General features: G+C 39.8%; 3 protein-coding genes and 1 long non-coding RNA gene across 4 annotated transcripts in view; all 4 read left to right on the top strand.

Moving 5' to 3' along the window:
• The window catches only part of LOC145502371 (zonadhesin-like), a 31,786-nt gene extending 28,298 nt beyond the window's left edge, over positions 1 to 3,488 (top strand). Inside the window, exons 16-17 of the mRNA XM_081481685.1 lie at positions 687 to 785; positions 3,282 to 3,488. Coding sequence (XP_081337811.1) covers positions 687 to 785; positions 3,282 to 3,373 — 191 coding nt within the window. The 3' untranslated portion in view covers positions 3,374 to 3,488. The remainder of the gene's footprint in view (positions 1 to 686; positions 786 to 3,281) is intronic.
• A 10,219-nt stretch (positions 3,489 to 13,707) lies between these two features.
• Positions 13,708 to 16,638, top strand: LOC145502729 (uncharacterized). The gene has a single exon (XM_081482086.1). The coding sequence runs from the start codon at positions 15,232 to 15,234 to the stop codon at positions 16,636 to 16,638; it is 1,407 nt and encodes a 468-aa protein (XP_081338212.1). The 5' UTR covers positions 13,708 to 15,231.
• Positions 16,639 to 16,661: 23 nt separating this feature from the next.
• Positions 16,662 to 30,694, top strand: LOC145502088 (uncharacterized). Its single transcript, XM_081481371.1, has 10 exons — positions 16,662 to 17,682; positions 23,481 to 23,600; positions 24,525 to 24,680; positions 25,213 to 25,341; positions 27,116 to 27,229; positions 27,748 to 27,879; positions 28,481 to 28,588; positions 29,423 to 29,533; positions 30,263 to 30,348; positions 30,689 to 30,694. Exons 1-10 carry the CDS (start codon positions 16,662 to 16,664, stop codon positions 30,692 to 30,694), a joined length of 1,983 nt encoding a protein of 660 aa, XP_081337497.1.
• A 76-nt stretch (positions 30,695 to 30,770) lies between these two features.
• LOC145502463 (uncharacterized) lies at positions 30,771 to 35,165 on the top strand. The gene is made up of 3 exons (XR_014051323.1): positions 30,771 to 30,829; positions 31,247 to 31,369; positions 34,477 to 35,165. It is a non-coding gene; the product is annotated as an uncharacterized LOC145502463 (long non-coding RNA).
• The last annotated feature ends 23,804 nt before the right edge of the window (positions 35,166 to 58,969 follow it).

Here is a 58,969-nt window from a genome sequence, read left to right on the forward strand (position 1 = left end):
CTACCCTATATACCTATTCAGTTTGTTTTTAAGAAAGTCAATCACAAGTGTTAAGTTTTGAGAGTTTTGTAAAACAGAATTTTCAAACGACGTCATGGCAACCATATCCCTGTCCCATAACAATGAAACGGCGGCCATATTGGTGTACCAAACCAACCCGGTGGGAGTCGAACTCTTTTCCTTATGTAAACACCTTTATTTGTTCCAATAAGTTTGCATTCTGGCGCGTGAGTGAAAACGCTCTAATTTTCATTGCAGATCTGGATGAATGTTCTGAAATTATGGATGCATGCGGTTCCGGCAAGAAATGTGTGAACGTGCAGGGAGGGTACTCTTGCGAGTGTAAACAGGGATACGTTAAGAAGGACGGAGTTTGCGTGAAGGGTAAGCTTTTGATGAAAGAATCCATGATTTGCACTTTGAAGGAACTGCGGGACCATAGACGAACACAAGCTTGTTATTCTGCGAATATGCTGTTTTGAAATTTACTTGTATGTATATTGGACTACAGCTTTCACAATTCACTGCATCATGGATCCTTGCGCGCCGTTGCATCTCTTGCCATCATAATTGCCTATGGCTTAGTTTTCCCGGCAAAAACAGTTCCATAAGTACTTTGGCATAATTACTTTGGCATAAGTACTTTCCCAAAAGTACTTAAATTTCCTTAACTGTTTCAATTTTAGAATGCAAGTGCAAAAAACATGAAGTATGCTATGAAGGAAAGTGTAAATGCAAGAAGGCATACAAGAAGAACAAAAAAGGACACTGCGTTGCTCGAATCGGTAAGTTCTGTATGGTCAGTAATTGCACAAAACCAAGAACGTAGTAAACTTGAAGCAAGCAGTCTAAAATTCTTTATGTTATATCTCGCATCCTTGCATACGGTGGCCGTGCTCGCAGTACGAGCGGTAGTCAAAACCGAGCTGTTCTACCGAAAAGACATGATGACAGTCCAGTCTTTTTCCTCGCAGCTAACAAAAATAAAGACAATGATAAAGTTGCTTTGACCTCTTCTGATACTCATCTCGAGAAATGTGAGTTTATTTGACGAGGAACAACGTGTTTTGGTTCAAAACACAGCTATTATCCTACCTTTTGACAATCGACGTTCGACGAGCGAGTCGCCGGACGCGGACGACCCATTTTTGGCGCATTTTGAAAGTTTGGAGACACAAAATGTTTCATATTTTTCACTTTTTGCAATCTTTTTTTTTTTTTAACTTTTTACAATCTGATATCGTTTTCGGAATTATAAATTCCTTTTCGTTAACATTAAATGCCGTCTATAGTGAAAAAAATTTCACGACTTCAATGCCTTTGTTGGTAACATACATTTGACGTCAGGACAGCACATTTTTTTTTTTCGCCTGCTGAATCCTGATTGGTCGATTCAAATTTCATGTGCACAAGCCGTATGCAAGGCAATCATTTTAGTAAAATCCAATATACCCTTTAACTCTAAAAAAAATCTTTCCCATTGTTCTCTCCAATGAAGATACCGGCCTATTAAAAGCCGCTGTACTTCAAAAGAGACCAGTAACAAGATAGATGGTTTTTTGCATTTCGCATTTAACCATGCCATGAGATTTTGTCGAGTATCGCTTCTATTTCAAAATCATTATATTTAGCCAATGAAACGAATTGTAAACCCTATATCGATCAATAAATCATAAAGGCTATTTTGGTGGTGTTTTTAATTTGTCAAACCTTAAGAGTCCCTGTCCATAAAAATGGGAAATAACTCGGCAAGGGTCGAAAATTCGATTTCGCCTATATTTTCATGGTAGATAGGCTAGGGCATGACAAAAACTACTGGATAGTTTTTTTTGGCAAAATATCCTTTTATTTCAAAGAAATATGCAAATTACCAAATTCCGTTAAAATCGTCATTTGACGCACCATTTTATTAAACAAGTTTGAGAGCCTCGCATGCAAAACCATATCATTCTTCCGTCTTTAAAACACTCAAATAATTTTGTGCAATGCTTAAATGTGTACTGGGTTGATTTTAGGGAATGTTGCGTTGTCTTTTTGGGTGCAAAATAATTAAATTTCGAAGACATGTATTTCATTCACTTAAAAGTACTTCGTGAATATAATTAATTTTCACCATGTGCGAAACGTTCAAATGGATTAAGCTTCTGGTGGTTGAATCGCAGAAGGATGGTCTACAGATTCTTGTAAAAATTTCTTTGGGCAAATGATTGTGAGCGACGCCAGAGCTTTTCAAAGTACGTTAAAAATGCAAATATTTGACCATCAGTCGTCAAATTTCAAGTTACGGGTTAGGCGTATATTTTAGCATGCGCCACATGACTTGACCTATAATAAGTTGAAATAGACACAGAGCTGATAATTTCGAAATTTTCTAACCTCGTTTGCTGTAAAAGGCAGGTCCATAGACGATTTGACGCGTTTCTCTCACCATTCGTTGCACATAAAGCAGAAGTTTGCTTTTGTTTACATAACGTCCGATGTACATCGCCAACTGTCAACTTATTTAATGGTCGAATACCATGAATCTGTGACCCTCTTTCTGCGCATATGAACATCACTGCATCTAAGTAAAAAACGGCTGAGTCATTTGTAGATAGTTGCTTGCTTTGCACTGCGCCAAAATATTACGTTTGATCGATTGCTGACCATTGCTGAAAAGCGTGTCGGCGCAGCACAATCTTACAGCCGTTATTTGTTCGTCACACAATGCTGTCACGGCATATGCTGCACATTTTGATCTATTTTGTATAGAGCACTCTCAGGATTAGTGAAACAATTTAATCTTTGTTCATCTGTTTGTTCATATATATAATAATAGGTGTGTATTTATATAATCGTCACTGATTCCATAAGAATATGAGCGAAATCGAATTTTCGACCCTTGCCACGAAATTAAGAATTTGTCTGATTTTTACAGGCAGGCACTCTTAAGCATTTAAGAAATACTGAAAAACACTGAGTTTACACAGCTTGAGGCCTTTTGGCGGTCCCGAAAAGTTTTCGCACCCAGAAAGCCGTCGCAAAATCTCAAACCTTATGATTACACATCTACAATCTCTTTGCTTTTAGACACAAATTAATTAAAAATGGCTTTGCGGACCCGAAAAAAGATTCCAGGACTTTCGAGAAACGGGCCGTCTGCAAATTATGTGAAAAATCATTTGAATGCTCCCAAGTTACACTTTTGTTGTGATACTCTATTCTGATACTGGAGTAATAGGAACTAAGATGAGTCATCAAATTTTCCATGACTGATTTTCGTTTTCTTTTTCCCTATTTAGGTAAAGGTCTCCAGGGAGGTTCCGCCCAGGTTAGCGGCTACCTAAGCACCTTTATTCTTGGTGTGCTTGGGAGCCTGGCCCTCACAGCATAAATGGAACTGCTCTGGCTTCTTGCTTAGCTGTTGCTATCTGGAATCTTTTGAATTTTTATTAATTGGAATAATATCTGTTAACTTGCCACAAGTTAAAGTCTTTACACGCTTAATTCGATGATTTATGAGCTGGATCTCAGTAACTCAATTGAAACCTGTTTTGATGTCACAAAAGACTTGTAAGGCCTACAAATTTCTGCAATACTGGTTAAGTTCAAACAGGAAAAACACTATTTATTTTTAAGACAAAACATCTACATATTGAATAAAAGACTTGTATATGACAAATTTCTCAAGTCTCTGTTTGGCTCATGAACGATATGGAAATATTTTATATTGCTATACTGTTTGTTTACAAATATTTTCATGGCTGTTTACAAATAATTTCATTGCATGAGTTTAGTTTCCGTGCTTTTAACCAAAGGAAACGTCTGTTTCAAACTAGCATTTGGTTTTTTAAAGTGTATTTATGCAATTAAAAGTCTCTCTTCGAAAGTCTGGGCCTGCAGATGTGTTTCGCACCAATCCGCAAAACGAGAAGTTGTGAGACTGTGGCGAGTTTCTAAAGCCAGTGTTGAGGTGCGTCGGCGTGCAAGTTGAACACTAAGTTGATTAAGCTACAGTGGTAAAGGTCGTAAAGTAACCATGGTAACATGTTTCTGAAGCCGACTTTTCGAGAGTTAGCCATTTGTCGCAGGAAATCAGCCTCTTTTCCAGGCTCTCTCTCCTGTGCCTCACCAGTCGTTATAAGAGGCAGAGGAGAGAAAGCCTAGGAACTAGGTTAACCCTTTCAAGCCCAAAGGTACACCAAGAAAATGTCGTTTTTAAGCCTTAAGTCAGTTTTTTGGCTAAATGGGCCTTAGTTTTACTGAAAAAACGAATTTTTTTTCCCAAACGGATAGATTTCTCTAAGATTAGGTACAAAAATGTAGAATATTTCAATTTGGTGCATGCGCACAAGCCAAAATTTGGACTTTTCTGCCATTGCCTGCTTGAAACTTTTTTTGACCTTTTTCCTTTCCTTTTTCGCGGGACTTTTACTCTCGCTACCTTTTGCGTTTCATATTCTTTCGGGCTGTCTTAAGAAGTTGGGTGTAAATTAAGAGCAAAGCCTGGAAATGGGACCTTGATCAATTATAGGTATAATGGGCCATTTTACCACCATTTTTGCACCAAAACTGATAACGTTGTTTTTCTATTTGCTACGTCAAAATGCCATCTATTTCCAAAAGCGACTGTTGCGCAGGAAGATCTATCCTAGCTTTACCATCTGCTTATCAAAGATATGTGATGACATTTAAATTGATGACGTCACAAGTAGTACAAGGGGCACGACCATTAAGTGGCAATAGTTGAGGTCACACCACGCACTTTTGCCCGAGAGAAAACTGATTTACCTAGGGAAAATTTACCTGAGTCCACCCGAGCTAAATTTATCTTGGGTTTCATTTTCCCCAGGTGAAAAGGTCACACTGAAGGAAATCACATCTAGGTATTTACAAGGGATTGTGAAATGGAAAGAATTTCGCTTGATGGTGATTGAACTACGCTCGACGTTGAAGGAATTTCGCTAACTGGTGAAGCGGCGCTGGGCCAAGTTAAACGAAGTGAAGTTGGCGGGGTGAACTGATTTTGTAGGAACACTCCACTAGGCCCTGGATCCTGTTATTTAGCCGATTGAAAAGAAAGCTATTATAGATCGGGTGCGGTTCGTCTCCATGAGTATACTGGTTTCTGAAACGAAATATTATAAGCCGATTAATAAAAGCTATAGCAAACAAGGAAACTAACTCTTGAGAAAATTCAGCCAAATGAAAAGTGTACTGATTGCAAATGATTCATACTTACACGTTCGATCTAAACCACGCCATCTTCCTCTGACCCACGCCGACACGCACGCTACAATAGCGACAAAAGACTTGCGCTTCGATCTTTTTCAAGTAAAACGTGACGCGATAAAATCAGATCTGTCATCAGCTCGTTTGCCGATAAGCATCTATTGGCTAACTACTCTGGGATTTCAGTTTACCCCTTCGAATCATGTAGGGTAACTGTCAAGGAAAATTCTATTGTTCTCTTGACATATTCAAGCTTCGATGGACAAAATTTTCCCTAGGTAATTTAACTGGGGAAAAGTCGGTCACACTTCTAAACTTAAGTTTCCTAAGGTAAAACTGTCAGCAAGTCAAGTTTACCTAGGGCAAAAGTGCGCAGTATGACCACAGCTAATATATGGCTACTTGGGCGTCAAAGGGTTAAAAGGGGCAGGATTACGTCACATGCTCAAGATTTTGAGCATATGTCGTATTCATTAAGATATATGCTCAACATTTTGGTCGCGGTTAAAAGGAATGACTCGAAAGGACCTCATTAAATATTCAAAACAATGACGTCAGACGATGCGTCCCAAAGAAGTAGTTTTTTTGAAGGAAGAAAACACCACTGATTTGATAACTAATTACAAAGGATGGTTAAAGCTGATGAAGGTTGGTGGATTACAGAAGGACAAATTTGGAAATATTGGCCAGCTTTATTAAGATGCATCACCCGTGACATAGCCCCTTTAAACTTAAGTGAACTTTAATTCACCTCTCGTACGATGTAGGTCGGTAAACGTGTGTAACTGGTAACACACAATGAAAAAAGGCCTCAGTTATTTTTTGTCCTTGAAAAAGAAGCGTTTGTCAACATAAATAAATAACTTCACCGTAAAGATCAAGTCAAAAGGAATCGCTGTGTGGAGTATTAAAGCTACATTCCTTTCTAGGTACTAGAGTAAATTACATGGAAATGTATTATCTAAAAATCATAAAAATGAGGCAAGGCAGGCCGTGGTGATTTTTTTTCCATACAAATCTTGTAAATTTAAATAAGTCACAGCTTTACCATCTTTAAACAAGTACCACAATGTCTCAGTGTAGTGTATTATGTCACTTCTTTTTGATGTTACCCGGTGAGTGGTTGTAGAAACTTGACCAGATAACAGATGTCAATGGCAGCCATTTTTGCATAAGGTTCAAGGGATCCTTTCTCACTTGAAGGAAGTCACAATTTGTTTTTACTTCTTTTTTTCTTTCTTTCTGTATAAAGATCTCAGAAAACACGGAGAGAAGAAGAAAAAGGGCCTCTGAGCAACTCAGGGCTGACATTACAAATGGAAAGGCGAGGGGAGAAAACCGGGTACATATTGAATTTTCACGGGATTCCTACAACGCTAGTCATTTTTAGGACAGGTATGTCTGTTTGCTAAAGGCCAAAACAAGTGGAAGGGTATCGCCCGATCGCTACATTTTGTCACAGAATACACGAAAAATGAATCCTGGAGTAAACAAAATTCTGCTTTTGGGTTACAGGTGGCTGGAATATCTCAAAGAATCGACCCAAGAATATTGGAAAGAATACAAGCTTTAGCCTGGGGTGGTTTCCGAGATGTAAACGAGATGAAACGCCACATCCATGTGTATGTGAAGAATAGTCTATTTCCGGAAAGCGCGCCTCCCCCTAAGTCTAAAAAACGCTTCTGCCCTTGCAAGAGCACCATAAAAAATCACATGTGCAATGCAGTTATCAAACAGCGTTTGGCAAAGGTTGACAAGGCGAGCGTCATTGAAAAAAAATCAAAGTTTAGCGAGCTGAAAACGAGGGAGATTTTTTCGAATTTCGTCTCTCTCTTGACCCAGAATTCAAGAATGCCGCTGTGGACAGTGAAGGCAGTGTCGAAGAAGGCGAACTGGAAGACGACGATCTGGAGGGAAAGAAAGTGGACGATAGCACCTTGAATAAAGGCCTGCTATTCGTCCACCGGACGAGCTGCCAACGACGTTTCCTTAACAGATACGGGAATGAGCTGTCCCTTTTAGGTGACATCTATAGTACAACGAAATATTCTCTGCCCTTCTATTTCCCAGTTGTAAATACGAATATGGAATACAAAGTCGTAGTTTGGTTTGTAACACAATCGGAGACCACTGATGCTGTTAAAGAGGCTTTGTGTGTCATTAAGAAGTGGAATCCTGATTGGGCTCCAAAACACTTCATGGTTGATTATGCTGAAGAAGAGATTTCGGAAGTGGAAGATCTTTTTCCCAGGTACCTTTGAAATGAGTGGAAATTGGTAATATCGTGAAGTTTCTTTTGTTTGTTTGTTTGTTTTGTTCTTGTTGTTTGTTGAAATATACTTTAGGAACATCCCTGGTCATAAAATAGCTTAGGAACAGCGCATACAGAAGAAAAACAGTTCACCGCATGCCCGCAATTGCAATAATGTGTAGATCGACGTGTTAATCGAGACTGCCTTATATTTGACAATAAACCTAATTCTCTTTTATTAGGATGTCTGGTCTACATATGTGACTTTCATAGAAAGCAAGCGTAGGAGCGTTGGCTGTCAAAAATCAGCAACGGAATGAGCCATTTTAAGACGAAAGCCCTAGCTGCAATGACAAGGATTACCCGTGCAAGCACAGTTAAGGTGGTCGAGGAGAAGGTGCAGCTACGTAAAGACGACGAAGAACTTTGGGGACAGTCTCTCTTTAGAAAAAGGTTTGAAAAAACTAGGCTGAGACAATACTAGACCCATTTAAGTCCATTGTCCGTTGTACAATACAATTTTTCCCCACTGTTTGTTAGTGTAAGTTTACCTCTGGCGACTTGAATTCATTGTTTCATTTTTAAGGGTATATCTCTTCAACATTTTCCAGATTCAAGACAAGTCGGAAAACGGAATTTATTCAAAGTGATATGTATGACTACCGGGTAATGTTAGTTCTGAAAAGAGCTGTCGTTGGTGACTTATGTCTCGACATACTAAGCGGAAGTCTCCTTCAGAGTCAAGCGACTCACTTGACTCTGAAGATGATAACAGTTCCTTTCCGGACAAACCATCACCTGGATGATCACCCTAGATGAACTACTGATACTCCTGGGTTCAGACTGTTTCCTATAAAATGGACTACCTAGTAAGGCATGCGCTAAAATAAGAACTACATGCCTGTGGCGTTTTGTTTCTCATCACATTCTACGCGTAATCCGCTACAACAAAACTACACCAGGTTTATACTCATTCTTTTTGTTTCTGTTTTTCAGCGCTGGGTTTGGGCATACCACAAAGACAGAATACTTCTCAATGTCAACACCAACAATGGCTCCGAACGCCAAAACTTGGGTTTTAAATCAGACAGATTTGGTGGGAAGACAGAACTCCTCCTTGAGTACCATGCTAAGCATTCTGATATAGGAGTTTCTCCCAAAAAGCTGCGACAGGCAATACACTAGTTAAAGGTCGTAATATCAGTCTGTAATATCACGTCGTTTAAGTTCCTCGTGTCCATACGCCTGTAAGTAAGAATCCCGGCCCACAATTTTTTTTTTCGAAATTGCCTCTTCTGTTTTGTTCACTGGGTCATTCCAGAGGTCAAACCACCTCTTATTTTCCCTCCCACGGTAACAAAAAAAAGTAATGGGAAATTAGCGTTTTAACCCTTGGCGGGCCGTAAAAGAGCTTTGAAAAAGAAGTTCTGTTCCACAACGGTCTGAGGGTAATCACCTCCAGCAGTTTTCACCTTTTAGGCGCATATATCAAAAACATTAGTACAAGTGACATCAGTAATAACTGATAGAAACGAATAATAAATTGATTAGCCAGTGACCTGTCATTGATTTGTTGATTGATTGATTATCAATTAGTTAATGATTACTCATTTATGTGTCGGCTGGGTTAATACATTTACCTCGAGTTTCAGAAAAAAATTCGTTTCTGAAGTTTTACTCGCAACAGATATGTCGAAAACAATGTTAGACTTCCAGTCAGTACCGCCAGTAAAATGCTGATGTGCCTCATTATCTCCACGACCGTCCTCCCTCGCTTATCAATAACTACTTGGATAGGCTGTCTTCAGCTGTCGAGATAGGGCAAGAATGCATTCAAGTGAGAGATGAAGAACGAGGCACATTTAAAGTTAAAAGCTTGAATCCCAACACCCAGGGTTGCTGGTATTGCTTGTCGTTTGGTGACGATGAAAGAATGCCACATTGTGAATGCGTTGATTGGGAGAAGCACCGCCTTCCTTGAAAGCTCTTCTCAGCTCTGTTTAGGTATTTCAAAGGTTGGGGATTTGACAAATTCCCTGCGCATTGCAGAGAATCTCCTTTGTTAACTTTGGACCATGTTGTCGTGTTTCGTAAATAGCCAATTGCTAAAATTGATGAGGGAGAGGAAACGGAAGATGCCATACCAGAAAACAAGGTTCATGGCTCAAATGTGATTTTCGATGAAGAGCCTTCAAAACTACCCGATAAACTGAAATCACGTAAAACGTGGAACACAAAAAGCAAAGAAGCCATAAAAGAAGTCATATCATTAACTCACATCAGTGTGGATGACACTGAAAGCTTGAAGGAATTGTGCAGCCTTGTACATGATTGTATTAATATCTTGAGCAATGCTGCCCAGAAGGAAGAAGGTCTGGTCTTAGAAAAGCCGCCAACTAAGGGTACTTCCAAGTCAAGTACATCCAAGTCAAGTACATCCGAGTCGAGTACATCGAAGTCGAGTACATCAAAGTCGAGTATACTTCCAAGTCAGGAAGTTCAAGTAGCTTTAAGGAGATCCCAACAGCGAAAAGTCGAAACCCGTTATCTGGACGGCATGGTGAAAGAGCCGAGATAATGAAAAGAATGTTTAATGTTAATGTTGATGTGACAGCAGGACAACCCGTCCATAAGCGTGGCAAAAAAGGTGTGAGTGAACGTGTTATTGAAAGTGAAACTGTATCAATAGATTTAGATTACAAAGCTGATCCAGTTACATCTGATCCTAACCCTGTACCAAATTCAACTACTCCCACTGGGGTACTGGAAGCTGAATCCATTACATGTACTAAACCTGATATTAACCCTGGCGTTGAAGCTGCTTCAAAACCGCAGAGCTAACCTACAGGAGACCCCGACACCCACTGCACTGCAGTATTACCAGCCACTCGCACTGCAGTACCACCAGCTACTCCCACTTCAGTACCACCAGCTACTCCCACTGCAGTACCACCAGCTACTCCCACCGCAGCACCAACCGCTACTCCGACTTTAGCACTACCAGCTACTTCCAATGCAGTAGCACCAGCTACTCCCACTGCAGTAGCACCAGCTACTCCCACTGCTGTACCACCAACTACTCCTACTACAGTAGCACTAGCAACGCCCACTTCAGTACCACCAGCTGCTCCAAGCTCTGTCCCTTCCAGCACAGCCAGTCCTATTATTATAGACGATAATTCTCCTGATCCTCGTTCATGGGTCAAAATTGAAAACTGCTGTCCTGATGATCCTGATTATAAACTTGTTCTCTACCCTGAAAGCAAAGCAAGCATCCTAAAAGAGAACTACTGGCTTGCTGATTCAGAAATCCATGTAGGGCACTGCTTCTAAAGAAAGAATGTCCTTACGTAGATGGCCGTCATGATCCAGCAATAAGAGGTTCACTTGTTGTGCCTTCAACATCAGAGTTCGTACAGATTCTGAACAGTGTCTCACTTGGTGTGCCTTAGTACAATTGCAGCAACGCCTGGCACTGGAACAGTCAAAATCTTTGGTAGCATGTATCAAAAGCCCAATTTAATTCCAGTAGAACACGCTTGTCGTATGCTGATGTATCCCGTTTCTACAGTCAATTTCATTAAAGACAAGGTCCAGAGACAAGTGGGTGCCAATGACTGTGGCTTATTTTCACTGGCCTTTGCAACTGATCATGGTTTGGACCCTGTCCATCTAAGGTATGATCCAGGATCTATGCGGCAACACTATGTTAACTGCCTACAAAATGGAGCGATGGTGCCATTTCCCAGAACAACACGAAGGGTACCTTTTCATTTGAGCTGCAACATATCTGCTGTTGCTATTTACTGCGTATGTAGACTGCCATATGATAAAGGTGAATATGTCCAGGGCAGCTTCAAGTGCAAAGCATGGTATCATCCCGCATGTGTTAATGTACCAGCATTGGCAGTAAACAGTGGTAGAAAATGGAGATGTAACAGAAGCAAAGATATTACAAAACGTAAAGCAGTACCTCTTAGAAAAATCTGACTGAACGGTATTGGCATTACATGTACGTGGATATATTCCAATAAATTTACCACTTCAAAATCCCTCCCAGACAACCCCCCCATCCCTTCCCCCTCCCCTACGCATTTGACATTTAAATTTTCAGTTTGTCAAATGCCCCTGCCCCGCACCTTGAACATACTTGGAATAAAAATGACTGTGAGAAATAGGAATTTTTGTAATTATCACATGGAGATAAAATTTTAATATACTGTAATGAAATTGATATATTGGTTGCACGGACTAAGGTGCGCGTGCTAAGGTGTATAGCGGTTGTATTTGAATGTATGCCCGCACAAGTTCTAAGGCTAAGAGACGGTTATATGGCGAGTACAGAATGCGCAATGTACTCATAAAACAGGGCATATAAGAGAATCACGTTATGTAGTAGCCGGTGTGTGTGAGTAGACTTGCCGTGTACAAGCAAGCTGAACGTGAGGATGTCGAGTAATTAAACCGTTGGCTGTTGGACTCTTTGACTGGAAGTTGTTGTCGCTCGCGCGCGTTGCATTTGGTGTCAGAAGTGGGATCGAAGCACGACCAAAGTCAGCTGAAGTTCAGGTCAGATCGTTTTGTTTTGGTATAGATAGTTGTCCTGCGAACGGCTGTTGTGTGGTGCTGTAGTTAAGCTGCACGACGAGATATTTTGACTTGTAGTGGCGTGCTGGTTGCTACGAAACACTTTAATTTATGTGGTAGCTGCCGTTGTTTGGTCGTTAAAAAATATATTTTAGGACATTGTTTATTGGTTGCCGTTGTTAGTTGGGGTTGCCGTTAGTTGCTGGCGTGATCCAGGCGACCGTTAAAGTTTAGTTTAGTAGCGTTGATTGAACATTAAGCTCCTTTAGGATGGCCGCGGCTGATCGGAGTTATTGCGAAGTCCAGTTGGGTGCGGAAGAAAATTATTGTGGCGAGAAACGGACAGGGGAATTGAGAAGAATTCGAACGATCTGTTTCCCTATAATTTATAAGATACTTTGAATAAATATGGACAAATTCGAATAAATAAATATGAAAATTAAAAGATGAAAATAAGAAGAAAAGACTTTAGGCAGAGTTCTGAGTTCTGCAGTGACTGATATCACCTTGGATGGGGAAGAAAAAAACAAAAGACAAAAAAGAAAAGAAATCATTACAACACTGGGTATTGCGTATCTGTAACCCAACCAAGTGCAAACTCCGCTGAACACGGCTTAAGGTGGCTGAACACAGTTTTTAATACCTGTGTTTGATTCACCTTTTTCTATAAAAGCCTTGTTCCCACGGTCGCCAAAAATGGCGGCAACCAAGTAAACAACACAAGCTTTGCTTTTTAGTGGTTAAGCTGACGTATGTGTCGTTGCTATGGCAACATGAATAAATATAAACAGGCTTTAACATTATTTTTTTTATTTGTAGAAAATCTAGTCATTAGATTTTCTTTATATTTTGCATGCAACAAGCTTGTAACGATACTCACAAGTTAACAACATTTTGATAATAATTTAACAGAGGGATCTTTAATTATCCCTTGTTAAAGGTTTAGTGGAATATCTAGAATTTCCTTTCCTAAAGTTCAGTTTTTTTCAATACTCCAGTTACTTATTTCCTAAAGTACTTTCGTGCCAAATTTCGCGAAATTCTAATGAGTGGTTCTCGAGAAATAGGAATATTCCCGAGATAGCAATTTTCTATTCAATCGCAATTCCTTGACTTACTACTCATGCGCTGCATTTAACTAAGTTCTTTCGGTAACAACGAAAAAGCTGAGAACTGCTGGGTTCCTTGCATCGTTACCTTTTCTAACATATCTTTGTAATAAAAGATTAGAACTATCAATATACACTGCGTTCTATTATAGAGAAAAATAGCACAGAGAGCGGCTGTTGAGTAAATAAGATGGTCGCTCAATCCAAGGCATGTTTGTTTTTTGCAGTCCTTGTGCGCGCGCTGAATCGCATTGGCGAAAGCGCGCGCGAAAACTGTGTTCGGCCACCTTAACTACACTTATCAGACGAGTTGCGATGCTGTCTTTGTGGTGTAATGGTTCCACTCTCAACACAGTATTACATATATTTCTACGATCTCTCAGAAGATAAAAAAAAAATTAAAGAAAGGAAGAAAAAACAAATTTTGAAGCCCACTAAAATTACGATCGTAAATACCACACTGAAGATCAGTTTTAGGTCTCATGAAAGATAAATAATTATAACATACCGTGCGGTAGTCCTATCTAGTTTCTATTGAGCCATCAGGAACAAAATCTCTACGTAAGCACGGCCGTGCGTCTGATAAGATGTCATGTGCAGTTTCAATTTACCTGCAAAATTTCCGTCGACTTTAGTGCAAGTTCCTTTTGTTTAAGTTTCCGCAATGTGAAGATTATTCTGAACAATCCAAACTCTACTTCGAGCCTTTAACTTTTGCCAAGCTAAGATGTTTACTTAAACGTGAGTATTTTGACTTTGTTTGTCTACATTTTCATCCAGTATTTTTGACTTTGTCTGCCTACATTTTCATTATAATTAATTCGAAGAAGCGAATTTTTCATCGACAATTTTAGAAACCAAGTTAAGCGTTTTCGCTCAACCGTTGCTCATCTGATTGTGGCGTGTTAGGATCCTAATGGCCTTTGTTTTTCTTCACCGTGCATTGTGAGAACTTTGCAGTCAATCACAAATAAACATGTATTACCGCCTAAGTTGTTGTCGCCATGTTATAAAAAAATTGGTTCATGCTTTTAGCTGTGCGTATATCGAGTTATGGATGCACTTGGGAAGTTTGGAGAGCACTCAAGAAGCTAGAGTTGCTCTCGGCTGTCACCTCGAGCAACTCTTACGCTTCTTTTGTGCTCTCCAAACTTCCCACATGCATCCATAACTCGATATACGTACACTTAGCATATACGTACATATACGTACATATATACGTAGATATACGTACTTACGTATACGTGCACATAGCGCTCGCTGCTCCTACCTAATTCCTATTGAGCCATCATGAACGATCTGTGCGTATATAAGCTGACCTGTGCAGTATTAATTTAGCTGCAATATTTTCTTTGAGTTCAGTGCAAGTTCCTTTTTTTTCGGCAATGTGAAGATTATTGTGAACAATCAAAACTCTACTTAGAGCCTTTGACTTTTGCCAAGCTTAGATGTTTACTTTTAAAAGGACGTTCACGCTAATTGTTTCTGTGCATCCTTACTGCGCACACAAATTCTCACGCCATATCATGCATGAGAGCACGCGCTAAGTAATAAAATGAACAATGATAGGGCAGATGGCCATTGCTATAGCTTTGCCTGAATTTAACTATCTTGAAAGTTCGGTGATGCCTTTGTTTCTTTTGATGGATCATTTTTCCACCGATTTTCCATGTTTAGCGAAAAAATTAAGAAAATCTATTGACTAGAAGTTTGAATTTTTTGCAAAATGCACCATCAAATTCCGTTCTCTTTAGCTCTTCGTTTCTCTGTGCGACGGTTCCAAATGCCTCTTGAACGGTTAAGTTTTGTGAAAACCTTGGTAACATTTCGAATTATTTACGCAACAGACCCACTTCTACAAAATATGACTAAGATCGTTTGCCTCCGTGGACTCACCTTCGAAATTTTTAACTATAAACCCCTATCGACCATGCTGAATTACGTGCGCCAATTTTTCAAAATCAGGGTAGTTTTCCACACACTTTATCTCTGAAACGAAGTTGGTGACCCCCAACTTTTTTACATTTCTGACACAAGTATTTCATTATCTGACTGCAGTAAAAATTTAGCATAATGGCGGCAAGACGTTTGACATGTGCTCCGAAAGAAAGTTCATTTTCTTCCTCGAATACGTTGCGAAAGTCAGCTTCTTTGCCGGATATTTCAATGTTATGTACTAATCCAACGAATGACGGCAGTTTTCTTGTGAAAGATACTCATCCCTGCGAATATCTTGTTGAATCTGGCAATGGTGGGACGAGTAACAACGAACAACTACTTCGAACAGCCCTAAAAGGAAAAGAACTTAAAAACCTTAGCCTTAAAGAACTCAAGTCTGAACTTGACATGCGAGGTTTAACTAAAGCAGGGAATAAAGCCGCTTTGTCTGAGAGACTGAAGTCAGCAATTTTGAACGAAGACTCTCGCCCGAGTGCTACCAACAAGAGCGTTGCTAAAGACATCGAGGCTGTCAAGACTAATGATGATCAACCCGAGGTTAGAAATTGTCCATGTTATCATCGTCTCAGTCCTCTTATTGAAGATCTAAAATCTGAGACGCGTGACATCAAACAAAAAATGTCCTGCTCGGATGATCGTCCTGCTGAAGCAGGTTTGGAGTCGTCGATCAAAAGGTTTAAAGAAGAAAACGACTATTTACGTACACAGATGGCCGCCATGAGCGAACGTTACGACCGTATAAAAGAGGAGCGAGATTCCTTAAAACTCGTTGCTTCAATTATTTCCAAAGATCTGTACCAACAAAGCCGAGAGAACATTTCAGATAATACGCCATCGTCGGCAAATTTGCTTAGTTCAAAGTCATTAATTCAAGATGAAATTAAGGATCAAGAGTCTCAAGAGAACACTAATGACTGGAAAACTGTTAAAACTGGTGTTAACAAGAAACAAAGAAGGTCCTCAACTGGAACGAAATCTAAATATACTTCCACGAACAACAAGCCTAACCCTACCGACAGTGAGGCTTCAGCACAGAATGACGAGCGGATAACAGTTGTTGTCGGAGACTCCCTCATAAAGAATGTTCATGGTATAAAAGTTGCTAAAGCCGTGGGTCACCGAGTAGTTGTCAAGCCATTCCCTGGAGCTAACATTCATGACATGAAATCACAAATTATTCCTACGATTGAAAGATCCCCCGACCAAATTTGTTTGCATGTGGGCACCAATGATTTGAGATCTTCTCCGCCGAATGACCTCGCGGATGCTATTGTTAACTTAGCCAGAGAAATTGAGGGTGCGTGTGAGGCAGAGATAATCGTATCTGAACTAACAACGAGGAACGATGCCTACGGTGATGCAGTCAAAGCTGTTAACCGACGCCTGAAGCAATTTTGTAAGCAAAACGATTGGAAACACGTAAGCCACTCAAACATTACCTCAAAGGAACTTAACAAAGGCGGACTCCACTTAAATAAAGAAGGTAACGAACTGTTGCAAAGAAATTTTATACATTTTTAAGGAATAATTGATCCCCGAGTTCCATGAATGTCGAGTCTAATGTTTCAACAAATTTGTTGGATCCTGTTTTAATTAATGAAAATAATCATACCTCTTCCCCAACGGCCACTTTTTCAAATATCTCTTATTCTCTACCGCCTGGACGCGGTTTTAAAATTGCCGGTTTAAATATCAATAGTCTTACAAAGCATGTTGATGAACTTAGAATTCTTCTTGATGATTATTCTATTCATATTCTCTCACTTAACGAAATCAAACTTGATGAATCTATCAAAAGTTGTGAGCTCCATGTTCCAGGCTATGAATTAATTCGTCGTGATAGAGATAGAAATAGTGGAGGTGTGTGCTTCTACTTAGAAACTTCGATTAATTTTGTGGTTCGTTCTGATTTGAATGTAGTTAACCTTGAAAATTTATGTCTAGAAATTCGTAAACCCAATTCAAAGCCATTTTTTGTAATCACTTGGTACAGACCTCCTTGTTCCTCGATAGAGTCATTTTCGTATTATGAATCACTTGTCGGTAAATTAGATTCCCTTGGCTTTGAATATTACTTAGTAGACGATTTTAACTGCAATTTGGCCTCTCCCCATTATGATACGAATACTCGTCGTTTATGTGAAATATCTGATTTATATGGGCTCCAACAACTCATCATTGAACCGACCCGTATAACTGAATCCTCATCAACATTAATTGACTTAATCTATACGAACTATGTTGACAGGGTAGTCTGCTCCGGTGTCTCTCATATTGGCATCAGCGATCATAGCCTTATTTATGTTTATCGTAAACTATCTCCCGATTTCCCATCAAAGGGGCATTCTACCATGATATCTTACAGAAATTTTCAAAACTTTAATCGTGGAAAATTTCGCAACGATATCTTTCAACAAGACTGGAGCTGTAATTCTGATGATCCAAATATTTCGTGGGCTGACTGGAAAGCAAAATTTCTGAGCATTGTCAACATTCATGCTCCATTTAGAACTAAACGTATAAGATCACATAAGGCACCCTGGATCAACTCAGACTTGAAGAAAGGTATGCGTGATCGTGACGCTGCCAAGAGAAAAGCTGTTAAGTCAAATGATCCATGCGATTGGGCAAAGTATAAAAAGCTGCGAAACTCACTAAGTAATAGGATCAAAACTGCTAAGGCATCTTATTTTTCGAAAGCTTTTATGCAATTTGAGAACAACTCTAAGAAAACTTGGCAAACAATTAATGAACTTACATCTCGCCGTAAAAGCAATGAGACTGTGAAAGAACTAAAAGTAAATGACGCTGTAATCAATAATTCTAGTGAAATTTCAGATACTTTTAATGACCATTTTTCGGCAATCGGGCCCAGACTTGCCAATGAAATACCTCCAATAGGTCAAAATGATGATTCGAATTACACTAATTTTATCACTTGTAACAATAAAACATTCCATTTCTGTCCAACTAGCAGTAATATTGTTTTTTCTCATCTAAACAAATTATCTAGATCTAAAGCAACAGGTCTTGATAACATTTCTGCTAGATTAATCCGTGAATGTGCTGATCTTATTTCGGTCTCTTTATCTGACCTCTTAAACAAGTCTTAGACTTCTGGTATATTTCCTGGCGATTGGAAATGTGCTAGCGTTACTCCGTTGTTTAAGCAGGGTGAGCGAACTGATCTAAATAATTATCGGCCAATTTCAATCATTCCAGTAATTGCTAAGGCATTCGAGAGCATCGTGTATGACCAGCTATATAGCTTTCTAACTAAAGAGGACGTAATTTCTAAACAACAGTCGGGCTTTCGCTCATTGCATTCGACTATTACTGCTCTATTAGAAGCTACCGATAGTTGGGCGTCTAATATCGATCGCGGAAATGTTAATGCTGTAGTTTTTCTCGATTTAAAAAAAGCGTTCGACATTGTTGATCATGAAATTCTTTTAACTAAAATGAACCTTTACGGAGTTCAAGGAATAGCTCTTGACTGATTCAACTCATATTTAACTAACCGTACACAACGATGTCTTGTTAATGGTTCTCTTTCTCAAACCTGGCGCTAAAATGTGGGGTACCTCAAGGAACAATCCTAGGTCCCCTATTATTTCTTATTTACATTAACGACTTGCCCAACTGCTTATCATCATGTCAGCCTAGGATGTATGCTGATGACACCCACATCACATATGCGGGAGCTGATCTGAGCTCTATACAGTCTAATCTAAATCACGATCTAAGTAATTTAAACAAATGGCTTACTTCTAACAAACTTACTTTAAACGCGACTAAAACTGAATTTATGTTAATTGGTTCCAGACAAAGATTGAGTACCCTTCCAGATACACTTGAGCTCTCAATTAATAATGTTCCAATAAATCGTGTCTCCTCAGTCAAATCGCTCGGTGTGTTGATCGACGACAACCTAACTTGGCAAACCCATATTGATAAATTGTCTAAAAAGATTGCACCTGGGATTGGTACCATAAAACGAGTTAAGCCTTTTGTTCCACCAGCTACACTGCTTTATATATACAGTGCTCTAATTCAACCTCATTTTGACTACTGCAATCTTGTGCAACTCTCTGGAACAGCCTACCCTGCAATCTCAGGATGATAAAAACCTTTAATCAATTTAAAAGCAAAGTTAGACACGGCATTCAAGGAAAACAGGATTAGTTTAATATTTAAATTAGGATTTACTATTTCAATTTTTATTAATTAGTATTTAGCATGGACTGTTTATTAGTAGTTTATTAGTATTAATTTTTAAATATTAGTATTACCTGATGACTTTTAACCGTGTATAAAGAACTGTTAAAGAAAGAAAGAAAGAAAGAAAGAAAGAAAGAAAGAAAGAAAGAAAGAAAATCTATCGACTGGAAAATTTTTGTGCGAACTTCCTTAAACTTGAGTATTTTGACTTCGTTTGTCTACATTTTTATTGAAAATTTTTGACTTTGTTCGCCTAAATTTTTTTATTATAATTAATGACATCTTAAAAACCAAGTTAAGCGTTTTTGTTCAACCGCCGCTCAACTGACTGTGGCGTGTTAGGATCCTAATGACCTTGTTTTCCTTTACCGTGTATTGTGAGAACTTTGCAGTCAATCACAAATAAACTTGTTTTAGCGCCCAAGTTGTTGTCGCCATGTTATAAAAGAATTGTTTCATGCTTTTAGCTGTTCGTATTTCGAGTTATGGATGCACTTGGGAAACTTGTTTTAGCGCCCAAGTTGTTGTCGCCATGTTATAAAAGAATTGTTTCATGCTTTTAGCTGTTCGTATTTCGAGTTATGGATGCACTTGGGAAGTTTGGAGGGCACTCAAGAAGCTAGAGTTGCTCTCGGCTGTCGCCGCGAGCAACTCTTACGCTTCTTTCGTGCTCTCCAAGCTTCCCCCGCGCATCCAGAACTTGATATACAAACGATAAGCATGAAACAATTCTTTATTACAAAATCGTATATCGACGGAACGCTCAAACGTTTCGCATGGGGCAATGAATGGGCTAATGCGAGGACGAAGAGGCCGTCAGAAAGTATATGTAAGGGGAGGAAATCGCTGATGTTTGCAGGGAAAATAAAAAGGCATAAGAACAGGAAAGAAAATGAGAACCCGCAATACAGAGATTTGATTACTTGGCCAAGCGTCCACTACTAGCTTTTATGCTCGGACAGGAAGAGATGCTCTAGCTTTAGTATTTTGTCTTACAAGGATCACCGATGACTTCGATTCATGGATGTTTTCTACGGTCTCGCATATTCTTATGTAATTCCTAACCGTTGCGTTTAACAATACTTCTTAACAATGCCAGTGGGCTTTAACTTAATTTTTCGCCTCTCTAGCTCTCCCTCTCCGTGCCTCTTTGTCAATGGGTTGGATGGGGAGGCTTGGAAACTATAGATTAACCGCTTGACGCGGGCTCATAAGCGTGAATTCATCACCATGGCGTAAGTAATTTATTCTGACGTGTGCAAATTAATTGCGCAGCTGATTTGGTGCGGCAGCACGCTTAAAAAAAAGCCCGCTCAATAAATCTCACTGAAGAACGAAAAAGGTTAGCTGAAAATGGGATTTATGGCAAGACAGTTCCTAATTTGCCTGGTTATCGGTTTATTTATCTGCGGTCTTCACCGCAAGGTGTTGTCACATCGAATGTCATATCGTAAGTATTGTTAACATTCTTTCTAGTGTGAAATCCTTCAGTTAAACAAAACTTCCACCCATTTTACAATATGTTAAGTCTTATGCAAAGAAGAAAAACGTTTCAACTCCAAGCGCACGTGCATTTAATTAGAATAAATACATATTACATTTAGAAAACAGACTCAGTTAAGGAAATTTCATGCCTGTCGTTCAAACCGTTAAAAAGTTGAGAGCGCGCGGAGTTCAAAGCGCACGTACATTTAAACGTGGCGACGTTTTCTTCGTAGCCTGAATAAGCTTGAGGAACAGTTATATGGTCGTTTCCTCGTAGAACTAACAACGTGATTTATATAAATTTTTGCCTCATTAGCTTTAAGTCTGGCCATAACATTTTTCTATCTATAAAAAGAGTACAAAATGCAAAATCCTTAGAACGGCTTCCACCGAGCTCCTTTCCTTATTACTTGTTACTCGGGCTTCCGTAGGAGAGCCCGAGTCATAACGTGCAAGCGTTTTGGTCGCCAAAACGGGGGTCATGGTCCCAGGCGTTCCATGCGTAGACCATGGAGACTGGGGACGAGAAACGCGACATTGCTCGCTCTTCGTGGCAGAACGCGGTGTTTTGCGAAGAAAGTTTCGGTGAGAATCGCGCCTTATACGTTCATCTCGCATACAAAGATGTCGATCGTTTTTGGAAAGGGTGGGTCTACGAATTACATTGCTTGAAAGCCAGCCAGGTAAGCAAAGGTCAAGTTCGAAACGTTCTTGTGAGATAACAATTGAGCCGATCGCGGTATGAGTTCAAACTACGAAAACACTGACAAAAAATAGGCAGTCAGTGACTGCCTGTGGCTACTGCTGTTATTATTTAGAACATTGCAGTAAAACACATCATATTGCAATAAAACGAGCTAAATACGAAAACGTTTTTGGACTGGTAGCTCATTAAAAATATGCGACTTATTTCTTGCACCACGCAAGATATGTCGATCTCCAAATTTGTAAAGATAAGACTTTCGGTAACTTGAATTAAATATCTTAGCTCCAAGTTAGTTGGCTTTCTAGTAGGGTGCAGGAAAAAAAAATAACGTGTGATTTTAAAGGTAAATTGCGCGGGAAAATTAAAACTCCTAGAGTGCTGGGAATTGTGCGTGATTAGTGACGAACCAATGTTAACGTTCTTGCCAAGTCCTAAGGAAAATCTGCATTGACGATAGTTTAGCCAAATTTATTTCACCAGTAGTTCAAATATATTTAGCAGTCTTAGCCATCGCCATGGCGCATGCTAAAATATATGTCGAAGCCGTAAGTTGAAATTTGACGACGGAAGGTCAAATATTTGCATTTTTAGCGTACTTTGAAAAGCTCTCGCGTCGCTCACAAACATTTGCCCAAAGAAATTTTTATAGGAATCTGTAGACCATCCTTCGACGATTCAACCACCAGAAGCTTAAGTCATTTGAAGGTTTCGCACATGGTGAAAATTAATTATATTTACGAAGTACTTTTAAGTGGATGAAATACATGTCTTCGAAATTTAATTATTTTGCACCCAAAAAGACAACGCAACATTCCCCAAAATCGACCCATAGTCTACCAGTACACATTTAAACATTCCACAAAATTATTTGAGTGTTTTACAGACGAAAGATTATTGTGGTTTGCATGCGACGCTCTCAAACTTGTTTAATAAAATGGCGCGTCAAATGACGATTATAACGGAATTTGGTAATTTGCGTTTTTCTTTGAAATAAAAGGATATTTTGCCAAAAACAAAAAACAAAAACAAAAAAACTACCCAGTAGTTTTTTGCGATGGCCCAGCCTATCTACCATAAAAATATGAGCGAAATCAAATTTTCGACCCTGGCCGAGTTACTTTTCATATTTATGGTCAGGTACTCTTAGGTGCAATGCAATTTGCGCCTTGTCCTACGACTGTTGTTTTCGCGAAGGAGTTTATCTATTCGCTCTCCAAAGGAGATAAGACTCTTGAAAAGGGTTTAAGATCGCAACACGTCTACATCTACATTATGGGCGTCTTGCAAAGGGAGGCATACCCCCATCACTGCAAGACATTAAATAAAAAAATAAAAAGCAGGGTGGGGGGTAAAAAACCTTAGAAATATGTAATAAAATATGTACATAATTTAAAAAGATTACTAAGAAAAGTTAATTAAGATTAAAAAATTAGAACCTAATTAAAATGTCACCATTCTAATCTAAGAGCGTTCTTGAATAAATGACTTTTTTTAACATCTAAAACATCGTTAAGTAAGGCGTTCCATTCTCTAATAGTTCTACAAAGATGTTCAGCTGCACAATTTACTCGGATCGCCACGACGAGTAAACGAACTTCGTACAATTTCTTCTCGCATGTATAATGTAATCGCCATAAGTTGTAAAAAGACCTGGAAAACTCTTTGCAAACAAGTTTTCCTTAAATGCATAAACAGCCGTGTTTCATTCTTTAACCAAAATGGTTTAAACTCACAACTTGCGATTGGATTAGGAGGATACTCAAAGAAGCAGCTTGAATACTTGAATATCTAAACGGAACTCTTGCGCTAAAATATCCAGATTCTCTAATTTGTTTTTATTGTGTCCAATACGTGTTTTCGTAAAGTACGATTTGATACTGCGATACGAAGCCAGAGTCAACGCTCTTAGAGCGTCTTGTTCTACATGCTTTTCAATTTTTATGTTTTTCAGCTAAGCCAGCAAGTTGTGAATCTGACAAGGACTGTTTAAAAGGGAAGGCCAAGTGCTTCCGGAGAGAGTGCCATTGTACAAACTATTGGGATCATGGAGATGGGAAAACTAAGTGTGAGAGTAAGTACAAAAACTTTTCTAACAAAGGAATAGGCAGTGTTTTGAAGAACGTGACCGATCAATGCTTTTAAACTTTTTGACAATTCATTTAATTCTGTAAATTTGAAGTGTCTCAACAATACCGAGTTAAAGTTGTCTTCACTAGAGGGCCGAACCAATCAAAAGTCAAGCAATTACCTGTAGCCGGGGCCGGCGAAAATCGGGAGTTTATAGTCTGAGAGTTTCGTTTTATTTCTGATTTGCAGAGAAGATAGCGAGAGTTTTTAAATTGACCGATCACTAAGCGTTTTCATAGAAAATAAAGGCAAATTGCGAATAGCTTTCGACATTCAAGTGTGACAGCAAAAGAGACGGAGTCATAGACAATGAAGGCAAATGATATTGACGTTGAAAGTGGTAGTAACAGCAAGAGCGACAGGACAGCAACCATCACAGCGACAGCGACAAAAACAGCGAGAGAGTGACATGGACTGCGATAGCGCTTATAGAGACCTTAAGGAAACCACGACGGCCACGGCAACGACTGAGACCGCCACCAAACAAAAGCTTTATGAGTAGAGCAATGGCTGTGTGCGTGCGTAATAAACTTTGAATATTTCTTGTCGTCCTTTGGACAACAACAACCTGAAATGACTTAGTTCTCTGCATTTTGGAGGGCACGAACGACGGCGGCTAATTTGTTGTATTTTCATTAGGAATTGAACGTTGGCGTTACATATTTAGCTTAAGAAAGTTCGGAGACCAATAGGCGGACTGAACAGATCTAGACAACTGCGAAATTCTAACATAAAATATAAACTATTGCTTTTACTAGTTGTTGTCCTCGGGGTCGCCGTCGTCATTGCTTAAGCTCTCTATAAAGGTCATGAAATGTTGATTGCCTTAGGTTTACAGTTTAGTAAGAGCTGATTCATCTCTTGGCAGAGTGGTTAAAGTGCACTGTTCGCATTTGTGCTTCGAGATACAATCCCAGGTATAGGTACTCACACTGTTTGAGACGACCGGGAACAACTGGGGTAACTTGCAAATGTAACCTTGGATATTTCGGAAGAGCTGGTGAATCTAAATGCATGAAAGCAGGTAACTATGCCATCTTGAAAATGTTTGTAAATAGCGGATTTAGCAAACTAACCCTACGAGGAATAGCAATCAGATAAATAAACGTTATGAATATGACGCGGCTATCGTAGGTATGGTTTTTCTTAAAGAACGAAAGACTGAAAGGCGTTTGGTATTTTAATACCAGCGGCTAGAATTACCACAAGCGCGCGTTGGAAATGAGATGGTAGATAGCCAAGAAGGCGCGTAGCACCAAGTTAGCTATAGTTATCTCATATCCAACAAGCACGAGTGGAATAACTGTTTTAACAAAAACGCTCCAAAAATAAAGACTAAAACAAAATAAAAGTGAAAACGCCCAAAGAAATCGCGCGTACGCTTACTATATTTGAGAGCATCGTATAATGGCTCATAACTCATGATAGCTAAGCCAATGAAAACTCTCGGGAAGCACATTACTTTCCAACATGCTTCAGTGTGAACTGGGCAATGGTAGCAGACTAAACGACCATAGTGAACCACAACTTAACTGTTTTCTTTTTGCTCTTTACAGCTAAAACAAGCAACAGTCGGCCGTTTCCTTGTTTGAGTCGAAGTAACTGTCCTACGTTTGCCATTTGTGATAGGAACATGTGCACTTGTGCTGATGAGCTGATTGGAAACGGAGAGAATTGCAGAGCGAGTAAGAAACTATTTCGTGCTCTCTACAGAAGAATCTTTGCTGATGTCATTGTTTACAATTTTCTTCATTAACATTCGACTTTGCGCAGAGAAGGCATTACGCTAAACACAAATTGACTACAAACATTTAAAGAGCTTGTGAAACTTAGTAATTGTCGGAATAGCAAGCTAAAGGCAATTACATTAATTAAAGATAAAGATTGGTGAAACTTTTTCCTCTTTAGCTGTAATATTCGAGGAAAAAATGACTTTCAAGAACTGCAAACTATCCGAGCAGCAAAAGCGATAACTAGCTCATACACTCTTTGTAGAATTTTGGGATTTTAAACCCCCGCCGCACAAAAAGTATTCAATACATCGGGCTCAAATTCCTCGGGACAGTAAATAGTGCTGTGTCATTTCAATATTCAGAACTAATGCTTTTGTAGCTCCATCAGAAACTCTATCGCTTACGCTAATGAGGCAAATATTGTGAACAAGGATTCTCCTTTACACACCATTACACGCAGTGTGCATATACATACGGGACCTAAACAACAGCATGACGATTGTCGATACTATGAAACAAAGTTCATAAGTATGTTTTACTGACGTAACTTTTGCTTTGAGTCCATTGGCAAGTAAAACACTTAGTTGATTATCGACTTTAAGCTGGTAGCGATTTTGGAAGTGAAGCTGACTTACCGAGTATTAGCTCTTTGTGTGAATACCCTACAAAGTGTTCGGGGGGGTGCACTCCCATATATATGCTCTATGAGTATGTGCCTTTGTAAAGGGTATGGTTTTCAGGCGGTTTAGTCTGGGATAGGGTAGAGAAATCAGACAGAATTTATCATAAGAGTTGCAGTGTAAATATAATTTAGTCTAGAACAGGTTTCTCTACCCGGGATTCTATAACAGAAATTAAAACTTCAAGGTAACTTTGTAAGATATTGGCTTAGTTAGCGTATGTTAAACTACGATAGTGATAAAGTTTCTGCATGCATAATAGCTATTCTGGGATAGGGCAGAGGTATTTTGGTGCTTAGTTTAGAGTAAGATTGCAAAATCAAGCTGATCATGGTCTAGTATAGGGTAAGGGTCCCAAGGTCCTAGCGCGCGTCACAACCCTACCCAATGATTTACAGAGGAACTTACCGGGAAAAAGTTATGCTCAGACGAAGAGTTAACTAACTCGGAACGTTAGGTTTCCAAATTCACAAAGGTGGATTAGTTACCACCATCAGTTTAACCGTTATTAAGTCTCTTATGTATTTCCATTAACGGTCCAAAGCAGAAAGTACTAGCAAATCTATGGAACGTGAAGTAAGGCAGACTAACGAATAGCCGAAATGGAAAAGGTCGTCTTTAAAGGAGCCCAGTGACGATATTTTGAGTTATTTTGAACACGTACAAAATGATTTTAAATTGAATAGAAGGAAAACGGAAATCGTTAACTAAGATAGAAAAACACCAAAGAGATAATAATAGACCACGAAGGAAAAAGGATCGTAAAGGATGGAGAAGGTTAACACTGATTACAAACGACGAACTTGAAAAAGTTAGGCTAAACGCTTCAAGATGCGCAAACCGTGACGTGGCTCCGTTAAGAATCCGTTATCGCTCAATTTTTGAGATGAACATGTAGTATTATAAGTAATTTTATGACTTGCTGACTTAATGTGCTACAATGTCCCATTGCAAATTTGAAATTGTTGCTGTGTGGTGGGGCTTTATGTCCATCATTTAAAGGAAATAGTTTAATTTTCATGTTGCTATTATTTTTGATCAACTAGAACCACCACAGAAATGTTCTAATGACAAGATTTGTACGTCTAAACATGGAAAGTGTATCGATGGATTCTGCCGTTGCGTTGGAATGTACGCTGGCAACGGAATCTACTGCAGAAGTAAGAAAACAAACATTTACGGAAATGTCGGGACTGGACACGTGAACCAACAATAAGCCGCATTTTTGGCTGTTAGTCGTTTGCAAGTTTATTTTTTCCTATTCTTTCCTATTACTTAAGTTAGCGTTTAAAAATCCTTTTTGTTATGAGTTTATTGATCTCACTCAGCAGTGTGATTCCCATTCCGTTCTTGGCCTGCTAACTTGGTGTTTTGTCTCTGTAATTGAAGACAAATCTTCAAATGCATTTGATTTTCAACTTCTTCGTCGCGATCACTGGTAGGCCAGAATTTGCTTTTAACTTGCACCTGAGATACTTATTTCCTCGGCTGGTGCCGAGAAAATAGAAATAATCAAAAATTGATGGGGCTACCTGTAATCGGAAATACAGCGTCAATAAGGATAAATATTAAAATCTAATTTTGCTTTCAACCCGTGGCAGTAGCCGGCCTCTTTAACTAGATGTGGAAATCATCATGGTATGAAATAACATCATTTTTATGTCCTTTGTCTTATCAGAATCATCAGCTTGCCCGGAGAACTTCAAATGCGGAAAAAACGCTTTGTGCATGGTCGATCCATTGTATCCTAAAAATCCACTTTGCGCATGTATTCCTGGCTCGAAGAAAACCAAGGACGGAAAGTGTGTAGGTGAGTGATGTCCGTAGAGGGGGAAACTGCAGTGATAAGAAGTATATATATTGGTGTTCATGGCTCGGAAATTGGCGCTATTCCAGGCGATTCCCATAGAGGAGTACAGGGCCTGTGACAAAATTTGACGAGACTGCAGTACAGTAACGTTCCACACTAAGTTTTTTCTATTTTTTTAAAATTGGATAGATAATGGCGATGTTGGGTGAAAGATCATGCTGAAGCAAAAAACTTTAATTAAGGGTTTTGGTGGACTGAAACACCCAGGACGTTTGAGAGACACAGCCCGGTTGGAGTACTTGCCGGCATCAACGGGCTATGTTTCTGTGCAAGCTAAGAATTTACTATCACAGTACCTTTAGCTTTCCATATGAGTAACAAGTAGCTACAGCTGAAATTAATGCTGGAAGCTCTTCCAGGCTGGGGTATGTGGGGAAGTGAGGGAGTAGAAATATTCATGGTCACTGAGATCGCTTAATACTTCAAAAACCAAGATACGTTCCAGCGTATATGTATGGAACACTAGTTCCAGTGCAGAGTCCTCACTGGGTGATCTCCTTGCACCCTGGAATAATCGTTCAATATTCCTTTTTTGCTGTAGAATGCTTTAAGGATGCAGACTGCGAGCATAACTCTCGAATATGCACCGTAGGAGAATGCACGTGCAAGGACGGACTTGCAATGGGCGACGACAAATCATGCGAGCCTGGTAAGAACGCCAAACAATGAACGCAATGAATAGAAGCGTTATGACATCAATAGTAATGATACTAGTGTTTTATGGTATATGAAACCTTCCACAAATAATTTAACATGGCTTAAAACAATTTCCAGCAGTTAGATTTTGATGGGTCATTATAACCACTCTTTATCACTTGATGCTACAATCATGGTGTCAAAAAACTGCCCAATTATTACTGAACACGTTTTTATCATTTTCGTGACACAATAGCTTAGCAAAGCAACAGTGTGACCTGCTAAAACACGCTTAATTACAGCTTTAGGGGCTTATAAGTCAAAAACGGCACGCGTAAATTTTTTTAAATTATCAAATTCTACTAAGAATGATAACACGCAACTTTTGGCAAAGTTTTTTTTAAAAAAAAGAGAATCCGTACATAGAGTTCAGAGCTACTTTAAAGTTTTGAAAATTTAAGGTAGCTCTGAACCCTATGTACAGTGTTGATGACATATCTCCAGCCAGGTTTGTCGCTGGCCTGTTGTTGACACGGGGTCGTACTGTATATGGAAGCAGACACGCCAAAGCGAGCTGGTCCAGATATATAAGCTCTCCAGCTCCAGAGACGTTAACAATTCATCAAGCACTCACAATTTACAAACCTTCACAAAGTCCCAATAATTTACAACTTTCAAAAAAAAAAAGGTATGCCTTGATAATGAGGATGAAATTTGCCAGAAGAAATTTTGCTCTGGGATATTTTGCACAGATCTTGAACAGGGCTTGGGTTCTAGCTAAATAATCTCTCGTTCGTTTCACGCACTCAACCACTAAACTCATGATATTCGCACTTGATTCACTTAGGGCCTCTACACCCATGCCAAGCTGACAGTGATTGCCATTCTCGGGCAAAGTGTGATATCGGAAAGTGCTTTTGTCGAGGAAACAGCACCGGAAACGGGAAATTCTGCAGAGGTAATTATTATGTATCATTCAAATCTAAGGCCCGGTCTACACTAGCTCGACTGGAGGAATTTGCAAACGGAGGTTTCATTCTGAAAAAGTATCAAGTGTTTTCCATCTACAGTACGCCGGACGCGTTTTAAAACGCAACAATCACCGGTCACTTGGATTTTTGTTTGAGGAAAACTTGGACAGGGAAATCACATAAAATCACTTATGGTGACACCGTCGTTTTCGAAAGCTCCTTTTAAAATTTTTAAATTTTTTTTTTTTTCCCTTTATGTCCACGCGAAAACGAAAAGCCGGCGTTTTGAAATTCCTCCGGCTGGAAGAGCGTTTTCGAAAAGCTTAGTTTCGTCACAGATTAGTGTGGACCAGGCCTGAGAGCCCTTATTCCTTTCCCCATTCAACTATAGTATCCTCGGACGTTTGAATTTTTAAACAAGCATTTATAGTCAAATGTCTCACTCGCTATGGCTTCACGTAGCGTCAAATGGCCAAATCCCTCCATGAGACTCGCCTGAGGGAATCATGGTATTTTTATTCATCAAAACAAATATCCATTCCAAGATGATGAACTACTATGATTCCCTCCAGGCGTCCCCCACAGGATTGTTTATTAAAGAAGAATCACCTACAAGAAAGATGGAAAATCCAAAAATATACTTTTTTCATGTGTTGTCGTAGTCTATATATCTCCTAGTTATCTTCTCATGCCTCCTTTTCTTTGTCATTACATAGACTCACTGCCATGTCCTGCGGAGCATCATTGTGATGAGAATTCTGAATGCGTTGTTGATCCCCTGATACCAGACAAACTACATTGCGTATGTCTCGAGGGTTTTAGAAAGACTGCTAACGGAACGTGCGTTAGTAAGTTGCCTTACTGAAACAATACTCAATAATACTTTGTTTGTTCGTAAGATAAGAAGGAAGCAACTGAAAGGTCAATTTACTGAGAAACTCATACTCACACTCAATTTTGGGTCTAGGATCGAATTTGTAACTCCTCTTACAAATTGCCAAAAATACTCTAAGGAGGAATTCTGAGAAATTGTTGTTGTCTCAAGTCGAAACTTTTTATTTTATCTTATTTGAAGAAAAAAAATTGATTTTGATTACCCTTAGGTCTCAAATTCTAATGAATCACTTTGTCTTGTTCTTCAGAAATAACTGAGTGTTTCAGACAACAAGGTCAGGATTGCCCCATTGATCAAATTTGCAGCCAGGTCTCTGACGGTTCTTATAAGTGCATTTGCCACAAAGGTTATGAAATGATCACTTCAGGAGGAAACAGCACGTGCCAAGGTAACAATTTACAGTCAAGGTTAATAAATTAACATGAGAAGAAGTATCTGAGTGTGAACACTTCCAATATATTTCCAATGATTTAATGACAGTTTGCCAAGATATATTCTGAAAGTCATTAATAGCTCATCATGTTTGAACAAAGGAAATCATTACCGTGACGGTGTTTGAATATCTGATGTTAATTAGCATAGATTTGGGCGATTTTGTTTCTCCGTTTTCTCCTTAGTTTTAACTTGGATTAAGAAGATATATCAAACACCCGAGACAAGGTTTCATCGGCTATCCAAACACCAAAAAATACTCCGCTGCGCGTCGGATTTTCAACTCTCTTCTCCGTCTTTGGAAATGTTGTCAAACACGGTCTTTTGTGTTTGATATATTACTAAACACGTTACTTATTTCTTGTTAACGCAGATGCTGATGAATGCAGCGATCCAGGAACTTGTCCAGCAAACTCCGTCTGTCTAAACTCTGAAGGTCGCTACGACTGTGAATGCAGTGATGGATACACAAGGAATGACAATGGTGACTGCCAGGGTAAGTAAATTAAGGTAATTTTTTTCACTGTAATGGCCCCGTTTCACTCTTATAGCCCCTGCAAATTATCAAAAGTGCAAAGAAACACTTACCGACAGTTTGCTGCGAGGAAAAGCATTTGGAAAATTAAACGAAAGTAAGTTGGTCCTATTGTCTAGAGGATAGAGTATCTGGGGAGAAATAAAAATTAACAAATCGAATGTGGTTTAACGTCGTCTGTACTCTTATCGACAACGATATGCATCATCACAGTGGTCAAAATGTTGTGCGCCGAGTGAGTCCTCAACAAATTTTGACCACAGTGATGACGATAAGAGTACAAACAACGCTTAATCACATTCGATTTGTTTTTTTACCACAATATCAACGTCAAAGAAAAGAGCGTGGCACTTCGGTCACACTTAGTGCCACCAAAGGACACCGTCGGCCCGGCTAAACAGGATGGCGTTGTCTACAAGATTCCCTGTGAGTGTGCAAAGTCTATATCGGGGAAACAGGAAGATCCGTGCAGGAGAGGATCAAAGAACACGACAGGGATATACGACTCGCCCGTACCCAGACCTCCGCAGTTTCTGAAGACGTCCACGAGGCCGGCCACTATCCTATCTGGAATGAGGTCAAGTTTATTGATCGAGATCCTCACTGGTACACACGTAGGGTCAAGGAAGCTATTTACTTAAGACTTCACCCTAATAACATCAACAGGGATAGTGGAATTGAAATTCCTGAAGTATGGATGCCCACGATCAAAATACGCAACAGCAGGAGAACGGTACAACAGCGCACCGCTGAGGGAACAGTTACTTACCGGAACAAGGGAACAATAGCAGGATCGAAATGCGCCAATCACAGCCGACTTTTGTGACATAAATGATACCGTGCAATCAGTCGACCTTATGGCCTGAAGAAGACTAGTAGTAAGCAGTCGAAACGTCGCGATCTACATCTCAAGTGACTACATCGTGAGTCAAACGATAATACTCTTTATTATTGCATCTACCACGATGAATAACAACAATCTTTTCCTCGACAGGATCAAGTACTTTTCTCGCACGAAAAAAAAATCACTATTAAATCAAATTTTACTTCAAAACAGTGAAGAAACGCCTCTCCACGAATGTGCCTCTGCCTACCCTATATACCTATTCAGTTTGTTTTTAAGAAAGTCAATCACAAGTGTTAAGTTTTGAGAGTTTTGTAAAACAGAATTTTCAAACGATGTCACGGCAACCATATCCCTGTCCCAAAACAATGAAACGGCGGCCATATTGGTGTACCAAACCAACCCTGTGGGAGTCGAACTCTTTTCCTTATGTAATTAACAAATAAAGAAGCCTCGACTGTGCTCTGTTCTGTTGTAAAGCACGCAGGAAGCGGTAGAGCACGAAAGAAGTGTTTTTCCCTACTTCTCGAGTGCTCTACCGTTTCCTAAGTGCTTTACAACAGAACAGAGCACAGTCGAGGCTTCTTTATTTGTTTTATGATAAAGAATCAGATAATTTCCCCACGTATCCGGTTGAATTTTCAAAGCAAACTTTTTTTTTCCAAACGAGCAAAAGTGGCGTCAGCCGTGCACTGTTCTCTGATAAAGCACGCTAAAATAAGCCAATCACAATCCTTGTTAGAATTGTTCAAATAATTTGATTGGCTAACGAAGCGACAGCTGTCAATCACAAACTGGACTTCAGCTAAGCTTTCAGTTTCGAGTAGTTTGAGCGGCTTTCGAGAGAAGAACGATGCCTTTAAAGTTCGCTTTTAAGTTAATTTTTAAATACGGATCTAAAGGCAGGTAACGGTTTATAGTCCAGAGGAATCCGCCCGTATTGTGGCCCATGAAAACGAGCACTTTTCCAGTGGAAATCACGAAACGCGAAGCTCAAAGCTTGTGGATGAAAATGCGAAATGCCGAGTTAAATTTGAAAGGAGCTACATTTATTTACGGCTTGTAGCCGCATGCAGCAAGATTGCCCGAACTAGCGTAAAAGTTAGAAAGACCTAACGGCTCCCACTGGTTCTACTCCGAGCGCTGAAGAGAATATCAGGGCAAGTTTTGCACCGACCACTCGTCGGTTTACTTCGCTGAGATGACCGTAGAACGAGCGTTATTACACTGCATGTAAATGTTGTTTGAGCAATTGAGCATTTTTAATTGTAAATTTACAAAAATAAAGCTTCTCATCATAAACAGAGACAGTTCAATGGTTGTTTTCTGTCGTTGTTTTACTTCTTAGTATAATTTTTCCCTTCGTAACAAACATAATGCCTTTATCGAAGCACTGTTTAGGTTGAGAATTTGTTTATTTCGCTACAGCCGTACATGTTTTGTCGGCGGGAATCTAGTAAAACTTGTTATTTTAGTACAGTTTTAACACTACTGTTACTAACAATGGTCTCTGTGAGCCATATTTACTGCAGAAAAATAGCTCGCTTCCACTGTGTTTGTCTGAGTCACAGGGGATGTTTAATTTGGGTCAAATTTGTCAAAATTCCGAAGCAAAAATTTGGAAGCCAACTTACCGTCATCAACCCGTGCTCTGTTCCTCTGATAAAGCACGCTGTTCCAGCCAATCAGGGCGCCCGTTATATGGAAACTTTGTTATAAACACCTTTATTTGTTCCAATAAGTTTGCATTCTGGCGCGTGAGTGAAAACGCTCTGATTTTCATTGCAGATCTGGATGAATGCTCTGAAATTATGGATAAATGCGGCTCCGGCGAGAAATGTGTGAACGTGCAGGGAGGGTACTCTTGCGAATGTGAAAAGGGATACGTTAAGAAGGACGGAGCATGCGTAAAGGGTAAGCTTTTGATGAAATAATCCATGATTTGCATTTTGAAGGAACTGCAGGACCATAGACGAACACAAGATTGTTATTCTGGGAATATGCTGTTTTGAAATTTACTTCTATGTATATTGGATTGCAGGTTTCGCAATTCACTGCATCATGGATCCTTGTGCGCTTTTGCACCCCTTGCTATCACAATTGCCTATGGCTTAGTTTTCCCAGCAAAAACAGTTCCATAAGTACTTTGGCATAATTACTTTGGCATACTTTGGCATATATCCTCCCAAAAGTACTTAAATTTCCTTAACTGTTTCAATTTTAGAATGCAAGTGCAAAAAACATGAAGTATGCTATGAAGGAAAGTGTAAATGCAAGAAGGCATACAAGAAGAACAAAAAAGGACACTGCGTTGCTCGAATCAGTAAGTTCTGTATGGTCAGTAATTGCACAAAACCAAGAACGTAGTAAACTTGAAGCAAACAGTCTAAAATTCTTTGTGCCGAGAGCGGCGCCTATTTATAAACCCAGCGCACTGAAGACTCTAATGAAATGGTTATAATCGCGGTCGTGCATGCGGCTCACTGAATCACTGAGACACTTGTTTGGATTAATTTGGCCACTCACGTGGCGTTTATTTAGAACCATTCAAATGCTAAGGTGTCAAATTAATCAATTAAACATCGCTATATTTGATTCAAAGAATAAAGTTGGGGCGAAAAACAGCCACAAGCCACATCCTGTGGCGAGCCCCAACCCAAGCCGCAGGCGCGGCAGGTATATTCTGCAGGGTGCAGGGTGCAGGGTGCAGGTTGAAATTTAATTATAACTGGAAAACCGCTGGCACTAAAAATAATTAATAACCTACATACTCGTCAGGGGCTCTTACATAAATTAGTACGCCTCTTTCACATAGTGAAGACACGATCGATCCGCGGTAAGTGTCGCGATAAGTACTTATCGATCGACACGCTGAGACCAGTGAAATCTCTTGAAAACCATCTGGATGGCCGCTCGACAGATGTTTCCAGCGATTCCAGATTTGGCTCGGATCTTCCCTCAACAACAGAAGATTGCCATCACAAATGAAGCAAACAAATGAAGAAATGAAATAACATAAGATTTTAACCGACGGAATATACTAGCACAAGCTCAGTGTGCTTTCATTTTGGTACTCACAGGGAAGAAACCAAATTCAGCAGATATTTCAGATGATATTTCAGATGATATTTAAAATCATAGGAATATACGCTCCTCCCATCGCTTCGGCCGGTTTGGCACTTAGGTGGAAGCTGCCTTTCTGAGCGATTGTAAGCAGAGTCATGTAACAGTCAAGGTAAGTCTACCAGCTGTACGTTTCTTTTAAGTGCCAGCGGTTTTCAAGTTATAATTAAATTTCAACTTGCAACCTGCAACCTGCGCCCTGCAAAATATACCTGCCGCCGCAGGCACGCACGCACGCACTATGAAATAGTGCAGAAACGACCAAATATAAAGATAATGGAAAATATGTAATATGAGGGCATCAGGAACACCAGGCCCTTCTCTGACATGTCCTTGAAGCCCCAACGAGTAACGGCTAGTTCTCGGGCTCGATGGGCACGGCGGAAAAACTGCTGATTGACTGAAAAATCCGTTGTCTTGGAGCATGCTCAAGCGCTCGCCGCTGACAATTTGCGGCTGCAAATGAGTTTTGAAAATTTCTGAACATTTTGCAAGCGGGAGCATCGAACAGCAAGAAATATTGTGGACTTTTACCCAGTTAGAACTTCTACCTGTCACAGAGAATGCGGATTAAGCACAAGTAAGTATGTTGCAAATGTTAGCCTGGTTTTGTCGCTTTCTTTGAGTGTTATTCTTTGTGTTGTGATTTATTTTGTTCGTTGGTGTCGTGTTCATTTTGTGCCAAGCGGAAGCACCTTCTTAGTTTATTTACAATACTCTTCTGCTGCAGATATTGGTGTACAGATGACTTAACACAATGAACACAGCATAATGGAAAGTTATGTTGAAAGGTAAGCCAAGTTTTCCTTCCTTTCCTTCCGTAAATGGTTGATTTTTGCAAGTGGCAACATTTTCTAGTTCGTGTGTGGCTTCGGAAACTTTTTGGCTCGATGAGTCTACAGTTCAAAAGTTGAAGATTTTGTTCGCTATCATTTGAATTACCCGTGATATCTTGACTTGCCTCTGCCTCTGCTATGTTCATATAAATGAGTGACGAAAACCGTTGACACTGTACTGTAAATGAGCTTAATTTTGTAGATTTAAGGGTATAAATCTTACATGCAATGAATGTTTTAAACGCGTAGCCAACTTATGTTCAGTCCGGATATCAGCATACTATTCAAGGTGACACATTTCTTTCTACGTTTGGATATATCCTCTGGCTTGTGTTGTCTACAATTTAAAAGTTCTTGCAGCGGTGCAAGAATCTGATATGACAGATGTACGCCAAGTTTTTTGTTTTGTTGTTATTGAATGGACTAATTGCGTGGTTTTGAAAGAGTTTTTAAAAGTTATCTTGTAAAATTATTTTTTGACCTGAAGGCAGACTTTTTTGGGTTTAATTAGTCTGATGATGACAAGGTTAATGAAATGTTTTTATTTATTTATTTTTATTGAGTGAAACCTCAAGAAGTAACATTCCTTTTGTTGTACTTCATGATTATGTTGTACTACATGATTTAGATTTCCCGGTTACAAAGCAGGTATTCAAAATATAGGTTGAAAGAAGTTGCGTAGTCTTCAATGCTCTAGGCAGTATTGTATATAATGTATGAACAGTGCAGATACTAAGTTAATGACATTTCTCCTTGCAGTGTAATAAGTATGCAAAGGATGAAGTTAAAGTATAGCTTAATCTAATTTTACATTTTTTCCTCTTTTTTTTAAACAGTCAGACCTCAGATTTTCACAGCTCTCCTCCTCTCTTTCAATTACTTGATTCTCTGGCTGGAGACAGTGTGATGTGGCCACGTACATCAAATTGAAGAAGTTTTTTTCATGGATGAAATGAATGCCATCTTCCTTGGAGAGGATACTAAATGATATGTCCCCTTTTATAAAAAGATTAAGGAATAATAAAAAGGATAATTAAGGAACCAAATGCATGGAACAAGTATTTCAGGATTCCCCAGTAATTAATAAAGAAAAATGTTTGAAGACAGAAAAATTACAGTTTGGTAAACAACTTGGTTGGGATTTGACTTCTTAAAAATTTGTAAATCATAATATTTTGGTGTGGAAGTTTATGCGATATTTAACAATTATTTTTTGCGATCGAGGTGAATAGTGGCTGTTATTCACTGAGATTGACAAGTTTTTAGTATATGTACAAAGTGATCTCAACAACAGATGAAAAGGAAACCATTAAAAGATAATTTAATTGAACTCTCAATTCATGCGTGGAAAACATGCAAGCGGCATGAAGATGTGCACAATTCCTTACAGAATCTTCTAACATGGCAAGTCTAGTTAACCTGCGATAAAATCCTCGTTGATCACAATCTAGCAAAATGGTCTTTTAACACTTTTCAAATCAGCAATCTAAATGAAAAGTCTTTTTGCAAAACAATTTCGTTGTTCAATCAAAATTGTCATTTTCACTTGAAATGAAAATTCAAAATTCAAAACTTTGAAGACTTTTTGGTATTTTCTGGTACAGTATCTTCTTGTATTCTCAGGATTTCCATTTCAGAAACACTGGCAGAACATAAGTTTTTGCCGGCCATTTTGTTATTGTTTGGATCACGCATCATTCACTTGTTAGGGAGTGAATAATTATCAATTATTCCACGAGAGCGTGTTGGATATGAGATAATAGATAGCCAACAAGGCGCGTAGCGCTGAGTTGCCTTTAATCTTCTCATATCCAACAGGCACGAGTGGAATAATTGTTTTTTTAAACAGGCCCCCAAAATATAGAAAACTAGACTTAAATAACAATAAAAATGCTCAAAAAATCATGCATACGCTTTCCATATTTGTAGAGCATGGTATAATGGCTCATAACCCCTGATGGCTAAAACAATGAAAACTCTCAAATTGCATTATCCAATGATCCAGTTTTTTAATGATGCTCATTGCTTGTGTGTTTGTGTTGGATTTTATTTTTATTTCAGTTTAGTTTTCTATATTTGAGGGGTGTTTTTAATGAAACAATTCTAGTCACGCTTGTTTGGTCTTTTTGTTTGGGAATGGGAGAGGTTAACTTAACAGTAGTTTTTACATGTAGTTATTTTGGAATTGTAAATCTCCAAGTTGCATTTTAATTAGATAAACATTTTGCTAAGACATCATTTGCCTGATCTGATTAATTTACTAAAAGGTGAATTGTGGTGCCAGAAGATAACCATATCCACCTCAAGGGAGGTCAATGGAAATTCTGAGGAGTGGGGTCGAGGGGGGGAGAATTCAAAACTTAAAATTTTGAAACGGAAAGTATGAAGGCGAACTGGCATTTTCAGTGGGGTGTTCAGAGGAAGGGGTTTGCTCCAAATGCATGTCTTTTGATATGAGCCCTTGTTGCTTCACTGATGTTGATAGAGATTTGAATATCTTCTGTATCTGCTATAGTCTTATTTTCTACAGTACACCCAACCTAGAAAGCCAGGTGATCACAATTTGTCTGGTCCCTATCCTTCAACCTACCAGAAATACAAGACTCCAGCTGACATAGCTCATAGGGTCATGGATACAAAAACCATCCCTCCGCAATAAGGTGGTGATCCCATAGGATGGTTGGAAGTTGGGGGAGGGAGTAAACAAAATTTGGTGGCAGGGTCTGCCAGGGTATGGAATTTATCTGGAACACAATATGAAACAGTAGAATTTTGTTGCAGTGTAGGCTACTGAACCTTCTCCTTAAAAGTATCTGGGAGAGATGGCATACGGTATTTGCTTGGAACAAGACTTAAACTTACTACTGGGGGAGGAGGGATGGTCCAGTTTTCATGTGTTTTCACACAATGGTGCTTTTTGCAAAAAAAGCATGCTTTCCAATGTGGTCAGTGTAAGATGCAGACTTTGGACTGCAGGCCAGGTGTTAAAATGCAGACTGTAGACCTTTTAAGTGTTACTGTGTGTTAACAGTAAATAGACCAACCTTATTCAAGCCAGAAGAAGTGAGAGTTTAGCCTAAATAGTTCTAGGGTTAGACTGAATATCACTCGGGTTAGCTGGGAAGGATCTAGGGGGATTTGGCTGGTTCGGTCGAACCCCCTAGATTAAAAAAAAGAGATAAAACATAACAAGCTAACTTGGCCTCAGAATAACAAAAATCCCGTTTCCAATTCTAGGACCACAATTTCAAAAATTTCCAGCGTGAAAGCCACCGGTCCCTGTACAGGGGACCGCCTTTTGGCAGTTCGTATCTCGAAACCACTTCTCTGTATCCGGATTCCTTTCTCTGTATGGCGGATTACGTTTTTCGTTAACACAACGGAGAAATGTTTGCAATAACGAAGCCCACAGCTGCGGGGAAAGCTGCGTAGCCAAGGAACAAGAGTCGTAGTAAGTGCGAAGTAACATAAGCCATCATATCAAACACAGGCTGACATAAACAAAGAGCAATTTATTTTATCCTTCAAGCTGTATTACATATACAATACAACTTTCTACAATGCCATATTAAACCTCTATAAGCTTACTACAAGTTTTCAGCTCATGGCAGTACATGGCATCCACTGAAGCGGCAAAACAAGGCACGAATGAATAGCACACAAGCGAAAAGCACAACGAAATTAGGCATTAGTGTGTACTACTTACGAATTCGTCCTCCACTTTCCTTTCTTCAGGCAACGATACAAAAGTCCATGAACAAATAGCATTTAAAAATTTTCATCAGCACGAAAAAAAAAGTCATATTTTATATGTTCCGTGAAATTAAACAAGCTACAAGAAATTGCGGTTCAAAACCTTAAAGAACTTGACACGACCTTAAGAAAAGGAAAAACGGTACCTCGGGTGAATATGGAAAAGCTGAAAGTTTCCTTTCGGAAGAGCTGTCTTTATCGCCAGAGAAAACTGACAACACCGTTTCGATCCTCTCGATCACAGTCAAAACATCAGCACGGATCATTACCCAAAGTAGCCGAGTTGTTTGTAACTGCTTTGAGCGAACAAGATGTTGCCAAAAGCCATAACAATGACGTGTTCGTTTTTGATTCGTCGTCCGCCATTTTGAAAATGGAAAGGCCTGAAGACGAACCGAAATCTACTGCGCATGAGCAGCGGTTTTTCCGCCGTGCCGGGCTCGATAAGAGCACGTGTTCCAGCGCTCTAGATTAACAACCACTCTAATATAAAATTGTTGCCCCAGCCCTTGTCTGACAGGCAAACTAACTCTGGAGATAAGCTAAATTGTGGATCACGTTATGATTAATCGTAATAATAGTAAGAACACTTATAATGATATTAGACAAAGCCGGCACTTGCCCGGTCTTTGTCGGAATAAAATCCGGAAAGCCGTCGCAAAATCTCAAAACTTACGATTATTACATCTCACTGGAAAAGTTGAAAATTTTAGGTCAATTTTAATTTACAGTATGTAAATCTTGATTTACATTGTTTGTAGATTACAATTTACATGTTAATGTTTTGTAAGATAAAATTACAGGAAATTTACAGCTTTTAATACAGCATATAAATGTTCTGTATATAGTGATTTATATTGTCTTTGTCGACAACGATTATTTCAAGAGCATGGAAAAACCTGTAAAATATTTTACGCATTTTTGCAGTATATCCCGTTGTAAAAACCATGTAAATTGCTTTACTAAACCATGTGAGAAACGTGTAAATAATTCAACCGAATACAGAGAAAAGTCTGGAAATGTTATGTTTGTAACCCTGTAAAAACCATGTAAATGAAAAAAGGGGGCCTGTAAGAAACATGTTATATATAGATTTAGCCAAGCCTAAAAGCGGAGCTTCTGGGCCGGGTTGTTCAAAGCCCGATTAAGCTAACCCAAGATAGGCGAGAATTTTAATTTGAGTTTTGAAACTTTACGGTGGAGTTTTCCATTTCTGTTGTTTGGCCTTCTGTTTTGAGTTTCAATTATCTCAAGGTCCTCAAAATACACAAAAAGCAGTGAAAAACGTTTGTATACAAGAAAAATTATACTTCAGTTAACTTTTATAATCCTGGGTTAGCGTTAACCGACTTCCGAACAACCCGGCCAACAAGTTAACCTGACATGAGCCCGCGATCTAATCGAAACCAACACTTAGTCAGCGGTTAACTTAAAAAAAAGCACGTAACCTCGATGAGCTCTAAACTTGAGCCCGCGATATGGTCACGTGATACTGGTCAGCGGATACCTTGTTTTGACAAATGTCAATTGACCATAACATGGATGTCCAATATTAAAGAGGTAATTACGCTACAAACTGAGGGTGCATGTCTCTGTCAACCTCGCTTAGCTGGAGTATGGCCGCCATGTTGGGCAACTCCGCTGCTGTCGTCGTCGTCGTCGTGCTTACGCGCCCACGAGCAATACCGCTAGCCATGAAAACCATGAGAAAATCAACTCATGGGTTTCTTTTTCTTTCCCATATGAGTATGGAGCTCCGCTAAAAATTATGTGAATGAAAAAAGGGAGCGTGTAAGAAACATGTAAAAACCAAGTAAATGAAAAAAGGGAGCCTGTAAGAATTATATAAAAACCATGTAAATGGAAAACCTAGAGGATGTACCGGTGAGGTGACATGTAAATCAAAAAGGGGGACCTTGCGAAGGCTGTCTAAAAAATTTAAATGAGATAATGGGGGCTTTTCGCAAAACTGTAAAGACCATGTTAATGTAAAATGGAGACTCTTAGAAAGCTTATACGGTAAAAAACCATGTAATGGAAACGTGGGGTTATTGAATAGAACTCTCGTGTAACGGCTCAACCAACGGAGAGTGTTCAAATGATGTAAATTCCAAGTTATCGGCGAATTGGAACTTTCACAGCGCGAAATGGCAAATTTGCTCAACTTAACGACAAGCGTAAAGTTGCCTTTAAAGTTGGAGAGACCTTTACGGCAGTATTTGGCCCCAGTTATGTTGTCTGGGGTACCCGGGGGGTATCTGGGGTATCTCTGTCTCTCTCTGTCTCTCTCTGTCTCTCTCTCTCTCTCTCTGTCTCTCTCTCTCTCTCTCTCTCTCTCTCTCTCTCTCTTGCTCTCTAAGGCAACTTTATCGAGCGTTTATATCTGAAAACGTTGTCCCTGTAGTCCGAGTCAAAGTTGACCCTACATGATTACTCATAACTGGCCCTTATTGAATAATCAATTGTGCAAACATCCCTCTTTGTTTAAGTTTTCCTCGGTCATTCGATCAAAGTGGCTTTTGCGGAGTTAATTTTTACTTCTTTGACACTAATTTCTGCTTTAAATCCTAAATCTAGACATTTCGTGACACTCGCCACGCCAAGAAATGTCTCGGTTAGGCGAGCCAAATTGTTCATATGAAAAAACGTTGTCCCCCCTGCCAGGGTTACCCTACCTGCCGAGATGAGACAACTCGCCCACCCGTGTTGTCTTGCCCCCTGACGGGCTCGCGATCCTCTTGTAAACGGTTGGTTGAATTTTGCAAGGAAATAAATAAAAAGTTACCTCGGCCAGGGTAACTTGGGGGTGGGGGACAGGGAAAATAGGAGGGTTGTCTCAGGTAACCGAGACAATATAAATGGGGCCTTTTAAAGGCGCGTTAAGTTAAAGTGTAACACCGCCGTTTAGCTCCGTAAACCTACCGTGGAGCCCCCATTAAGGTGCCTTTTACGCTGAAGCATTTAAATTTCTCTAAAGTCCAAGTGTGTGCAATAGTATGTTTTAAATTGAAGTTGGACTGGAAGGTATGCACCAAACGACATCGCTGCATTGATCGACACTGCACTAAGCTGTCTTCTTGTAAACTTTCGGTACACCCGAACTACAACAAAACTAGAATTGTTACTGCACATGCAAGCGTTCCAAGCTCACGTCTCGGGAAAAGAGAAAAATTAATTCTCGGACACGTACGTATTTATTTATGAAGGTCCATGAAAGCGTCACGCGCTGTGTGAGTCCAAGGCGGAAAAAGCCCTGGTGACTGAGTTTGAACTGACGAGGTGTTAGGTTAGGCAAGGAACCGTTGAGAATGAACGAAATATCATCGATTTAGAGCGTTAATTATTCCGAAATATGACCATTATATTTGTACGATTAATACAACTAAGTATGCCCTTGTACGTTCTCTGTGGGCGCGATCCATTCAACCAAAATTTCCGAGCTGATGTTTGAAAATTTCTCGGTGTCAAATGGATTGTGACGGGTTCGACCGGTCTCATTCCATTCCACTTCGCGCCTGTTGGGTCACTGTTTGCTAAGGAACTATGGCATAAACGCAATAAGGTGTAAACTTTAATGTTTGTTTAATTAATTAATTTTAATTAATCAGTTAGCCTTGTGGAAGGGAGGCTGGGTTGGGTAGCTATAGGTACCCTTGTGCATTACAAAATGTGTTATATTTACGTTGGTTTCATTGATAACATGGCAAAAATATATATTTGGTTTTGGAAATCGTACGATATCCTTGTAATGCTATTCTCTGGAGAACAAAAGCAATTTGCTCCAAACGCATGCGCGGATTAGTTAGCGTCAAAGTCGACTATATGTTAGGTGAAGGATATATTTCATACAGGACTACCCACGAACGTTGAGTGCTTTTCCTTGCGGTAGAACATAACATGTAAGACGCATGCGTTCTAGCATTGCTGGTGTGATAAACTCCGTTCTCGAGTTCAGATGCACGCTTTTTTTTATTTTTTGTTATTAACAATTATTCGCCAAAGGCGAAGTGAACATTGGCGAACATTCACCGAGACGAATTCGAGATAAATATTCACCAATGTTCAGTATAATTTACAGAGGTGAATATCAAGGACTAAGAAATAAAAAACGCGGACGCAATTGTTCGTGTGCATACACGTATGCAGTTGTAGTTTTAATAATAATAAGCTTACATGTACATCGATTGTCAATCAATTTACTCATTGAGTTCGGCAGTAAAACAAACGAGCGAAACACTACGAAAAATAAATTCATGCGGTACCTTTGTTTTACCGTTGCTGACTTCATTCACAGTTGTCATCATCGTCTAAAAATGAGTAGCTTTACTTTGAAGAAAACTAAATTTCGGTCAATCGGTCTGACCTGCTGGCGATCAACGTAACCACTGCGTTTTCGATTCTTAAAAGCCTTGAATACGAGTTCTTGAAAAGATGTTTGGTCCAAGGGCGACAGCAGTCGTTTTGAAAATTCTCCATCCTTTCAATTATCCTAGACTTGGAGTGATGTCTTTCGAAAAAATGAAAACTTCATTCAGCAAATGTCCGCCATATTTACGCGGGATATAATTTCGGTCAAGCAAAGATCTCTTCCTTCGATACTTCTTGTTGAAACGCTCCTCAGCTGTATTACTTGATAGAATTGTGCATTAGTTTGACGGGGTTGCATTGTTAACTCCAAAGCTGGCAACAGAATAAGAATGCACTGTTCCTTGACTCGACGTGGCTAGTTGACAATTAGATTAGGCCTTGTTTATCGTGAAATGAGAATTTGCCTTTTGAATAAAACAAAATCGTAAGGTTCCTCTTCGACTTTTCAGCAGATATGTATATATATTTAACTTTTATATTCCATTTACCTCCAGCAGTGAGTTAAAAAATACACATCTTTAGGCGAATAAAAAGCTCTGTAATTATAAGATGTGAGATTTTACTATCTCTTTACGGGTGCGAAAACCTTTTTGGGACCTTCGAGAAACTGAACCCTGGTGCATTACACTGTAACATGGTGACCTTTAACACTTTAATATGCTCTGGCAGCTTTATGGCATAAACTCAACCACTTCAAACATTATTTTTAATGCTTCGAAATATCACTTACCTGTGTTAGTGAAATAGCGTTAAATTTAAATATCTTAGATTATTAGATTGACACTTATTGTTTGATACAGCAGCTCTAAGGTTTCATCATAGAAAGGAAAGGCTATGTTTACATACATGTAGTACCAGAACAATAATTTATTAACTTATGTTGCGTGATGGGAACTATGGTACTAGATAGGCCTTTCCATTTCAACAGACCCCTATAAATTGTGTTTTTTTTTTTTTTTTTTACACTTTATCACAAAAACAGCAAGTAAAATTTTAGATCTTTACCGGTCTGAATACTGTTTACAGTAAATGTTTTTCAGGGATCCAAAATGTTTGTACTGTTTGGATTCCATACATTTTTGGAAAAAAAGAGGAAACTGTGACTTTATAAACATAGCCTAAAAGATGTCTGAAGCCTTAGTTTGTGTTATGCAATGTAGTATGCCTTTGGCATCAAGGTTTTATGGTGAGTCTAAAATGTCAATCTCTATCTTGTGGTAAACGTTTTTTTTTTTTCTATTTTCTGTTATTTCAAAAGAACAATTCACTCTATGAAAAAAGTTGATCAATACAAGTCTGTATACGAGCAACGTGGCCCAACAGCCTTGGGCTTATCCTGCTTTCTGTCGCATGGAGTGACTAGGAGTATTTCTACTCCCCCCTAGATGAGATGCTAGTCGATCGCAGGATTACCCCAACATTAAATTCGCTGGTTTCCATTTATACACCTGGGTGGAGAGGCACTGTCAGAGTGTCATGCCCAAGAACACAAGAGAATGTTCTGGTTAGGGCTTGAGCTCGGATCGCTCGATCCTGAGTTGAGCGCATTAACTATGAGGCCATCGCGCCTCCCACATTTTTCATAAAAATAATCAAGGCTAATTTAATCCTACAATAATTAGTAAGAAAAAACAGTTTATTCATTCATTTTATGACAAAGTTATTATCATTTCGTTACATTTGACTTTGTGAATTTAGTATATATTTAAGACAGTTATCCATTCGCAAACAATTTTAATTTAGTAATACGCATAAATTGCAAAATTTTTACTAGTTGTAGCTGACATCAGTATAGTTCTTAATCATTTTATTATTTACAAATTGAATAGGGCTGAACTTGACGTGGTTTCGCACAATCTAAAAAAGGTCTTAAACTTTAGTCTTCTTGAAAAGGGCTTGAATTCAGTTAAAGGAGCTCAGTCATGGTATTCTGAAATTTTTTGGCCATGCACAAAATTACATTTAAGTCATCTTGTTATGGATAGAAAGAAAAAGAAACATGTTTTATTTGCTACAATATACATTGTAAACCTTATTCATGACTTATAAAAACTATTTGAATTTTACCGAGTTTTTACTGACTGCAAGAAATTTCTCATTCTGTATTTGTATATTTTCTACTATTATCATTAAGATCGACAGATTTGATTACAATATAACAGTACATTCCATGCATTTTTCTTCAAGTCATTTATCGATAAGGGTTTCTGCCTTCGTTTTTCGATTTACATGCTATTTACAGGCTCCTTTTTCAATTTCCATGTTATTTACAGGCTCCCTTTTTTGATTTCCATGTTATTCTCAGGCTCCCTTTTTCCATTTTCATATTATTTACAAGCTCCCTTTCTCAATTTACATGTTATTCGCAGGTTCCCTTTTTCAATTTACATGTTCTTTACAGGCTACCTTTTCCCATTTTCATATTATTTACAGGCTCCCTTTTTCAATTTACATGTTATTTACACGCTTCCTTTTTGGATTTCCATGTTATTTACAGGTTCCCTTTTTTGATTTACATGCTATTTAAAGTATTTTGGCAATCTCTCTGCCTTAAATTTACAAAAAAAAGTTATTTCACAAGAAATTTACAGGCTATTTACAGCATTTGCAGGAACAGTTTACATGTCATTTACATGATCTTAGCCCTTTGCTTTAAACAATTTACAGTGTTTTCTCCATCATTTACATGTTTGACTTGAAAATTTACATGTTGTTTGGAGCGTCAGAAACATGTAAAAGAGGAAAATCATGTCAATTATTCTTTACGGTCTCTTTTGGATTATTTACATGTTAATTACATGTTATTTATATACTCTGTAAATTTTCAACTTTTCCCGTGGATCTCTGTTTTTAGATACAAATTAATTAAAAATGGCTTTGCGGGCCCGAAAAAAGATTCCAGGACTTTCGAGAAACGGGACGTCTGCAAATTATGTGAAAATTTTTTTAGTTCTCCCAACTCAAATTTTTGTTGTAATACTCTATTCTGACACTGGATTACTAAGAACTAAGAGGAGTCACAAAATTTTTTCATGCCTGATTTTCGTTTTCTTTTTCCTTATTTAGGTAAAGGTCTCCGAGGAGGCTCCGCCCAGGTCAGCGGCTACCTAACCACCTTTTTTCTTGGTGTGCTTGGGAGCCTGGCCCTCACAGCATAAATGGGACTTCCCTGGCTGCTTGCTTAGCTGTTGCTAACTGGAATCTTTTGAATTTTTATTAATTGAAATAATATCTGTAAACTTCCCACAAGTTAAAGTCTTTACACGCTTAATTCGATGATTTATGAACTGGACTTCACTAATTCAATTAAAACCTGTTTCGATGTCATAAAAGACTTGTAAGGCCCACTAATTTCTGCAATACTGGTTAAGCTCAAAACAGGAAAAACACTATTTATTTTTAAGACAAAACATTTACATATCGAAGAGAAGACTTGTATATGACAAATTTCTCAAGTCTCTGTTTGGCTCATGAACGCTATGGAAATATTTTACATTGCTATGCTGTTTGTTTACAAATATTTTCATGGCTGTTTACAAATATTTTCATTGGTTGAGTTTAGTTTCCGAGCTTCTAACCAAAGGAAACGTCTGTTTTAAACTAGCATTTGGTTTTTTAAAGTGTATTTATGCAATTAAAAGTCTCTCTTCGAAAGTCTGGGTCTGCAGATGTGTTTCGCACCAGTCCGCAAAACCAAAAGTTGTAAGACTGTAACGAGTTTCTAAAGCCAGTGTTGTGGTGCGTCGGCGTGCAAGTTAAACACTAAGTTGATTAAGCTAAAGTGGTAAAGATCGTAAAGTAACCACGGTAACGTTGTTTTTCAATTTGCTACGTCAAAATGTCATCGATTTCAAAAAACGACTGTTGCGCCAGTAGATCTATCCTAGCTTTACCATCTGCTTATCAAGGATATCTGGTGACATTTAAATTGATGACGTCAATGGCAGTAAAAGGAGCACGACCATTAAGTGCCAATATATGGCTACTTGGGCGTCAAAGGGTTAAAAGAAGCAGGATTACGTCACATGCTCAAGATTTTGCGCATGTGACGTATTCATTAAGATATATGCTCAACGGTTTGGTCGCGGTTAAAAGGTATGACTCGAAAGGACATCATTAAATATTCAAAACAATGACGTCAGACGATGCGTCCCGAAGAAGTGGTTTTTTTGAGGGAAGAAAACACCACTGATTTGACAACTAATTACCAATGATGGGTAAAGCTGATGAAGGAAGGTAGATAACAGAACGACAAATTTACAAATATTATCCAGCTTTATCAAGATGCACCCGTGAGATAGCCCCTTTAAACTTAAGTGAACTTTAGTTCACCTCTCGTACGATGTAGGTCGGTAAACTTGTGTAACTGGTAACACACAATGAAAAAAGGCCTCAGTTATTTTTTGTCACTGAAAAAGAAGCGTTTGTTAACATGAATAAATAACTTCACCGCAAAGATCAAGCCAAAAGGAATCGCTGTGTGGAGTTTTAAAGCTACATTCCTTTCTAGGTACTAGAGTAAATTACAGGGACATGTATTATCTAAAAATCGTAAAAATGAGGCTAGACAGGCCGTGGTGATTTTTTCCATACAAATCTTGCAAATTTAGATAAGTCACAGCTTTACCATCTTTAAACACGTACCGAAATGTTTCAGTGTATATATGTTATTTGCCGGCTTTCTGTCGGTCCGTATGGTGAAAAACTGTGACCGAGGCAGCATTTTCAAGCCCGAGGTCACAGTTTTTCACCATACGAACCGACCGCAAGCCGGCAAATAACATGTTTATTTTTTTTTTCCTGCAGTAACTCAGATAGTAGACAAAGAAAGATGTATTTAAAAACAGATTTTTTTCGAACTACTTTGTGTTAGTTACATTTATTTCACTAGTTAAGTTCTCCAAAATTGCTTTTCCGGTGTGAAATTCCGTGCAAAGTTTGAAGTTTTACTACAGAAACAATTTCTGTCAGTCGTTGCTTTTGAAATCACTTCGTCACTTTTCTACTGTAAATTGAATAGCAGAAAGCGAGGAAATTCGTTAAGTGTATTCCACAGCAATTCTTCTAATTACAGCAACGATCAGAGAGGTAAACTCGACTGAAATTGACTCAAATTTTACGGCGAGAGAAACAAAGGATTACGCACCATTACAGCGCCAAGCTACAAACAATTAAGCAGACTCTCACAACTTCAAAACACTCAATTGAATTTACTTAGTGACTTTCCTTGCCATTTTCAAGTGAACAGAGATAAACTTGCATTGACTAATCGTCTATGGATGTGCAAAAAAGGCAAAAGATTGACGATTACCGCTAACTTTTAGGAGCGAGATTTAGGCAGCGGGAAAAAATCCGGCCCGTGGGCCGTATCGTAAAGAGCTGGACAGGTCACGTGCGTATGATTAGCCAATCAAATTCGAGGATTTAGGATTCCGGCCCGCTCAGATGCTTGAGAAAAAATAAAGTGTGTTATGCCACTTCCTTGTGATGTTACCCGGTGAGTGCTTGTAGAAACTTGACCAGATAACGGAAGTCAATGGCAGCCATTTTTGCATAAGGTTCGTAGGGATCCTTTACACGTGAAGGCAATCACAATTTGTTTGTACTTTTTTTCTTTCTGTGTAAAGATCTCAGAAAACACGGAGAAAAGAAGAAAAAGGGCCTCTGAGCAACTCAGGGATGACATTACAAATGGAAAGGCGAGGGGAGAAAAGCAGGTATATGTTGAATTTCCACGGGATTCCTACCATGCTAATCATTTTTAGGACAGGTATGTCTGTTTGTTAAAGGCCAAAACAAGTAAACAGGTATCGCCCGACCGCTACATTTTGTTACAGAATACACGAAACAAAATGATGCCTGGAGTAAACAAAATTCTGCTTTTGGGCTACAGGTGGCTGGAATATCTCAAAGAATCGACCCAAGAATAATGGAAAGAATACAAGCTTTCGCCGGGAATGGTGTCCGAGATGTAAACGAGATGAAACGTTACATCCATGTGTATTCAAAGAATAGTCTATTTCCGTGAAGCACACCTCCCCTTAAGTCTAATAAAAGCTTCTGCCCCAGCAAGAGTACCCTAAAAAATCGCATGTACAATGCAGTTATCAAATAGCGTTTTGGCAAAGGTTGACCAGGCGAACCTCATTGAAAAAATCAAAGTTTGGCGAGCTGAAAACAAGGGTGATTTTCGAATTTCGTCCCTATGTTGACCCAGAATTCAAGGATGCCGCCGCGGACAGTGAAGACAGTGTTGAAGAGGGAGAACTTGAAGCGGACGATCTGGAGGAAATGATAGTGGACGATTGCACCTCGAATAAAGGCGTGCTATTCGTCCACAAGACGAGCTGGCAACGACGTCTCCTTAACAGATATGGGAATGAGCTGTCCCTTTTACATGCCACCTATAGGACAACGAAATATTCTCTGCCCCTCTATTTCCCTGTTTTACAGACGAATATGGAATGCAAAGTCGTAGCTTCGTTTGTAACACAATCGGAGACCACTAACGCTGTTAAAGAGGATTTGTCTGTCATTAAGAAGTGGAATCCTGATTGGGCTCCAAAACACTTCATGGTTGATTATGCTGAAGAAGAGATTTTGGCAGTGGAAGATCTTTTCCCAGGTACCTTTGACATGAGTGGAAATTGGTAATATCGTGGGTTTTTTGTTTGATTGTTTTGTTGTTGTTGTTTGTTGAAATATACTTTAGGAACATCCCCCGTCATAAAATAGCTTAGGCACAGCGCATACAGAAGAAAAACAGTTCAGCGCATGCCCGCAATTGCAATAATGTGTAGATCGACGTGTTGATCGAGGCTGCCTTATATTGGACAATAAAACTACTTCTCTTTTATTAGAATGTCTGATCTACATATGCGACTTTCATAGAGATCAGGCGTGGGAGCGTTTGCTGTCAAAAATCAGCAACGGAATGAGCCATTTAAAGACGAAAGCCCTGGCTGCAATGAGAAGGATTGCCCGTGCAAGCACAGTTGAGGTGTTCGAGCAGAGGGTACAGCTACTTAAAGACGACGAGGAACTTTGGGGACAGTCTCTCTTTAGAAAGTGGTTTGAAAAAACTTGGCTGAGACAACACAAGGTAAGTCTATTTTCCCACTGTTTGTTAGTGTGACTTTACCTCCAGCGACTCGAATGCATTATTTCATTTTTAAGCGTATATCTCTTGAACATTTTCCAGATTCAAGACTAGTCGAAAAACGGAATTTATTTAAAGTGATATGTGTGGAGAAGTTTTCTTCCCAACAAAGTGGACTACCGGATGATGGTAGTTCTGAAAAGAACTGTCGTTGGTGACTAACGTTTCGACAACCTGAGCAGAAGTCTCCTTCAGAGTCAAGCGACTCACTTGACTCTGAAGATGATAACAGTTCTTTTCGGGACCAACCATCACCCGGACGATCACTCCAGATTAACCACTGATAATCCTAGGTTCAAAATGTTTCCTTAAAATGGACTACCTAGTAAGGCATGCGCTAAAATAAAAACTACATGCCTGTGGTGTTTTATTTATCACATTCCACGCGTAATCCGCTACAACAAAACTACAACATGTTTATGCTCATTCTTTTTGTTTGTTTGTTTGTTTTTTTGTTTTTCAGCGCCGGGTTTGGGCATACCGCAAAGACAGAATACTAGTCAATGTCAACATCAACAATGGCACCGACCGCCAAAATTGGGTTTTAAATCAGAATATTTGGTTGGAAGAAGTAACTCTTCCTTGAGTACTATGCTTTATGCCTTAGAATTCTCATAGAAGAGTTTCTCCCAGAAAGCTGCTACAGGTAATACACTAGTTAAAGGTCATAATACGAGTCAGTAATATCACGTCGTTTAAGTTGCTCGCGTCCACACGCCTGTAAGAAATAATCCCGGCAAACGATTTTTTTTCGAAATTGCCTCTTCTGTTTTGTTCACTAGGTCATTCCCGAGCGGTCAAACCCCCTCTTATTTTCCCTCCCACCCTAACAAAAGAAATTTAATGGGGAATTAGCCTTTTAACCCTTGGCGGGCTGTAAAAGAGATTTGAAAAAGAAGTTCTGTTCAACAACGGTCTGAGGATAAGTACCTCCAGCAGTTTTCACCTTTTAGGTGCATATATCAAAATAATTAGTACAAGTGACATCAGTAATAACTGATAGCAACAAATAATAAATTGATTAGCCAGTGACCTGTCATTGATTGATTGATTGATTGATTGATTGATTGATTGATTGATTATCAATTAGTCAATGATTGCTCATTTGTGTCGGTTGGGTTGAATAAATTTACCTCGAGTTTCAGAACAAAAGTCATTTCTGCAGTTTTACTCCCAACAGTTATGTCGAAAACAATGTTAGACTTTCCAGTCAGTACCGCCAGTATAATGCTGATGTGCCACATTATCTGCACGATCGTCCTCCTTCGCTTGTCAATCACTTCTTGGATAGGCCGCCTTCAGCTGTCGAGATAGGCCAAGAATGCATTCAAGTGAGAGATGAAGAACGAGGCACATTTAAAGTTAAAAGCTTGGATCCCAACACCCAAGGTTGCTGGTATTGCTTGTCGTTTGGTGACGGTGAAAGAATGCCACATTGTGAATGTCTTGATTGGGAGAAGCACCGCCCTCCTTGAAAGCACTTCTTTGCTGTGTTTAGGTATTTCAAAGGTTGGGGATTTGACAAATTCCCTGCGCATTACAGAAAATCTGCTTTTTTAACTTTGGACCATGTTGTCGTGTTTCTTAAAGAGCCAATTGCTAAAATTGATGAAGAAGAGGTAGCGGAAGATGCGATACCGGAAAACAAGGTTCGTGACTCAAATGTGATTTTCGATGACGAGCCTTCAAAACTTCCCGATAGACAGAAATCACGTAGAACGTACCAAAAAGGGTGTGAGTGACTGTGGTTTTGAAACTGAAATTGTCTCAATGGATTTAGATTACAAAGCTGATCCAGTTACATCTGATCCTAACCCTGCACCAAATTCAACTACTCCCACTGGGTTACTGGAAGCTAAATCCACTACATGTACCAAACCTAATGTTAAACCTGGCGTTCAAGTTGCTCCTAAACCACAGAACCAACCTAAAGGAGACTGCGACACCCACTGCACTGCAATACCACCAGCTACTCCCACTGCAGTAACACCAACTACTCCCACTTCAGTAACACCAGCTACTCCCACTTCAGTACCACCAGCTACTCCCACCGTAGTACCACCAGCTACCCCCCCCCTGCACTACCACCAGCTACTCCCACTTCAGTACCACCAGCTGCTCCAAACTCTGTCCTTTCCAGCACAGCCAGTCCTATTATTATTGACGATAATTCTCCTGATCCTTGTTCATGGCTCGAAAACTGCTTTCCTTATGATCCTGATAATAAATTTGTTCTCTACCCTGAAAGCAAAGTAAGCATCTTAAAAGAGAACTACTGGCTCGCTGATTCAGAAATCCATGCAGGGCAGCTGCTTCTAAAGAAAGATTTTCCTTATGTAGATTGTTTTCATGATCCAGCAATAAAAGGTTCACGTGTTGTGCCTGCAACATCAGAGTTCGTACAGATTCTGAATACTGTGTCTCACTGGGTGTGCCTTAGTACAATTTCAACAACACGTAGCACTGGCACAGTCAGAATCTTTGATAGCATGTATCAAAGGCCCAATTTAATTGCAATAGAACACGCTTGTCGTATGCTCATGTATCCCGGTTTTACAGTCAATTTCATTAACGACAAGGTCCAGAGACAAGTGGGTGCCAATGACTGTGGCTTATTCTCACTGGCCTTTGCAACTGATCTGAGTCATGGCTTAGACCCTGTCAATCTAAGGTATGATCAAGGATCTATGCGGCAACACTTTGTTAACTGCCTAGAAAATGGAGCGATGGTGCCATTTCCCAGAACAACACGAAGTGTACCTTTTCATTTGGGCTGCAACAAATCTGCTGTGCTATTTACTACGTAGTGCAGCTACAAATGCAAAACATGGTATCATCCAGCATATGTTAATGTTCCAGCATGGGCAGCAAACAGTGGTAAAAAGTGGAGATGTAGCAAAAGCAAAGATGCTACGCAAAGCAATACCTCTTAGCGTAATCTGACTGAACGGTATTGGCATTACATGTACGTAGATATATTCCAGTAAATTTAACACTTCAACATCCCTCCCAGACAGCTCCCTCCCCCCCGCCCCCCTCCCCCCTATGCATTTGACATTTAAATTTTCAGTTTGTCAAATGCCCCTGCCCCTGCCCCTGGGACATACTTGGAATAAAAATGCCTGCGAGAAAAGGAGTTTTTGTGATTATCACATGGAGATAAAATTTTAATATACCGTAATGAAATTGATATAGTGATTGCACGAACTAGGGTGCGCGTGCTAAGATGTATAACGGTTGTATTTGAATGTATGCTCGCACAAGTTCTAAGACTAAGAGACGGTTATATGGCGAGTACGGAATGCGCAGTGTACTCGTAATACAGGATATATAAGAAAATCACGTTATGTAGTAGCCGGTGTGTGTGAGTAGACTTGCCGTGTACAAGTAAGCTGAGCGTGAGGAGCCGAGTAATTAAACTCTTTGAGTGGAATTAAACTCTTTGAGTGGAAGTTGTTTTCGCTCGCGCGCGTTACATTTGGTGTCAGAAGTGGGATCGAAGCACAACCAAAGTCAGCTGAAGTTCAGGTCAGATCGTTTTGTTTTGGTATAGATAGTTGTCCTGCGAACGGCTGTTGTGTGGTGGTGTAGTAAAGCTACACGACGAGATATTTTGACTTGTAGTGGCGTATTGGTTGCTATGAAACACTTTATGTGGTAGTTGCCGTTGTTTGGTGGTTAAAAAATATATTTTAGGACATTGTTTATTGGTTGCCGTTGTTGCGACCGTTAAAGTTTAGTTTAGTAGCGTTGTTTGAACATTGAGCTTCTTTATGATGGCCGCGGCTGATCAGAGTTATTGCGAAGTCCAGTTGGGTGCAGAAGAAAATTATTTTGGAGAATTCCATGTGGAACAGGACGTCGTGCAGAATTCGGCCACTCCGAACGAAAATGGTTGCTATTCCCTCGGTCAAGAATCATCAGCTTCGTTTATGTCAGTTCTCCAGGAATTGGGCAACAGAATTTTGAGTACCAGTGAAGACATAGAGCGACGAATGGCCGACAGATTTTAAGAACAAATCGACTGGCTCGACGGAAAAATATGGCGGGTAGATAATGCGGCCCGCGCAGGACCTGGCGGCGAACCGGAAGACGATTTACATGGCCGAGAACCGGAAGTTCTTCCAGGAAATGCACGAGAACTGGAAATTGGCCGTAGGAACGTGGAAAACCTCCCTCTCTCGGCAAAACCACTAATTACGCCTTCGCCGTACGATGGAAAGACGTCTTGGGACGACTATCAAATTTAATTTGAATTGATTGCGGAATTAAATGGCTGGAATACGTCTACAATGGTCATTTACCTCGCCGCGAGTTTGTCAGGGTGTGCACAAGCCGTTCTTGCTGATTTGGACTCAAACTGGAGAAGGAGCTATCAGGCCCTCAGGGAAGTATTGTCGCTGCGGTTTGGTAACGGTGGAAAGATGAAAGTGTTTAGATCACAACTGAAAAGCTGCATCAGAGGAAAGGACGAGTCACTTCCAGAACTTGCACAAGCGATCCAGCGACTCGTAAGGCAAGTATATCCAGAAGCAGCCCTATCCGTTCGGGAAGTTCTAGAAAAGGACTACTTTGTCGATGCAATTGCTGATACGGATATCCGCTGGAAAATACTTCAAACTAGACCTGGAACGATACAAGAGGTCCTCGCCATGGCCACCGAAGTGGAGGCATTTCGGATATCCGAACATCAACGTCTCAGACCAGGCCGACTGACTGCGAATTTGGTAGGTGCACAAGTTTCAGACAAACAACGCGATACCCTCGATACCCTCGATCCATCCATCAGCAAGACAGTGTCCGAAATGAAGAAAGATCGAGAAGAGAAGAGGCGTCTAATGGAGAATTTAATGAAGAAAATTGAACGTCCTGTCTGGAGCGTCCTGCCTGGAATGGAGCTCGCTAGCTCGTGGGGCCCAAGACATGTCGTTGTAGGTAATTGCTGGAACTTGGGCAAGCCCGGACATTTTTGCGCGTAATTGCCCAAATTTCTGTTACAACCAGGGAAACGAGGGCGGACCGAACCAAAGGGCCTAAGTTCGGTCCCTGGTCGTTATCAACGGCCCCTGTATCCAAGAGCTGGTACTCTGCGTGGAAATGAAGATCAGCTAGGACTGTACATCTCCAGTAAGGTAGAGGGAGTGGACGTCAAGTTTCTGGTGGATACGTGTTCGAATATAACGATTTTGAGCCCAGCAGTACTGGAGAAGATCAGTGCACATAGGCGACCAGTGCTTGAGAAAGTCGAGAACCGTATGATTTTAGCACATGGCCGTTCAAAACCGTTTCGTGGCAAGGGGACATTCGGACTGGAAGTAGAAGGCAAGCAGGTTTTTCAGGAGGTGTGGATTGCGGACATGGACTTGGAAGGGATTTTGGGTATGGATTTTTTGTTCCGGTATGGTTGTCAGATCATTGCAGCTCCTGGAGGCCGGCTGAAACTATTCATCCCCGAGTTGACAAGTGCAAGTGGAAGTGGAGCAAAACTGCCAGAGGAGAGGGAGCTCAGCAATTATCAATGCTTAAGGGTGGTAGTTGAGGATACGGTATTAGTCCCAGCAAATAGTGAGATGATAGTAACCGCAAAGATTCTGGGCAAGTGTGATGGGGGTCTGGCAATTCTGGAACCGACACTGGATTTTGTTCAGCAAAGAAAACTTTTGGTAGGTAGATCGCTTTTCAAATTGGATGGTCCGATCCCTATTCGTCTTCTCAACCCCATTTCATATCCAAGACGGGTCTACAAAAACACCCTGGCAGCTCTTTGCGAACCAGTTGATGGAAATCAGGTAGATGGAGAGCTATGGTTAAGACACTCTCAGAAGACGGAGACTGATGTACGAGTTGCTCGAGAGTCTCAACTAAGCGAATGCAAATGCCAATATCAGTGGAGATCTCTACCCTTAGAGCTGGAGGAATTGCTAAATAAAAGTACAGATGGCTTAAAAGATGAACAAATAGGGGTGTTGACTGACTTACTCACTGAATATTAATCTTTGAGGTCCTTTTCGAAAACCACATGTACGTGAAAAAAGTTCCCTCAATAAAGATTATTATTATTAAACCCTTTTGGCGGCACCAGCATAACCCAGCACAGGATTATCACAGGGGAGTCAAAACCTATCAAGCAAGCACCGAGGCGACTCCCCCTGCACTTGAAAGAAAAAGGGGAGGACGAAATCGAGAAAATGTTGGCCAAAGGAATTATTGAGGCATCATCGAGTCCTTGGTCTTCTCCTGTGGTCCTTGCGAAGAAGAAGGACGGAACGATTCGCTTTTGAATAGGTTACCGCAAGGTGAATGGGGTCACTGTTAAAGACTCATATCCACTTCCGAGGATCGAAGATTGTTTGAATGCACTGTCCGGGTCGCAGTGGTTTTGTACATTGGATTTAGCTAGTGGTTATTGGCAGGTAGAGATGGCAGAAAGGGATAAGCAGAAGACAGCACTTTCCACGGGTTCTGGCCTGTATCAGTTCAATGTGTTGCCCTTTGGTCTTTGCAATGCTCCGGCCACATTTGAGAGGTTGATGGAGAGAGTTCTCCTGGGCTTACCTTGGCAAGTATTGCTCATTTTCCTGGACGATGTCATTGTGTACGCTAAGTCATTTGAAGAGGTCGTGAGGCGCTTACGACTCGTTTTTGAACGGCTACGATCTGCTAACTTAAAGCTCAACCCAAAGAAATGTGTTTTGTTCCAGAGAAAAATTACCTTTCTGGGCCACGTCGTAAGTGGATATGGACTGAGTACTGACCCGCGTAAGACAGAGGCTGTCAGTGCGTGGCCAGTTCCACGCTCAGACGCAGAAGTTAGGACGATGTCACTGGACGATGTCATTGTGTACGCTAAGTCATTTGAAGAGGTCGTGAGGCGCTTACGACTCGTTTTTGAACGGCTACGATCTGCTAACTTAAAGCTCAACCCAAAGAAATGTGTTTTGTTCCAGAGAAAAATTACCTTTCTGGGCCACGTCGTAAGTGGATATGGACTGAGTACTGACCCGCGTAAGACAGAGGCTGTCAGTGCGTGGCCAGTTCCACGCTCAGACGCAGAAGTTAGGAGTTTTCTTGGCCTGACGTCCTATTATCGCCGTTTCATCTATGAATATGCCCACATTGCTAAGCCACTACACGAGTTGTCAGAAAGCGGAAAGGAATTCTTATGGACGGAGGCCTGTGAAAAGGCTTTCTGCACTTTAAAGGAGAATCTTGCCTCAACTCCAGTCCTGGCATACCCAACCCTTGATGACATGTTTATCCTGGACACTGACGCAAGTGGGTTGGCAATCGGAGCTGTCCTTTCACAAGCTCAAAATGGCACTGAAAAAGTAATTGCATACTTCAGCAGAGCATTGAGGAGAGTGGAAAGAAATTATTGTGTCACAGCCGTGAGTCACTTGCTGTGATAGATGGGATACGCCATGCATTTTCACCATTACTTGTATGGAAGGAAATTCATAGTACGAACTGATCATGGA

This window comes from Orbicella franksi, chromosome 11 (assembly GCF_964199315.1).
Source record: "Orbicella franksi chromosome 11, jaOrbFran1.1, whole genome shotgun sequence".
NCBI lineage: Eukaryota > Metazoa > Cnidaria > Anthozoa > Scleractinia > Merulinidae > Orbicella > Orbicella franksi.

Bases quoted from the DNA above. Each gene is read 5' to 3' on its own strand.
- LOC145502729 (XM_081482086.1), top strand. From the start codon at position 15,232: ATGGCGGCAAGACGTTTGACATGTGCTCCGAAAGAAAGTTCATTTTCT.
- LOC145502088 (XM_081481371.1), top strand. From the start codon at position 16,662: ATGAATGTCGAGTCTAATGTTTCAACAAATTTGTTGGATCCTGTTTTA. The intron at 24,681-25,212 runs GTAACTATGCCA...TGCTCTTTACAG, and splicing joins ATCTAAATGCATGAAAGCAG to CTAAAACAAGCAACAGTCGG. The intron at 27,230-27,747 runs GTAAGAAAACAA...TTGTCTTATCAG, and splicing joins CAACGGAATCTACTGCAGAA to AATCATCAGCTTGCCCGGAG.